This window comes from Camellia sinensis, chromosome 3, assembly GCF_055761805.1.
Source record: "Camellia sinensis isolate YWXY chromosome 3, ASM5576180v1, whole genome shotgun sequence".
Taxonomy (NCBI): domain Eukaryota; kingdom Viridiplantae; phylum Streptophyta; class Magnoliopsida; order Ericales; family Theaceae; genus Camellia; species Camellia sinensis.
Genome location: NC_138963.1, coordinates 92,130,450 through 92,202,538, shown reverse-complemented (window position 1 = coordinate 92,202,538; position 72,089 = coordinate 92,130,450). Strand labels below are relative to the sequence as shown.

Genomic DNA, 72,089 nt, shown 5'->3' with positions numbered 1-72,089 from the left:
TGAATCACTTTTCAACTTGCACTCTTTCTCTTACTTTTCCGAAAAGCCATTTTTGAGAGCTTCTCTCACTACTTTCTCCTTTCTCTCTTAGGATTGATCTAGTTGGAGTGTTCTCCTACCCTTTGGCCTTTACAAAAAGCGTGTTGATCGTCGAGGGCTACGTTTTGATCCGAAATGTTTGGAGTTTGGAGCACTTTGAGTTTGGTCTTCTTCTTCGTTTGAGCTCCAACTTCAAGGTAGGGATATCCTACTCCATCTTATGAGCTTTGTCTTTAAATTTTGGCATTTTGATATGTTGGGGGTTGTTGGGTAATTATGAGAAGGTTTTGGGGTCTTTGTGTAATTTTCAAAAGATGGGGTTTCAGACTTATAAACCTTTATGTATGTAATACGATGGAAAAATGGAACCTTAGGGTTGGTATTGTGAATTTGGGAGAAAGCCCTAATTGTTATGATAAATTAATTTGTATAATTAATTTAGGGAAATGAGAAATTGAATAGGAAATATTTAAATTGGAAAGGTATGGGGTTAAAGGGTGTAGTTGGATTAATTTATCGCTCACTTAGACAAAATGTTGATATTTTATTCAGTTGGTGCATTTATTTTCTGTTTAGAAATAACTGCTTTGGGTTATCGGTGGAGGATAGTCTTGATTTTTGTAGACAATGCATGATGATTAGGCAAATTAAAACTAATTAATTGAGTATGCTATCGAATATGGTGGTTGGTATAATACATCAAATTTTTGTATTGACTGATTGAACTTGTATATGATAATTGCTTATATACATTGTATTGTGTGGGAGGAGATGGGGGATGTACTCCACGGTTTATTGGAAGATAGGGGATGGACCTCTAAACCAGATATTGTTGACATTGATACAACACTACCATGTGTATCATTTGTGGATTATAGAAGTGTTTTGTTTGACATTGATATAGCACTAAAATGTGTATCATTTGTCTTGATTGATTAAATTTGTATATGATAAATGCTTATTTACATTGTATTGTCTGGGAGGAGATGGAGGATGTACTCCATGGTTTATTGGAAGATAGGGGATGGACCTCTAAACCGAATTTTGTTTGAGATTGATACAGCACTACCATGTGTATCATTTGTGAAGTATGGAAGTGTTTGTTTGATTTGATATAGCATTAAGATGTATATTAGTATCATTCGTGAAGTATGGAAATCCTTTTTGTTGACTTTGATACAGCACCAAAAAGTGTATCCATTATGAATTTCGAAAGTATTTTAGGGATGAGTTCTCATCTCATTAAAAATTGTGGCCAAACTCTGAGCCTTGTTTTCAAACTTAAAGTTGGATAAGAAATGGAAAATGAATTGTAATATGGACATGATTGTCATGAAACTGTAACATGGTATACGTTGGAATATAAGTGTGGACCATCTATCGAATGCTATTGTTTTAATCATTGTTTATAGTTGGTTTAGTGTATTTCTACTGGGCTGTGGCTCACCCTATATGAGACTTTATTTTCAGGTACCGATGGTATGCCACCTCTAAGAACATAGTTTGGGAGGCTAGAGGCAGACAGACTATTTGTTGTTTTGTTTTCTTTGGGTGTATTTCATGTAAATTCAAGTCAAGGGCTTAATATGTATTTGAGTTAGTACTTTTTTTTGCAACCAAGTATTGACTTGGAAAGTTGTAAGCCTATAGGGCAGTTACTTTTGTCGTCAACGTGTAATACATTTTGTAAGGATACTCTGATGATTGTAATATAATATCTCTTTCTTGTAACTTGACTGTATGATATTATGAGTTTATTTTGAGGGCGTTACAACTTGGTATCAGAGCGTACCGGGTTCGAATACTTTGGGTACGTGGGAAGTGATTCGTATCACAATGGGTTTGTCTCGCTTGTTAGAGACTTAGATGTAATGTTATGTGCTTATATGATAACATGTCTATGTGACTATTTGGGTTTAGGATTTAGTTTCTAGGATGTTGATTGGATCCTTGGGTTTCTTTGAGTCTTGTTGGAAAAGCACTTGATCAATGCTATTTCTAACTGGAACTCTAGTAACGCCTCGGGACTATCATTATCCGAAAATGAAATTCGTAAGTGCTTATGTGTTTATGTGCTTACGTGGAATGAATTACAGCTGTCCATCGTGTTAGGACGCTAGTGAAATAGTTTCGGCACCCTGGTTGTTGTGCTAATACCTTTGTTATTTTTACTAGAATGCCTAGACGAGGGAGTTGTGATTTCCCTCTTTCTATACGGGAAGAGTTACAAAAACAGTTTGTGGAGTTATACCAAGGTACTACACCTTTGGTGCGGTTTGAAGCATGGTTTGCTAACCTGTCGAGGTTTGCTCCAGAATTGGTGGAGACGGAAGAATTGCGTTGTTCAGAATTTGAGAGTAGGCTATGTGACGACATCCGTGAAAAGATAGCAGGGTCTGGGCATAGGAGTTATAGTGTGCTTGTTGAGGCGGCTGCTCATGTTGAGGCAGCGGTGCTAGCTATGGGGCAAAATAGGGAAGAGCCCATAGTTGAGGATGTTGGTCAGATTAGGGAGGAGGCCATCTCGGTGACTCCCACAACTTATAGGTACTCTAGGCCCAGTAAGAGGTGGAGGCGAAAGTATGCTCAATCCCAGGCTAAGTTCTTTTCTTCGTCAGGGGTTTCAGACTCTTCTGTTGGGAGGTCTAGAGAGGTTCAGGTTGTCACTTGTTTCAAATGTGGTCAGCTGGGCCACAAGTCCCCAGCTTGCCCACAGAGGAAGAGGGCTAGGTTGACAGTTCGACCAATAGTTGCCCCACTGGAATCTTTTAGCTAGCCAGGTTTTGGGCCGATCAAATGCTTAGTGGGGAAGCATTTGTTGGGGTCTCCATCAGCTCAGACTTTGAACCAGTCTCGTGCTAGGGAGCCGCTTATTTGTTGGGTGTGTAATCGGCCGGGTCATCTCAAACGTTTCTGTACCCAGCAGGGGGCTTCTTTGGGGGTTTTACAACCTAGTCAGGTCCAACCTTATTCGACTGGACAGGGGCAGTATCGTTTTGGGGAACAATCAGGCCAGACTTCGAGGGCCTCAAGAGAGTCGAGTTCCCAAGTCCCACTTGGAGAAGTTCGCAGTTGTTCCAAGTGTGGCCGGTTAGGGCTCATCAGTAGTTCTTGTCCGTGGCTTGTAAGCTCATAGGATATCTTGGGTCTGAGGATGACCAACTTTACCGATCCAGTGAGGGACGGTAGTGGTGGTAATATCGATGGGGGTGGTTTTGTTTTGACCAATCCGTTTTGTAATCGGTGAATTATTATTTTGTAATCATTGGGTTCTGTTGTGTAACCAATGTGTTTTGGAATTGTCGGAACATGGAGGTTGTTTGTTTCTATATATATATAGTTATGTGTGCCAGTGCTTATCTATTTTCTTGAAATGGGCTGATTAGAGCATGTTGTGGCTCTAAAAGTTATATTAATGTAATAAGTTGTTGTGAGACCATAAAATTCTTGGTAATAATGCATCTGTATGCGCGTGATTTGGTTTGGGAAAAATGAGGGCTAATGAACCATGTTTTCAAATTTGGAAGGATTACTGAGGGATGCGTATCTCAGTCAAGATTACTAGGGGACGAGAACAGTTTTACTTGCCGGGTGTTCGGAATCTCATTAGTGTTGTCTAATTGATTTTATGTGCGTGAAAGTGATGTTGATCCACTGTCGCGGGAACTCCTCAAGGGGATGTGAAGTGTGCAACTAATACTAGACGTAGTATGTATTTAACATGGTATTTTACGGGGTCATAGTGCATAATCTGGTTAGGTCAGGCGATGCTATCGGAAGGGTTGATTGGGCGTATAGCCCGTGGTTAGGGTATGACCCGTGGATGGAGTCACAATGGTATGGTGTTTGTAGATGAAGGTGCTATGTTTGCAGGTGCTATGTTTGCTGGTGTTCGGCACAAACGATTATTGGGTAGTGTTAAATGTCGTGGTGTAGCAAACCCTGTCAGTTAACTCAGTATGAGGGAAGGGGTATGCAAATTCTGTTACTTTGAGTTCAGTCGAGGTGGTGAGTGAAATCTCTAAATGAGGAAGTTTTGCATAGTGTGGTGTGTGATAGTGCGTGGTTTGTATGTTGTTAGTAGAAGATGTGTAGAAGGGGATCACTCTTAGGGAATCCCAGGCGAATGCCTTGGTGAGGCTATAATGTGGTTATTGATGGAATCGCGTGGTTTGAGGTTTGGTAAAGCTGGATCACTTTGATATAAGTGTCCGTGATCCAGTTTGGATTGTGATAGTACAAGTGAGGAAGTAAGGTTGTGTAGAGTGAGTGAGGCACTCTGTTAAAGTCGTTTTGACTCGTTCGGTCCTTGTTTATGCGTTGTAAGGCACGGGGGTGTGCAAAGTTATCCTTTATGTTGCTGTGATGCTGGGAGCTTCAAACGTTTAGGAGTCCCTATCATGAAAGTACTATTTTTGGGGATTGCGTCATCACTGTAAGTAGGGCGGGTTTTGTGGGTTGGTTAAGTTGTGATTCGCTTGAGGGACATTGAGTACTCTTTGTAAACTAAAATGATTTTGAATCGAAACATGAGTCTGCGATCCTTGTTTTCGGAAAATAATTTGAGGAGAATCTCTGAGTTCGGCTGTGGCCAGTTGTAAGTGGCGTGCTTAAGTGGTGACGGTATAAGTCTATATACCTTTGGGAAAAATCGAGTGTTTTGAAACAAACGGAGCAAATAAAACAGATTCTTTAACCTAAATGGAATATTTTGTGGGAAGTTAGATTTGACCTAGCCTGTGTTGCTGGTTACATGTTGTGCGCCTCTGGTAAGACCTTGAAATTTTAGGGTGTAAATGGGCCGTAATGTTGTTCCTTACCCTTGCTTCGTCTTGCGTTCCTGTTTTGTGAAAGTCGACTGGAAGCCTTGTGTACAAATGATTTCATATTTCCTATGTTGGGGTAGTAAGTACTAAATACTAGTTTGAGTATTGTCGGTAGTCGAGACGTAGTGGATGTCTCAGAACACTGTAGTGGTTACGTGTGGCTTACTATTATCATTGTTATCGGTTCTTGGAGGACGGGGCCCTTCCATTAAATGAGGTGTTGTGGAAACATAACGGGGTTAGGGAAAACCACTTGGATAGGTGAATTTCAGGTCCGAGAGACATATATGGATCTATTTGTTGATGTTTGAGCATGTGTTGTATCCTTGTTATTTTGTTAAAACTTTAGAGAGCATTGACTATGTCTTAAGTTGAAAAGCATTGCATATGTTTTGGTTTACGGAAATATTTTGAAACTTGCCTTGAAATGGAAGTTTAACGTAACATTGCATGTGTTGAATGTATTGTAGAACTAGGAACATATCATGAACATTGACTATGATATGAAATTGCGAATCATGTATGTTGGAAATCGTTGGGTTTGGAAGAAATGCATGTGGGTAATACGTGTTGTGATGTATACTGTAGGTTGACTCTCGAATAGAGACAGGGTGACCAGTAATGGGTCAGGTGGTTGATAGTTAATTGTAATATTGTTGAGAAACTGATTTAATTTAAATCGTAGATGCGTTATGGGTGACATCGTGTTTATGAAAAATGTTTGCAAAATTTTTAAGTTTCGCATGGAAATTGCAAAAAAAAAAAAAAAAAAAAAAAATTTACTTCAGTATGCCAACGTTGAAAATTTGATTTTCTTTGAGAAATGCCTCATGAGCAAGTGTAATAAGCCCGCGGGGGGCCTCGCTACAGCTCAGACTCGATTTGTGTCACGGTTCTAAATCTGAACCAAAGAGTCCAAATCCGGCAAATCGTTTTGAGAAAACAGATTTTTGAAAGAAGTGCCAAACATGGACTGCTTTGCCAGATACAGAGTCGCCACCTAAATATTTTATTTTGGGAAATTTAGGAAACCCTGACTCGTTGCCTAAGGCCACATGTCCGTCATCACCAAAGTTGCCTCGGCTCGGGAACTTGGGTACGATTGGGGAAGGTCACTTTGTGAGCACCCCCGCTCGCCCGGTCAGAGACCGGCCTCTACTAACCATGATATCTATTTTTGAAAACATTGTATGTTCTTATTCCGGTTATTAGCCTAGGTTACTATGTGATGCGCACAGCATACAAGTATAAAATGGATCGCCTGAATTGGAACAAAACATTTCATGTTTGTTTTGAAAGATGGTTTACTACTCGCAAGTAGGCTTGAAATGTAGATTTTGCTACCCTCGGGTGGGCTTAGAAAAGATGGTTTTGCCACTATCTAGTGGGCTTAAAACAAACAGTTGATGATTTATTCAAATCCAAACAACCCAACCTTCACCCACAGGCATTCAGGCAGTTATATCATATAAGCACATAGCCTCATGGTAAACATGCTTTCATGGCAGTCACTCACACGCATGCAAGGATGCTAAAGCATAAAGCTTACCGAGTACTCCAAGCCAAAACAGAAACTCATTAGAAATCATGCATGATCCTAGGTATATAGAAATGCCTAATGTAACACATGCAAAGATGCAACTATAGCAGGCTCGGCTATTCTAAACTTGGCGTATGAAATCCTACAACTAACATGTATTCAATTTGGAATTGAAAATACAATGCAGTTAGTATGATGCGCCGAGCCCGATGCATGCAAAACAGATGAATGAATGTAAACATGCCGTCATACTGTATGCTAATTAAAATATGCCCTAATCTAACCATCATAAGCGGATAAATAAAAGGGAGAACGACGTGGGGTTGGAAGACATACAACACATGCACGCACACTTATTACAGTTATGCCCTCGCGTAGAGGGTTCGAATAAATATACAATCCCGAATGAAAGAATATTACAGTCCAAATAATACAGTCCAAATAATGTACAAATTCCTAATTAATTAATGAATTAACTAAGAAGGTAAATAAAACTGTAAAACTGGCATGCAAGCCAGGGACTGCCTTGCTTCTGATGGATGATGCATGTCCGGTTTGTCTTGCGCGGAAATCCACCGGGATGCCCCAATTAGCCTCTGTTTAGCAGTTATTCTTGAAACGCGTGCCAAGTCCCGAAAAGTTGCTAATTCTTCATTTTGCTGCAACAGAGAGCAGGAAAGGGGCATAGCAATGTATTTTCACAAATATATGCATGCCTCGATCCTCGTGTCACCAATCACGCATACCGAGGCATGATGGCCGAGGAGTCGAATTGCACAACTCAATATAGAATGAATGCACATGGAAACACAACAAGACCTAACTCCATCATAGATGATCCGGAGTGTCGGTGACTGGGGAATTTGAGACACATTCCGTCACTCGGAGTACGAAACGTACCTCGTTTCCCGTGCCCGGGCTAACTCCTATCCCGGACACGATGCAATATGCATGATATGCATGAATGCAACTAAGATACAGCCTAGCATGCACAATGCTATGAAAATGAGATGTCTCGAAATACGTGCACACGGGCACGCAAACCGAGGAAAATGACTGAATGCGATCTAAGATACAACCTAGTATGCACTATGCTGTAAAAAAGAGATACCTCGAAATGCGTGCACACGGGCACGCAAACCGAGAAAATGACATACACAATGCAAATGATATGAAATGCGATATGGGCTTACACTAACATGAGAGAGCCTCAGCCACACTCACGTAAGAGGCCGATGGATGAAAATGAAGTGCCTCGAAATGCGTGCACACGGGCACGCAAACCGAGGCAATGGTATATGTAATGTAATATGGCATGGAAATGGTATGCAAACATGCTAATGGATTTTCAGCAATGAAATGTGGGGGAAAACAGCCCCGAAATGAGGCGAAAACACACCCGATGCATAGAATCTCTCCCGAAATGCAAATTAGGCGCATAGAATGAACTACAGCTATACAAAGCATGCATAATTGGTACACGAGATGAAAAGACAGAAGCAAGGCAGCCTGAAAATAAGCATTTTTACAGTACAAATCATGGCCAAACAGCAAGCAAAGATAGGGCAACAATGGTATGCAAAAAATGGCCCTAAACATGAGATTATGAAGCAACTCATAGCTTCTAACTCCAAATAGGTTAGAGCCCTTCAACAACATTGAATAGGGGCCAAAAATAAGCCACTTTACAGAACTATAAAAACCCTAAAAACAAACATAGATATGGCTAAGCTTTTATGCAAGAAAAAGGGCCAAAAGGTGGCCAAAGAGGCAAGTGGTATATGCAAAGCCCAAACTGAAAAATTTCCTTCTACAACATTGATGAGGGACCAAAAATAAGCATATTTACAGAACTGTAAAAAACCCAAAACAGTATAAAAACATGCTAGAAATGCAATGCAAAATGAGGCTCAAAAGAGGCTATAACATGAGGTATATAAAACATTCACCAAACAAGAAAAGACCCTTAATAAAACATGTAGAATGGGCCAAAATAAGACTATTTTCAGTACTGTAAAATGACCAAAAACAGAAGCATGATAGGCTGCCGAAGCATGCAAAAATGGGGATGAAAGAGGGGATATAACATGAAGTGTATAAAATATGCCTCAAACCATGAAATGACCTTAATGAAACATGAATAATGGGCCAAAATAAGAACTTTTCTAGCTCTGTAAAATGACCAAAAACAGAACCAAGATAGGCTCCCAAGTCATACAAGAATAGGGGACCAAAGATGGATATAAAGACAAGTGGTACATGGAGGTCTCAAACAAAGATGAGCCCTTCTTCAATATTGAAGAGGGGCTCAAAATAATCCTACTTACAGTTCATGAGAAACTCCAAAATAGATCACACGTAGGTTAGAAAAAGCATGCAAAATATTGACATACAAAGAGGGTATTGAAGCAAGTGCAAGATGGAGGGCTCAAACAGGGTTGAGCCCTTAATGAGACATGAAAATGAGCTCAAAAAAATGAATTTTTCAGTTTTGGTCGGAGCTCAAAACAGTAAGCATGATGGCTAGAGGAATGGTGCAAAAATGAACTAGAAAAGAGGGAAAATGGACTCACCCTTGAAGATCAATACTTTTGTTGCTTCTTGGACCAAATTTGTTGCCTCTTAGCTGCTGGAATTCCTCCCCTTGCTGCTGGAATGGAGTGGTGGTGGTAGAGCTTGGTGGTGATGAAGAAAATGAGGTGTAGCTTAGGAATTTTCAAGGAAAATGGGAGAGGTGGAGTGAGATAAGTGTATCAAGCTTGAAGCAATTTTTTCTAACCCCTTCTTCAAGTGTTGGAGGCTGGTTATATGGAACAAAAAGAGGGAGTAAAGGTGGGGGAAAAAGGAGACAAGCTTTCCCCCACAAAATATCCCTCGGATTGAGATATTTTCTGGGGGATAAAGCTATATAGCTGTAAAGTGAACAGTGTGAGGATCATGGCCGGCCAGGTATTTTTGTTTCAGGTGGCCGGCCGGCCACATCCCCTAGCCGGCCGGCTAGGGGTCAAAAGGGTCAAGTTGGTTTAGTGGTCGGCCACCACATAATGGTGTCCTCCCATGTGCCCTCAACACAACCCTGTGGTTAAAAGTCCAAGAAAGTGGCTCAAGGGTGTTCAACATTGGCTCGGAAGGAGGGGTTCAAAAGGGTCAAGCAACATTAGTGGCCGGCCACCAACTTTTAGGGTCCTCCCATGTGTGTACATCACAAGTATGTGGTTCAAAGTTCAAGAAAAAGGGCCCAAGGTGTTCAACATTAGCTCGGAAGGAGGGGTTCAAAAGGGTCAAGCAACATTAGTGGCCGGCCACCAACTTTTAGGTTCCTCCCATGTGTGTACATCACAAGTATGTGGTTCAAAGTTCAAGAAAGTGGCCCCAAGGTGTTCAACATTAGCCCGGAAGTGTGAAAAACGGGCATCGGAGGGCGTCGGAGGATATATAACTGGTTGCTGCAACAATTACTGGCCTCCCACCCTTCTACGGCCTTCCCAGTGATAAAACAGAGGTACCTGCCAAAAATGAACGAAAACCGTTGCAAAACGAATGTTTAGGGGCCAAAACGCGCAGTTCGGGGTCCCGAAAATGGGCTGTTAAGCACCGAAAGTGGCATTCGGCCATGAAGTGGGCTTCTCAGACCCCAGTGTCCCTCAAAAGGGAGAAAATAAGATGTATGCCAAAAATCAGAGCAAATGGAGATGGTTAAGCGGTCCCGAACCGGGGCACACGGCCAACGGTCCCGAAAAACCGGAAATCGGACTCTGAAATAGGCAAAATGGCCTGCGGCCACAAAATGTAGCCCACGGCCACTGAGAGATGGTCTACCGGACCTCTCCCTTCCCTCAGGAAAAGAAACCGAGAAAACCGAGTCTGGTTCGCAAACCGAGGCAAGGCACAGAAGAGGGTTCGGAAGTCCGGAGGCAGGGCTCGCAGCCGCGACTCTGAGACTTCTGAACAAGCACAACATGCAAAATCACCAAGTGCTCAACTGGCGACGTCTGAGTCTTAAGGTCGGTCAAAAATGGGGTGTCTACAGCAAGAGAATAATTTCCCTTATATTTATACAAAAGATTTGCGTTGGTTGTTTTATTTGGAATTATAATTGTTGAGAAGTGACTTAGCTAGGAGCGCTAGTCGAGTGTTTTGGTGATTTATCTCGGGGAGAGTTTGGTTTTGTTGAGGTCTTTCGTGCCTGAGTGTTGTCTGTGGAACGTGTTTCCTTAGTTAGTCCTTTCTTTTGTGAGAGTTAACTATAAATTTGTTGAGAGAATAGTTTCTTCCCTAAGTGCTCGGGTGTTGAGTGCTTTGTGGTCGGTTGACCTTGTAATTGTGTTGTTTTCTTAATTTCGGGGACGAAATTCTTTAAGGGGGGGAGGTTATAGCAATCTCGGGTTTGTCCCCTTTATGTACAGTGTTCCGGACTTAGGTTTCGTGGAGTTGGATTTTTGGTTATCTACTCGAGCGGGCCATTTCACACTCGAGCGGAGTTTTCACACTTCCAGTATATGTGCCTCTGCAAAACTTCTGCAGATGTGTTTTTCACGCTCAAGCAGGTTTGTTAGCGCTTGAGCGAGGTGTTCATTGTCTGTGAAAATACTAGGAGAGGAGAATCTACGCTCGAGTGAACTGGTTTTCGCGCTCGAGCGGATGTACTTTATTCTTGTGTCTTGGCGCTCGAGCTGGATTTCTTGCGTTTGAGCGAGTCCGGTTTTTGTGTTTGACGCTCGAGTGTTCTATTATCCGCTCGAGCGGATCATGCGTATATCAGTTGGCAACTGGACATTTTTAAATCACTTTTCAACTTCCACTCTCTCTCTTACTTTTCCGAAAAGCCATTTTTGAGAGCTTCTCTCACTACTTTCTCCCTTCTCTCTTAGAATTGATCTAGTTGGAGTGTTCTCATACCCTTTGGCCTTTACAAAAAGCGTGTTGATCGTTGAGGGCTACGTTTTGATCTGAAATGTTTGGAGTTTGGAGCACTTTGAGTTTGGTCTTCTTCTTCGTTTGAGCTCCAACTTCGAGGTAGGGATATCCTACTCCATCTTATGAGCTTTGTCTTTAAATTTTGGCATTTTGATATGTTAGGGGTTGTTGGGTAATTATGAGAAGGTTTTGGGGTCTTTGTGTAATTTTCAAAAGATGGGGTTTCAGACTTATAAACCTTTATGTATGTAATACGATGGAAAAATGGAACCTTAGGGTTGGTATTGTGAATTTGGGAGAAAGCCCTAATTGTTATGATAAATTAATTTGTATAATTAATTTAGGGAAATGAGAAATTGAATAGGAAATATTTAAATTGGAAAGGCATGGGGTTAAAGGGTGTAGTTGGATTAATTTTTTGCTCACCTAGACAAAATGTTGATATTTTATTCAGTTGGAGCATTTATTTTCTGTTTAGAAATAACTGCTTTGGGCTATCGGTGGAGGATAGTCTTGATTGTTGTAGACAATGCATGATGATTAGGCAAATTAAAACTAATCAATTGAGTATGCTATCGAGTATGGTGGTTGGTATAATACATCAAATTTTTGTATTGACTGATTGAACTTGTATATGATAATTGCTTATATACATTGTATTGTGTGGGAGGAGATGGGGGATGTACTCCACGGTTTATTGGAAGATGGGGGATGGACCTATAAACTGGATATTGTTGACATTGATACAGCACTACCATGTATATCATTTGTGGATTATAGAAGTGTTTTGTTTGACATTGATATAACACTAAAATGTGTATCATTTGTCTTGATTGATTAAATTTGTATATGATAAATGCTTATGTACATTGTATTGTGTGAGAGGAGATGGGGGATGTACTCCACAGTTTATTGGAAGATGGGGGATGGATCTCTAAACCGGATTTTGTTTGAGATTGATATGGCACTACCATGTGTATCATTTGTGAAGTATGGAAGTGTTTGTTTGATTTGATATAGCATTAAGATGTATATCAGTATCATTCGTGAAGTATGGAAATCCTTTTTGTTGACTTTGATACAGCACCAAAAAGTGTATCCATTATGAATTTCGAAAGTATTTTAGTGATGAGTTATCATCTCATTAAAAATTGTGGCCAGACTCTGATCCTTGTTTTCAAACTTAAAGTTGGATAAGAAATGGAAAATGAATTGTAATATGGACATGATTGTCATGAAACTATAACATGGTAGACGTTGGAATATAAGTGTGGACCATCTATCTAATGCTACTGTTTTAATCATTGTTTATAGTTGGTTTAGCGTATTTCTACTAGGCTGTTGCTCACCCTATATGGGACTTCATTTTCAGGTACCGATGGTATGCCACCTCCAAGAATATAGTTTGGGAGGCTAGAGGCAGACAGACTATTTGTTGTTTTTTTTTTCTTTGAGTGTATTTCATGTAAATTTAAGCCAAGGGCTTAATATGTATTTGAGTTAGTACTTCTTTTTGTAGCCAAGTGTTGACTTGGAAAGTTTTAAGTCTATAGGGCAGTTACTTTTGTCGTCAACGTGTAATACATTTTGTAAGGATACTCTGATGATTGTAATATAATATCTCTTTCCTGTAACTTGACTGTATGATATTATGGGTTTATTTTGAGGGCGTTACATTGTTATCCCTGGGCGAGGGCCACGTGCATATTGACCACGGTATTGTTACCCCCGGGCGAGGGCCACGTGAACTTAGGATGCCACAAATACATTTCAGAAAAATAGACATTCATTCATAATTCATAAAATAGCATTTTAGAAAACAGATTGTATCATATCAGTCAGAAAATGCTTGTAATTAAACATAACTTTACAGAATTATTACTCACAGTTAACAGATGGCTCCAAGTAAACAAGTAGAGTAGGCAACTCACTTATCTTGAGGCGTGTGACCTACATTACATGCCTATGACATACATTGAAACACACGCTCGAATTGCACGTAACACATGCTCTTGTCCTAAGTGTGTTTCTAGCCTTTGTCCTCATTATAGTGTCTTGAACATGGCCTAGGAATTCCTAGGATGGAATGAGGATGCAATAATGCACTTGAAAACATTTTTGAAATTTTGTTGAAAACAAGGTCCACGCTCGAGCGGACATGCATAAAGTAAGGGTTCGCTCGAGCATGACTTCTCTCGCTCGAGCGGACTGTAAACTCGGAAAAAATACTAGTTGCTTGCTTTTCACACTTGATGGACGCTCGATCCACGCTCGAGCGTAAGGCTTAGTCCTTCGCTCAAGCGTGACTTTCGTCGCTCGACCGTGCTGCAAAACATATGAACTTTTGGATACATGCATTTCACACTCGAGCGGGTATCATGTCGCTTGAGCGGAAGTGCACGCATTCAGAGTGCTAGCTTGAGTGTGAACTCCTACGCTCGAGCGTGGATTCAAATTCTGGAATTTCCAGATTTGATCTCCAAGCTTCAAACTCAACCCAAACACTTCAAAACTCATCCTCTTGGGCCAAAACTCTGGAAAACATTTAGAAACTCACAAAACATCATGCTTTGAAGATCATGTCATGAAATCAAAGCCTAAAAGCATGCCAATTGTTCAAAAATTCAACTTAACTTTATGAATGTTTTATGAACATAACATGCATGACTTTCCTTAAACTCCAACTTCTCAAAACATGATCAAATGCTACAAAACATCATGAAACTTGATGATTTCACAAAATTAAGGTGAAGTCAAGACATGAAAGAGAGAATTCTTAGTAAACATGCTCCAAATGTAATGAAATGTACATGCATGTTTGAATTGGTCTCCCTTCTTACTTCTTAAGCTTGGTTCACACATTTCCTAGCTCAATTCACTTAAATTCATGGGTGAATCAACTCAACTTCAAGACTAAAGGTTTGGTTTCTTACCTAAAGGCTTCAATTCTTTGGGCTCTTGGTGAATCCTAGCTCAATTCTCCAATTCTCCAATTCTCCTTCAATTTCCTAGTCAATTCTTTGTTTAAGCTCAATTTCTCCCTACTCTCCCTTTCTCACGTTTTTCTTCCTTGAAGAGGCTCAAACGTACTCAAAATGAAAGAAAAGAGATGGATGGGGCTCATTTGGTGCCTAATATAGGCTTGGTTAAAGTATAGTTAATTGAAGTTAAAATAAATGGGTACTAATTTATTCTAATTTAATCGTTCTAAATCGAATTTTAATTAAACCTACCATAAAATTCTATAAATTCTAAATAGCACATAAATCAAATCAATTTTAGAGTCAGATGCCGATAAGGCCTTCAATTCGCAGAATGTAATGGAAACTCAAATAGATATTCCTACAATAAACAGATGGAAACATAAATAATGCACCATATATGCAATTAATTCAAAATCTGGTCTTAATATCTTATTAGGAACATTAAATCACGGATTATCGTTAATCTTGGGTCGAGGTTGTCACACTCTTATATAACTTTAGTTAGTGTTCATTTTTTGAAGTTATTCTTTTGATCTACTTTTCTTTGTTTTCAAACTGTCATTAAGACTGTCACATAGAATTCAACTTTTTTCTCTATGTATCTAGGAATTCAACTTTTTTTAAGTTGGTCTTAGTTTATGAGTCAAGATCAGTATTGTGATTTTTCTCTAGTTAATTTTTTTTTTCTAAATTTTTTTCATGGGGTATGTAGGTTGTTCCAAAGCCCTATACATTTATACCATTTGGCAGTGGGGTACATGATTGTCCGAGGAATGAGCTTGCAAAGCTGGAGATTCACATACTGATTCTACATCCCCTTTGCAATTTTCAAAAGGTAAATTCTATCTCTGATCATTTTTGTTCTTCAATAAATGCAATTCACTTTCGTTTCTTGTTGTTCATACTTTATGGGAATAGATATTGGTTGTTGATTTTATGTCAAAGTTGTTGACAAACATAAATAGATAGTTTATTTTGTAAGGTTGCAAATACATCATCAAAAATTGAAAATCAATGGACAAATTGGTGATGTTTTACACCCTTAATGTCTTGGCACACTTCCCATGACCATTGAAGATGTTCTATGCTGCTTAGTCCTTGGGGATTTATCTTATTCAATAATTGCCCATTGTACACTGAAGATGGTCTTGGTTTGATAAAAGGTTTCTAAAATTCTTCATTGCTAATTCTTGAATTACATAGTGGAGTCAGTAACTTGATGTGAACTTCTAAATAGTGAAGTCAAATTTCTTCTTGTTGTTTCCTTTTGGTGTTAATATATGTTAGGACAAAGATTATGTTAATCATCTGATTTGGATTGGGTGACTATTTTCTAGTCTATTTATTTGTGCAAATTACAAATTGGCATCTATGTTTTTGTAAATTACTCCAATCAAAAGAATTTAGAGAATGAACTCTTTTCTTTTTCTTTTTTTTTTTCCTCTTGACAATTTCTTTTGAAATAGTTTTATTTTTATTATTTCAAGTTAAACTGCACTAAATTTTCAAGTCACGTGTATATGTTTTTCTCTCTCTCTCCCTTTTTTTTGTTTTTGTTTTTGTTTTTGTTTTTGTTGTTGTCTTTTCTCTTCCTGTTTTGTTTTGTTTTTTTTTTTTTTTTTGTGTTTGTTTTGAGGACTTGAATTTTTTAGTACAATATATTTGAAGGATGGTTGATGGATATTTGTTTTGCATGTATGAAAGTTTATATTTTCTTTGCACACTTATATGTAAATAGGTTAATATTTCTATTATAAGTTTAAATTAATTAGTTTATTTTGTTACTTTTTATATAAAAAAAATTGTTACGTGCTTGCAATTGATTTTTGGATGAAGCACCAATAAATCCCAGAATATGATTTTATGAACTGTTTAGTTCACCATTTTTTCATATGAACCCAAAGATTCCATTAAAGTGAAAATTACATAAAAGGGTAATCACTTACATGTTTAGATTTAATTTTTTAGGGATAAAAGTGGGTTTATCTAAATGTAAAACTATACATTTGGGCAATCCGCACTATAGAGGATTTGGATTTTTCCTCTTAGAACAAATCTCATATTACGAATAAAAGCGTGACCCTCTAATAACATAACACTCTAATGTAACACTCCAATGTAACACATTAAGAAACTCCTTAGTGCACTTTTCCCAAACATAACAACTAGTATTTCAAAAAAAAACTCATTAGTGTACTTTTTTTTCCAAACGCAACACTTTAAGGTAACACATAAAAAAAAAATTCCTTAGTATATGTTTTCCGAACATAACACTCCAATCAATGTAATTCCAAACGTAACACTCAAATATAACACGCAAAAAAAATATTTAAAAATTCCTTAATGTAATTTTTTCAAACATAACACTCATAATTTGAAATTATACATTTGCTCAAAACTTACTAAGGAATTTTTGTACTCTTTTTGGAATGATTTAAAGAATCTCACATCCTTTTGGAATGGTTTGAAGAATCCCATATCATTTTTTTGGAGTGTTAAGTTTGGAAAAAGTACACTAATTATTTTTTTATTTATTTATTTATTTTGTGTGTGTGTGTGTGTGTGTGTGTGTGTGTGTGTGTGTATGTGTATGTGTTACATTGGAATGTTACATTAAGAATTTTTTTGGAGTGTTATGTTTTGAAAAAGTATACTGATTTTTTTTTTTAAGTATTACATTGGAATGTTACGTTTGAGTATTATATTGGAATGTTAAGGTTTGAAATTATATATTTGTCCAAAGTTTACGGGGTTTTTGTATTCCTTTTGAAATGTTTAAAAAATCCCACATCCTTTTGGCATGTTTGAGGAATCCCATATTTCAAGGCATTTTTGTATTCCTTTTGAAATGCTTTCCAAATAAAAAAAAAATTCCATATCAAAATTCATCCCAAATTTGATTCTCATAGATTGTGTACATTACCTTTTTAGCACAAAAAAAGAAAAAAAGAAGGAAACATAATAGAAATAAGGGTATAGCCGTAAATTTAATTTCTAAATAATATATTAAATCTACCTCTCCAAAATCAATGAGACTAATTGGTTTATAAGAAAACTTTTGAGACTAAATGGATCACCATTCCTCAAAATGAGATTTATAGGTAAATTTTCCTTGATATTTTTGTTGTAGCAAACACAATTATGATTTTATTATAAAAATAATGATTTGCGATGGTAAAAAAAACAGTCGCTAAAAGTGTTTTTGATTTTCTTTTGTGACGGCAAAATAGCTGTCACAAAAAGTAGGTTAGGCAGTCGCAGATAATATGGACTACTATTTTGCGGTCGCAAAAAAGTATTTGTCACCCCTACATTAGTGTCCCCAATTTGCGGTCGCATGGGTCGTCGTAAAAGGTCTTTTATGACTGTATTTTCATTATTTGCGATGGCTTGTGGCGGTCATAAGAAACACTTTTTTAGTAGTGTAGTGTGGGTGACGGATGGTGACAATAGCAGTAGCAAACGATGGTTGTGATTTATCATGGTGATAGTAAGGGTGGTGGTGATGACAGACAAAGTCAATAACAACTTCTAGATCTAAAGGATGTTGAAGAGAGAGAAAAAAAAAATACATGGAGAGAATGTCGGATGAGGGGTCACTGCTGTGAGCCCCCTCACTGCTGTCCCTACTGTGCGGCGGATGAAATGGCAACATGTTATGCTTTCTTTGCTTTTATTTATTTATTTTTGATTGTTTAGATAAAGCATAGCTTTTTTACTTTATTTATTTGTTTTAGGGTTTAGATAAACAAGGCTCTTTTCTTTTTTTTTTCTTATTTATTTTATTTTATTTTTTTGTAAGGTTTAGTTTGGTTAGGATAAAAATAATAGAAAGTAAAATAAATCCAAAAAAAAAAAAAAAAAATTTTCTAAGTTTGTTTAGCATGAAAGTGGTGGCAGTAACAAGAAAATTAATTTTCTTGTACAAATCATAATAGCATGGTAATTAAGCTTCCAGTTTCTTACAAAGAAAAACACAAGAAAATATAAGAAGTTTAATTTTGTTATAAAGGTAGTCACTTATAATTTGTTATAATTCTAATTACAAGTAAGAAAATTTTGTAAGAAAATAAGAATTCTAATTATAAGTAATTACTTTTATAACAAATTTAAATTTCTTGTATTTTCTTGTATTTTTTGCAAGAAACTGGAAGCTTAGTTACTAAGCTATTATGAGTTGTACAAGAAGATTAATTATCTTGTAATTTCAATCACTTTCATGCCAAACAAACTTAGAAAAAATTTATTTATTTTTTCATTTCTTTTACTTTCTACTATTTTCATCCTGACTAAACTGAACCATAAAAAATAAAAAATAAAAAACAAAACATGAAAGAGGGCTGTTTATCTAAACCCTAAAAAAGATAATAAAAAGTAAAAGAGACCAGCTTTATCTAAACAATCAAGAAAAAAAACAAAACAGAGAATTATAAAATGTTGCTGTTTCATCTGCACAACAATGAGCTGCTCATAGCAATGACCCCTCATTCGAGAACATCATATATATATATATATATAGAGAGAGAGAGAGAGAGAGAGTATTATAAAAAGAAGTTCTAGGGTTGCAAGGTTATTATTGTTTTTTTAAAATAAAATATTTTCTTATTTTTCTAGAGTTTGAAATCCTAGGGACTTTAACTACCAGACAAATTCTTTTTATCCTTAAACTCTTACATAAACTTGTTGAGAAATGCCTCCCTAATTTTTCCTTTTTGTATTCACTTCCGTGGAGGACATTTTTCATTAGGTTTGGATACCTAGGAAACAAAAGAAATGATTTGTGAAGTTAAGAGATAAATGAAACAAATAGAAAATATTCACCACATTTGGTTCCAGAAAATTAAGTTAACTTTTCAGAAAATTGAAATTTTTTATTTTTTGTAATTTTTTTTTCTTTTTAGTAATTTTTTTTAATATTTGACGAATATTTATTTTTATTTTTTAGATACACCTAATATGAATAAGCTTGAAAAGTATAATATTTGTGAATTTTTTTTTAAAAAATATTCACCAAATACTAAATAAAAAAAAAAAACGAAAATGCAATACATTTTCATATGTTGTTGTATTCAATGATTTTTTTTATTATTATAAATTTTTGTACAAATTTTAAGTGGATCTAAAAATTAAAAAAATTTGATTAAAATATTATGAAAAATTATTAAAAATATAAAAATCCAAATTGAAAACTCAGAAAACTATTTTTGAAAATTTAAAACCAAAGAAAAAAAATTTATGATTTCTCTCCATTATTGTTTGGATAGACAATATAAAAGAAAAGAAAAATAAATTCTTGCAGGTTATATTAGCAAAAATAACCTTTTATGCTTTTATTTCTTTAGTAGTTAGACCATTTTGGTAATACATAAAATTAGCAATCATATTTTTTCCTATCCAAATCTCTCCAATTTTGGAGTTATTCAAAAAGTGGTGTTAAAATAAATTAAATTCTTTTCATTTCATTTTTCCTCATTTCTCTCATCTTTAGTAATCCAAACAACCTAGAAAAATCCATTTATATATATATATTTTTTTCCAAATCACTCAATCCAAGTGGACTATTTGTATTAGATTAAGAACAAACACTTTTATAGTACTAGTGCAGGTTATCCAACAAGATACATAAGTAATTTTGGACAAAAATATCCTCACTGTTATATTCATGATTTATATTTCAAAATGATTTTAAAACTTTAGATTTTAATAATTTTTGACATATATATATATATATATCTTACAAAATTTTTATTTTTGAAATCATCTCATTAAGATCTATCAAATAAGATTCATGAACAATATGAAATTCTAAATAAAAAAAATAATTCATAAAATTTTACTGTGTTTGTTGTTATGTCAAAGTGAAATTTCACTGAGAGAAATTTTAATTTTTTGCACTAAAAATTGTAAATTTATGGACCAATTCAAAAAATTAGGTTCCTAATTCTAAATTTAGGACTAATAAATTCAAATTGGAGATTCTAAAGTGATTTTTAATTTTTTTTAAACATTGAAATGAAACGCAGTGAAATTTCATTGCCCAACATCTATGAAGTTTCTATTTGAGCTTTAGAAATTATAAAATTGTGAATCAAATGCAAAAAATAGTTCTTTGGTTCCAAATTTAAGACTAAGTTTGAATTTATAGCTCCAAAACAAAGTCAATGAAATTTCACAGAATATTTGTTACATAGATTTCACAGACTGTTAGTTTAAGTCAGCAAAGTCTTACTGATTATAGTAGTTTCATTGATTTTACTCAGAGAAATTTCATAGAGTACGATGATAGACCATAGAGACAAAGAGTAGACTAAGAAAGGATATACAAAATAAAACAACAACAATCAGATTTTTATCAACCAATAACATACAAATCATCAAATAAATTGATAAAATAAAATAGAGAATCATAAAGGACAATGAAGGCGAGTAATGTCCAAATATGAACTAGTTACGTGCATCAAAGAGAGAGATAGGGCTGGTACTTGACAAATCGATGACTATAATGATTATTTTGAGTAAATAAAGCATATCTAGCATTGGAGGATGGTGAAAACTAAGAGATTGGTGATGATGGCGACTAATATGAGTGAAAATAACATAAGTAATGGCGGCGATAACATTGAATGTGATTGAAGCAGTGATGGTAGATGTCGTTGAGGCCGCTATGGTAAACATAGTAGAGGTTGGTATGAGGCCCCTGAAAATTTTACTTTCTTAAAAGTCCCTTTTAAATTATTTCCTTGAAGTCCCTCAGTTTTTTAATTAATTGCAATTTCAACCTTAGGATCAAAATATATGCATCAATTGAAAACTCACAAACCCTAATCGATTTCAGTAACTTAGGAATCATTTCTAACATTCTAATACTGATTAATTGACTCCATAAATATGGAATTACCACTTGAAAACCCTAGGCTTTTCTCATTTTTATGACGTTTGTCGGTTGATCGCCTTTTTAGTCGAAATAAGAAATCCAAACCGAATTAAATTCTCTAACCCTAATTTAGTTTGATTCTACACTAAAATAAATGTTCCAATTCATAAATTAAACCCAAAGCCCTCACACTTTTATTAGATCACTGATTGACCCCAAACAAGTGCTATTATATATATATACACACACTTGTACCTTAAAACTTATTTTATATGTTATATTTTACAATTTCCAACATTTGTACACAATAAAAAATAAATTACTTCCCTCAAATAATCATCAAGTGGCTGGCCACCTTAGAGGAACCCTTTGTTGTGTACTTTTTGGGACAAGAACGTTTGATTTCATGAAGAATTTTGACTGAATCCCCAAATTATGGAGATATGTTTGTACTAGTTTTCATTCAAGTTCTATCTTGACCAAACTAGGACTAAATCATGTTCCAAGTTATAATTAATCTTCTTAATCAACCTCCATTTCATTCCATTCTAACCAATTACAAATTCTTCAATTCCATTCTAACCAAGGGGCATTTTGGACTTTTCACACCAAATTCTCTGTAAATATACCACTCATCCCCATTTGTTGAGCACATATACACACCCACACACCACATTTGGATGAGGGAGAGAAAAAGATAGGGAGGAGGGTGAGCTTGGTGGAAGACAGGAGAGGAAGAGAAGTTTGCTAACAATTCTAACAAGCCTCAAGTAAGTCACAACACAACTCTCTCTCTTATTTTTCCTTTCAAATACATGCTCTTAGAAGTTTTAAAAATTCATTTCGGATGTGTTTTAATGGTATTCTTGTGTTAAAATGAAAGGATTTGAGCCTTGGTTCTACATTTCTTGTATTTCTCTTAATCGGTATAAGATTACCTTTTTCCATATCAATCTCACAAAATTTCCAAAGGCACACCTTCATGTTACATTTATGAGTTTAATACATATTATTTAGCATGTTTTCATCACAAGAGAAGTAGAAATTTCCCGTAGTTGACCTCTTTTCTCACTAACTTTCTTATTTCAAGAACGGTGCCAGAAAAATCTGTTTTATAGCCAACTTTCAAAAATTCTAGAAAAATGTAGAAAACTATTATGGACCTCAATTTTGTGTTAAAATCTTCCCTAAGGAGTTATCTTTCAAGGAAAATTGGTTTCATTGAAAAAGAGTGAGCGGTTTGTAAGGAAATCTGATTTTTGTAAAGGTCGACAAATCTAGACAGAGATGGAGTATTTTTGAAATAACTAAAAATCTGGAAAAGCTATTCTATTTTCGAAAAATGTTATGAAAACTAGATAAAATTCTCTACAAACCATAAGAAGGCTGGGCTCGGGAAAAATCTGAAATGGTCATTTTAATGTCAATCTTTAAGTGGTTTTGAATCTAGAAATTCTGTTTTGCCCTGGTGATATATCAGATGAGAGTTGTAGATTTTATCAAAGTAAGATCAGAGTTATTTTTGGAGATCCATGGAGAAATATCGAGATTAGAGTGTTGGCAACGGAGGAGATTGATTTGAGATAATTTAGGTGGTATACAATATGCTTCTTTTAAATCTCTTTTCAAACTGTGTTATATTAATCACCTTTAATTTGTACTCCTCTTGATGATTCTGATAATTTGATAAATTCTGTGAAATTATTTGTTGTTGATTCATTTGATTACTTTAGTCATTTGATGAACTTCGTGTAGTTATTCTGTGTTGGAAATGTTGATTTGTCTAGCTAAATGACGTAGAAATGCTCTGTATATGGATCGAGTAGACTTTGCCAATATGCTCTGGACCAATAGCCCGGATAAGCAATTGTGTTTAAGTGAGGGGGGTGAGGCCGGTCATTGGTCATGTATTGAGTAGGATCGGGTATTTGGTCCTGAATAAATTATCATATGTCGAGTTGACTTGTTTGTTTAATTTGGTCAATTGCTTGGTTTCTCGAATTGAATCGTTTGTGTAATCATTGGATCCTCGTGAATTTATTTTTTGTCCGAGCTTTGTTATTCCTGTCATATTGTATACTTTCCGAATTAATTTATCTTTCAGGTGTGGAGCAAATTTAGTGGCTGTTGGAGTTGAAGAATTTAAAGTATTATCGAGTTAGAGATTTTTGGGCTCACCACTATATATTGGTTTTAGATATTTGTATAAGTTATATTTTGGAGACATTTGTGTAATTATTTTGGCGACAAATTTTTATTTTTGAGGTTATTAATTAGTTAGAGGTTTAAATTTGAGGTTGAGTTGATTTATTAACGGCCCGGAAGTTGGGGCATTACAGTTGGAGATAGAGAGATGAAAAATAGATAGAGAGAGAGAGATACAGAGAAAAATGATAAAGAAAGAGAAATGGTAAAAGTGATGGAGAGTTCTAGGATTTCTAGGGCTGTAAGGTTCGTTTTGACCATTTATGTTAAATTTTATCCTTATCTTTTTAAGATTTGAAATCTTTAAGAACTTTAACTAGCAATCTTATTATTGGTGTTGTAATGCCCCAAAAATATTACAATTTGATCATTCCACGACAGATATTAAATAATGATAAATGTCAGAGTGTAATGTTCTCCCATTCATAAGGTTTCATCTCTTCACAAATGTGTAACACATGTAATAATACATTCATAAGTCCTAACCTTGAATCTATAGCATATGTCATAGCAAAAGATATTAAAATAAGGGTTAAACATATATAATAATGCCTTATTGGCTACATCTTTCCAAGACGGTACTTGGCTACAACAAAAGTGAGTTTAAACTCAAAACAAATAAAGCCTTAGGCTTGTACAAAATGAATACAACAATAACAAAAATAGAATCTCTTGGCTCAAAATCCTCCGAAGTTATTGCCTTGGCAGAAGTATATCATCAGCACTTGAAAATGATTTTTCACATAGAATGAGCCAAAGCCAATAAAGACACTCTAACACAGTGTATGAATCTTAATAGAGTTTTAAGGTGAATGCATATGCAATGCTCATGTCGAAAACATTTTATTTCTCTTTCCAAGAACTATGTAATGCCTGGTTATATCACAATTCATAAAATCACTTTCTTTACAGTAGAAAACATGGCAGTGGATACAACACTGGGAATCTCTAGGACGTGTCTGCAAGTAGGCTACAAGCACTACCAATTACCATTTTTACTGGTACTAACTGGAAGACTCGGCACCTATCCACACGAGTTTCTAGACTTTTACCAAGGACACACAGGCCACCATAATACCACAACTACACTCCTACCCAGATTCACTAAGGTATTCATCTATTTTTCTCAAAAGGATAAACATTTTCAATGTGTTAAATATGTTACAATGCTCAATGCAAATGGATGAGAAATTAGTTTTAATTCATCTAATTCTCATGCAATTTCTACAACAATCATGTCTACCCTCCACCGATAATCCAAAATAAATATCTCTAAACAGATAACTAATTTTCAATACAGATATACTATCCAGCGTTCCCAAATAGAAGTGATAATTCATATCCAACTCCACTATCATCATCATCATTGTCCTAATTCCATAAAACCAACATCAATTCTATTTTTCTCTTTACAATCAAATGTTCAGAAATTAGGGCAAAATCCCATTTTCTTTAAAAATCACTCCAAGGATAAAAATCCACAATTACATCACATCTCAACCACATCTACATACTCATATACACATTCAAGAACCCATTTTGAAAACCCCTATTTTGAGTTCAAACAAAACTCTAGATTTTTATCAAAAATTCCTAAATCACAATATCCTTTTTAAAAGACAAATAACTAAGTTAAAAATCATTAAAAGATTCAAAGTAATCCTTACCTCAAAGAAGAAGAATCAAAGAAAAGATGGATAGAACTTGACGGAGCCGAAAATACAAACTTCTTCGATTAGAATGAAGCCCTCGACTTGCTCTCTCATTTTATCAAAGGAACAAGGGTGAGGAAATCACCAGATCAAGGTGTATTTGGGTCAAATATTCAAGAACTAGAGAGAGATAGAGAGAGAGTATAGATATGAAATCTTGAAGTGTTAGAGGGGAGAGAGAGAGAGAGATATGAAAAAGTGATCCAAAAAGTGACTTCCTCAGACTGATATACGCACATATCGCTCGAGCGTAGGAATTGTCGCTCAAGTGACCAGACATGACAAAATACTACTCGAGCACAAGAAAGGTCATTCGAGCACAGAATGCACCCTTCCTAGTAGTTCAGACCTGCAAAAGTTCGCTCGAGAGCACAAATGATCGCTTAAGAGAAAAACTCAAACTCCTCATAGTTTTGCAGACCGTAAAAGACTGCTCGTGTAACGCCCTCAAAATAAACCCATTATATGTATATCATCAACATGCATTATTTAAAGAAAACAATTTATTAATTCATTCATCAGAGTATTACTAAATAAAAACATTACATGTAACATCAAATTAAATGCCCTATGGGCTTACATCTTTCCAAGCCAACACTTGGACACAAAATAAGAGTTCTAACTCAAATACAAATAAAGCCCTAGGCTTGATTATTTATCAAATAAAAACAAACAACTAAAGATAGTCTTCAAAATCCAAATCCTTCCAAGCTAAGTCCTGGGAGGTAGCTTATCACCTGGACCTGAAAATGATGTTTCCATAAAGGGCGAGCCATAGCCCAGTAGAAATATACTAAACCAAATATAAGCATTGAATAAAGCATTAGTATTTAATAGATGGTTAACCAAGATAATCAATTACATCATTATACAGTCTCATGACACTAATGTCTAAAACACGTTTTACTTTCCAACATTATCAATATGGCTCAGAACCTGGCCAAACTTACAACAGTGAACTATATATACATCATATTCACATTCTTCCAATGTCAACAAACAATTGAGACTCAGGCTCAAATCAAATCACTTCATACTTCCAGTTTGATACACATTTTAGTGCTATATCAATAAAACACTTCAATATAAATAAGCACACATAAAAGTGATGCTAATGGAGTCCATCCCCTATCTCCTCCCAAACAAAATCCGGTTTAGAGGTCCATCCCCTATCTTCCCCTAAACCGTGGAGTGCATCCCCTATCTCCTCCCACACAAAACAATGTATGCAAACACATAACATATACAACACACAATCAATACACATAATGTCTGTATTAATTCAGCAGTCAAAATTGATGACTTAATCAATGATTAGTTTCAGTTATCCCTAATCCACATGCAGTGTCTACAACAAGCACGACTATCCTCCACCGATAGCCCAAAACAGTTATTTCTAGACTTGGAAATAAATATACCAACAATTCAATAGGCGAGTGATTTACATTATCCAACTACAACATTTAATCAATAAATTTCCCAATTTCATGAATTTAACCAAATTCCCCAATTCCCTTAAATTAATTATACAAATTAATTAATTAATACAACTAGGGTTTTTCCCAAAATTATCAAAGTAACCCCAACATATCAATATACCAAAACTTAGAACAAAACTTATAAAATGGAGTAGGAAATCCCTACCTCGAAGAAAATAACCCGAATGGAGAAGACAGAGATAAATACCTAAATTCCAATGTGTTCCAAATCACCAAATGCTCAGATTAAATGGAAGCCTTCAACTCACTCTATCTTTTTAATAAAGGATCTAAGGTAGAAACTCACTCTAAGTAGATCAATCCTAAGAGAGAAGGTGTGTAGAGGGAGAGAGAACTCGTAACTTGGGTTTTGGAATCTGAAAGTGTATGAAAAACTGATCAGAAACACGTTGCTGCCTATTTAAACCTGACAGGCTCGCTCGAGCGAAGACTTGGTCGCTCGAGCGACAAGACACACGAAAACCTCGCTCGAGCGAAGAAAAGCTCGCTCGAGCCAAGAATGCAATGCTTCAGGTCTGCAACCCTGGAGCACGCTCAAGCGACAGAATGCTCGCTCGAGCAAGGAACTCGAAAACATACACCTCGCTCGCTCGAGCGAAGAAAAACTCGCTCGAGCGAATAAGCACTGCCCTCAGGTCTATACCAGACGCAGTCGCTCGCTCGAGCGAAGAAAATCTGGATCGAGCCAGAGGACACAAAAACAAACCTCGCTCGAGCGACCAAATCCTGGCTCGAGCGACCAACCCAAAAACTGGACAGCAACACTTGGTTTACCAACCCGACCAACCTGAAACAACCTGCCCAACACATCCTATAACTCCAAATGAAAAAATAAAGGACGATAACAACAAATATACAATGACTGAATAAACGGAACCCAAGTCCGGATACAATAATCAAAAGGGAAAAGACCGGGGTCGCTATAACCTCCCCCCCTTAAAAGAATTTCGTCCCCGAAATTAAGCATAAGTTTGATTTAAAAATAACAATTCAATAGTACACAACTTGACCCAAAACTGGTCATTTCATCTCTTTATCAAGAAGTATCTTACAATATATATATAAAACAACATATATTTCAACCTGCATCACTATTATGCATTATTTCTTTCAATGTTAGCAATTCCCATATCATATTCAATTGCATGATATATACAACCCATTCAACAATGTAATCAACATATGCAATGTTACACTAAACTTCTATAATGAAGCAAGTTTCAAGATTCACCCATTTACCAAAACATACTCAATGTTTTACAACTTAAGACATATGTAAGGCTCTTAAGTTCAACGATATTACAAAATCTAAATACACGATTACCAATCGATAAACATGTCCGGGTATTTTTCGTGAACTTCCAACTCACGTTCCCAAGTGGCTTCCTCCACTCCGTGATGTTTCCACAAAACTTTGACCAAAGGGATGGTTTTGCCTCGCAAAACTTGATCCCGCCTATCCAAGACCCGAACCGGTCTCTCCTCATACGAGACATCCTCATCAACCACTAAATCGGTCCAATCCAACACATGTGATGGATCCGGCTCATACTTCCGAAGCATACTGACATGAAACACGTCATGTACTCCGGACAACTGCGGTGGCAAAGCTAAACGATAGGTAGCCTCGCCAATCCTCTCAAGGATCTCAAAAGGACCAATGAACCGAGGGGACAGCTTCCCGCTCTTCCCAAACCTCATCAAACCCCGTCTAGGTGATATCTTCAGAAAGACATGATCACCCACCTCGAACACCAAAGGTCTCCTCCTACGGTCGGCATAAGATTTCTGACGACTCTGTGCTGTAACAAGCCTCTTACGGATAAGCTCAACTTTCTCCGTCGTTTCCCTCACCAACTCCGGACCCAACAGAGGTGCATCACTCACCTCGGCCCAACAAACAGGAGATCTACATGGTCGGCCATACAAGGCCTCAAACGGTGCCATACCGATACTAGACTGGAAACTGTTGTTGTAGGCAAACTCCACCAACGGCAAGTGCCTCTCCCACGACCCACTAAAGTCTAGAACACAACCCCGAAGCATATCCTCAAGGATCTGAATAGTACGCTCGGACTGCCCGTCAGTCTGAGGATGATAAGCCGTGCTAAAGGTCAACTTAGTGCCTAAGGCACTCTGCAAACTCTGCCACAACCTGGCAGTAAAACGAGGATCTCTATTTGAGACGATCGTCACTGGGACCCCGTGCAACCTTACTATGTCCCGAATGTACAAGTCGGCAAGATGATCTACCGAGTCTCTCACGCGCATAGGAATGAAGTGCGCCGACTTAGTCAACCGGTCTACAATCACCCAAATAGCATCACTACCCCGCTGAGTTCTCGGAAGACCCACAACGAAGTCCATAGTGACGTGTTCCCACTTCCACTCGGCAATAGGTAAGGGTTGCAACAAACCCGCTGGCCTCTGATGTTCGGCCTTCACTTGCTGACAAGTAAGGCACTTAGATACGAAAGCTGCCACATCTCTCTTCATACCCCGCCACCAGAACTGGCGACCCAAATCCCGATACATCTTAGTGCCTCCCGGATGCACCGCAAGGCGTGAATGATGAAACTCTCGGAGTACCTCCTCTCGACAAGACTCCGGCACAAACAAACGGTCTCGGTATCTCACACTCAAGTCGGGATACACCGTCAAACCCTTCTCAACCTTCCCACCAGAAATCTTCTCACGGAGGGTTTCTACCTCAAGGTCACCCCTCTGAGCCTCTAACACTCGAGTCACAAGTGTAGGCTGTACAACAACAGAAAACAAGGCCGCAGCTTCAACGGATTCGCCCAGAAGTAAATTAAACTCCCCAAGTGCACCCAACATCTCCCATTCTCGAATGGCTATACTAGCTATGTCACCAACAGGTTTCCTGCTAAGGGCATCGGCCACCACATTGGCCTTTCCCGGATGATAATGCAACTCAAAGTCATAATCCTCTATGAACTCCATCCACCTCCTCTGCCTCAAGTTCAAGTCTTTCTGTGTAAACAAATATTTCAGACTCTTATGATCCGAGAATACCTCGAATCTCTCACCATAAAGATAATGCCTCCAAATCTTCAAGGCAAATATCACAGCTGCTAACTCTAGATCGTGCGTAGGGTAATTCTGCTCGTGAATTTTCAACTGACGTGAGCCATAGGCAACCACTTTCCCCTCCTGCATCAACACACAACCCAGACCCTCTCGTGAGGCGTCACAATAGACTGCATAACCCAACCCTTTCTCTGGAATAATCAAGACTGGAGCGGTAGTCAGTCTAACTTTCAACTCCTGGAACGACTTTTCACAAGTCTCACTCCATATAAATTTGACTCCCTTCCGAGTCAATCTAGTCAAAGGCGAAGCTAATCTGGAGAAATCTTTCACAAACCGACGATAATACCCAGCTAACCCCAGAAAACTGCGGATCTCAAACACACTCTTAGGCTGTGCCCAATCTTGCACCGCCTCAGTCTTGGATGTATCAACAGACACTCCTTCCCCAGAAACTACATGGCCTAAGAACTTGACTTCTTCTAGCCAGAACTCACACTTCCCAAACTTAGCATAACGCTTATGGGCTCTAAGTAACTCAAGCACCACTCTCAAGTGTTCCTTATGCTTCTCCTCAGAAGGTGAATAGATAAGGATGTCGTCCACGAATACGACTACAAAACAATCTAAAAATTCCCGGAATATCCGGTTCATCAAATCCATAAAAACTGCTGGTGCATTGGTGAGCCCAAATGGCATCACCAGAAACTCATAGTGGCCATACCGTGTACGAAATGCCGTCTTCGGAATATCCTCCTCCCTGACTCTTAATTGATGATAACCCGATCTCAAGTCTATCTTCGAGAAACAACGGGAACCTTTCAACTGATCGAACATATCATCTATACGAGGCATAGGGTACTTATTCTTAACCGTAGCCCGATTCAATTTCCGGTAATCTATACAAAGTCTCAAAGCACCACCTTTCTTTTTAACAAAGAGGGCCGGTGCTCCCCATGGCGAAACACTAGGACGTATATAGCCCTTGTCTAGTAACTCTTGGAGCTGAATCTTCAACTCAACTAACTCAGCTGGGGCAAAACGATAAGGTGCCATAGAAATCGGCGCCGTGCCGGGGACTAGGTCAATAGAGAATTCAATCTCTCGATGCGGTGGCAAACCAACAAGATCCTGGAGAAAGACGTCCGAGTACTCACAAACCACCCTTGGCAACACAATTTGAGTCTCATCATCCTCACTAATCGAAAGGTTAACAAGTAGACCACTAAGCTCACTCCGTCCTCGCGGAACATACCCCGGTGGCAACACATTACCAACCCGGTCCCCCAGAAAATGAAAATACTCTCCGCTCACGGTACAACAAGTGACCCTCTGGCGGTAGCAATCAATAACTGTCCGGTATAACGATAACCAGTCCATACCCAAAATAACATCGAAACCTCTCATAGGCATAACTACAAAGGAAAATGGGATTCTATGATAATCAACCTCTATATCACAACCCTTAACACCTTGTTTCAAAATCAATTCACCCCCAAGAGGTGATACTACACAAATAGGAGATGCTAACTGTGCTAACTCCAACTCCAAAACAGATGCAAATGCAGCAGACACAAAGGAATGAGATGCACCCGTATCAATCAAAACATTAGCAACTAAGTTGCAAAACAAGAAGGTACCTCTCACAACTGATGGTGCCGGCACAAGATCCTGCGCGGTAACAGCATGCACGCGCCCAGACGACCTCTGATCAACCTACTCACCTCTAGGAGCATAAGATTGCTGCACCAACTGGGACGATGAAGCCCCCTAATTGGCCCTCGAGACCTGACCCGATTGAGCTGGCTGCTGACCCTGAATCGGCCTCAAACCAGATGCACCAGGTGTGCTACCCAACTGCGGGCAATACCTCTTCATATGCCCCGGCTGACCACACTGATAACACGAGAGTGGCTGGCCTCTACCCTGGCTCTGGCTCTGAGATCGAGCCGAAGATGATGCTGCTCTCTGCACTCCTCCCCTCTGAGGACAAACTGGAGACTTGTGGCCCAACTGGCCACACTTGAAACAGGTAATGTCTCCCTGACTGCCTTTCCCCGAACTAGCACTCGGCACAGGAAAAGTCGATCTAGAAAAGCTACCCTGAGACTGCTGAGGATTAAAACCCTTCTGTCTCCTACCATCACTCTGACCATCCTGACTCCTCTTGAAGCCCTTCTGTCCTTCCTCCTCCTCCTGCATCATGATTTCCATGTGGGCTGCAGCATCAACCATACGACCATAATCCCGAATCATAGTTCCCCCAACTCTCAGCTTGAGGCCACGCCTCAACTTCTTCTCAAACTCAATACAACGGCGTTCCTCAGACGCCACCAACTTAGGTGCAAACCTGGACAAACTAGTAAATGCAGCCTCAAACTCGGCCACTGAAGAACTCGACTGCTTAAGCTGGCAGAACTGGTCTCTCAGCTTCTCCCTAACTGCTGGAGATAAGAACTTCTCATGGAAAGCATTCACAAAAGCCTCCCATATACCTCCTATACGACCCTTAGTGAACTTCCACCACTGACCCGCATCCCCCTTCAACTAGAAAGATGCCAAGGTCACTTTCAACCCCTCGTCTTCGATGCCAAGCATCTTAAACGTCTTCGTTGTCTGTTCGAGCCATTCATCTGCCTTAAGCGGCTCTTTAGGATCACCCACAAATTCATCCGGATTAGACCGGAAGAACTCCCTCTTCAGAAAGGAAGGTCCTGCATCTGCAACAACATCCCGAGCTTGATTCTCAGCTCTGAGAATGCCTACTGACTCCCTGAATGCCCCTGCTATCTCTCGGGCTAGAGCGCCCATAGCCTGCTGGCCTACTGGTTCGGCCACATTGGCCTGGCCAATTCCCTCCTGAACTGCCGGAATCTCCTCTGGCACAGGCACCTCCTGCCTACCCGGCCTACCACGCCTACCGCGTCCCCGTCCTCGTCCTGACATCCTAATAAAGGAAACAAACACATTAGCACATTAATAAATGTGCTGAAGCTAAACACTCACGTCCTAATGCATTGGACAACAATAATTCATTCCACGTAAGCACATAATCACATAAGCACCTACGAATTTCATTCCCGGATAATGATAGTCCCAATGCGTTACTATAGTTCCGGTTGGAAGCAGCAGTGATCAAGTGCCTTTCCAACAAGACTACTAGAAACTCAAGGGTCCAATCAACATCCTAGAAACTACATTCCATACCCACATAATCATATAAACATGTTATCACATAAACATAACATTACACTAAGTCTCTATCAAACGAGACGAACCCAATGTGATACTAATCACTTCCCACGTACCCAAAGTATTCAAACCCGGTACGCTCTGATACCAAGTTGTAACGCCCTCAAAATAAACCCATTATATGTATATCATCAACATGCATTATTTAAAGAAAACAATTTATTAATTCATTCATCAGAGTATTACTAAATAAAAACATTACATGTAATATCAAATTAAATGCCCTATGGGCTTACATCTTTCCAAGCCAACACTTGGACACAAAATAAGAGTTCTAACTCAAATACAAATAAAGCCCTAGGCTTGATTATTTATCAAATAAAAACAAACAACTAAAGATAATCTTCAAAATCCAAATCCTTCCAAGCTAAGTCCTGGGAGGTAGCTTATCACCTGGACCTGAAAATGATGTTCCCATAAAGGGTGAGCCACAGCCCAGTAGAAATATACTAAACCAAATATAAGCATTGAATAAAGCATTAGTATTTAATAGATGGTTAACCAAGATAATCAATTACATCATTATACAGTCTCATGACACTAATGTCTAAAACACGTTTTACTTTCCAACATTATCAATATGGCTCAGAACCTGGCCAAACTTACAACAGTGAACTATATATACATCATATTCACATTCTTCCAATGTCAACAAACAATTGAGACTCAGGCTCAAATCAAATCACTTCATACTTCCAGTTTGATACACATTTTAGTGCTGTATCAATAAAACACTTCAATATAAATAAGCACACATAAAAGTGATGCTAATGGAGTCCATCCCCTATCTCCTCCCAAACAAAATCCGGTTTAGAGGTCCATCCCCTATCTTCCCCTAAACCGTGGAGTACATCCCCTATCTCCTCCCACACAAAACAATGTATGCAAACACATAACATATACAACACACAATCAATACACATAATGTCTGTATTAATTCAGCAGTCAAAATTGATGACTTAATCAATGATTAGTTTCAGTTATCCCTAATCCACATGCAGTGTCTACAACAAGCACGACTATCCTCCACCGATAGCCCAAAACAGTTATTTCTAGACTTGGAAATAAATATACTAACAATTCAATAGGCAAGTGATTTACATTATCCAACTACACCATTTAATCAATAAATTTCCCAATTTCATGAATTTAACCAAATTCCCCAATTCCCTTAAATTAATTATACAAATTAATTAATTAATACAACTAGGGTTTTTCCCAAAATTATCAAAGTAACCCCAACATATCAATATACCAAAACTTAGAACAAAACTTATAAAATGGAGTAGGAAATCCCTACCTCGAAGAAAATAACCCGAATGGAGAAGACAGAGATAAATACCCAAATTCCAATGTGTTCCAAATCACCAAATCTTCAGATTAAATGGAAGCCTTCGACTCACTCTATATTTTTAATAAAGGATCTAAGGTAGAAACTTACTCTAAGTAGATCAATCCTAAGAGAGAAGGTGTGTAGAGGGAGAGAGAACTCGTAACTTGGGTTTTGGAATCTGAAAGTGTATGAAAAACTGATCAGAAACACGCTGCTGCCTATTTAAACCTGACAGGCTCGCTCGAGCGAAGACTTGGTCGCTCGAGCGACAAGACACACGAAAACCTCGCTCGAGCGAAGAAAAGCTCGCTCGAGCCAAGAATGCAATGCTTCAGGTCTGCAACCCTGAAGCACGCTCGAGCGACAGAATGCTCGCTCGAGCAAGGAACTCGAAAACATACACCTCGTTCGCTCGAGCGAATAAGCACTGCCCTCAGGTCTATACCAGACGCAGTCGCTCGCTCGAGCGAAGAATATCTGGATCGAGCCAGAGGACACAAAAACAAACCTCGCTCGAGCGACCAAATCCAGGCTCGAGCGACCAACCCAAAAACTGGACAGCAACACTTGGTTTACGAACCCGACCAACCTGAAACAAACCTGCCCAACACATCCTATAACTCCAAATGAGAAAATAAAGGACGACAACAACAAATATACAATGACTGAATAAACGGAACCCAAATCCGGATACAATAATCAAAAGGGAAAAGACCGGGGTCGCTATAGCTCGAGTGTAGGATAAGTGAAGGATAAGTGATTTACATAGTATGCTAAAAAAAAAAAAAAAAAAAAAAACCTTAGAAGCTGATGCAATTGAAAGAAATAGATTCAAATACGTGACTTTGATTGCAACAATTAGTATAAGTTATTTTTAGTAAAATGGCAATGGTAATAGTAACCATAATTAACCATGACAAATTGTTACATACTGCTTTTTTGATAGAGGTTTTCAAAGCCCTAATTTCCTAGTACAAACTTCTTAAATAAAGCCAATGCTCTCTGTGGCTAAGATTGTGGAACCTGATGACCAGTATTTCGAATTGTGATGAAAGTTAACCCATCATAAACCACTGTATAACCAGACACCTGCAATCCAAACCCACGTCGTCACTTAATGCGAAAATAATAAAAAAAGCTAATCCAATGCTTAGGCTACAAACAAATCAAGTTGGCTATGAATAGTTTGAGTTTCACTCATTTACATTTGCAATTTATTTTTGTCTCTTGATTTCAGATCAATTTTTGAAAAGAGCGTTATTGTGGAGGATAAGAATTCAACACTAGGTAATTTAGGCCCAAGCAGGCCTAGAAGAGGAGGACAACCCAACGTATGAGAACAGAATCTGTTCAACAAAGGAAAACCAAAAGGAGCCAATCACACTGATCGGCTGGGATTAGCATAATCCGATTGATCTATACGAAATGACCTCTGACAAGGGCTTGTCCATCCGATGAAAATGAGGGTATCCAATGGCCCACAATGGTGACAAGTTGATTACTATTTGCCTATAAAAGGATTAAGCAACACCATAGATAATGACACAATGAAAAACACATACACAATCAAACACTAAATATTTAGTATATATAGTTATATCCAATCTTAAGGTTGACTTGATTGTCGAAAAATCCCCCTGACCAATATAGGTCGGGAAGAACTCTGACATTGGGTTTTTCTAGTAGGGAGGGTTGAGGCAAAGCGTATTAGTAAGCTAAATCCCAGTAAAGATAAATTTACTATCCATAGTTATCAATTCAATTAAATTGATATAATATAAAGATTTTAAAGGTCAAGTTGATACAATTAAAATTAAAAATTAAAATTAAAAGGACAAAATTAACATAAAAGATTAATTAATTAGTTTAAGCTAGGCTCATTTGCTAAATTAACAAGGTCAAACCAAATATTTAGGCTTGAGTAGTAATCCACTACAAGAAAATACACTTTTGGCGACGACTTTTGCAGACTAAAAATATTCTGGTTGCCAAAAGTTATAGAATTGGCGACCAAAAATTATGTTAGTCGGTAAAAATACAATATTTAGCTATTAATTTTTTTTAGTCGGGGTATATTGATTATTGGTGACTAAAAAAAATTTAGTCGCTAAAAATCTCACAATTGGCAACTAAAAAAATATTTTAGTCGCTGTATAGTTAGTTTTGGCTACTAAAATTATTTAGTCACCGAATGAAAAATAAAATCTAACTTTTTATTTTTTGCAACCAAAAGTTTGGTCGCAAAATATTTATTTTTAGCGACTAAAAAATATTTTAGCCACTCTACAGATAGTTTTGGCAATTAAAATTATTTAGTCACCGAATCAAAAATAAAAATTTACTTTTTATCTTTGGTGACCAAAAGTTTGGTTGGCAGAAATTTAATTTCAGTGACTAAAAAATATTTTAGTCACTGTATAGATAGTTTTGGCAACTAAAATAATTTAGTCACTGAATGAAAAATAAAAATTTACATTTTATCTTTGGCGACCAAAAGTTTGGTCGGCAAAAATTTAATTTCAGCGACTGAAAAATATGTTAGTCGCTGTATAGATAGTTTTGGCAACTAAAATAATCTAGTCGCTGAATGAAAAATAAAAATTTACTCTTTATTTTTGGTGACCAAAAGTTTGATCAGCAAAAATTTAATTTCAGTGACTAAAAAATATTTTAGTCGCTGTATAGATAGTTTTGGCAACTAAAATAATTAGTCGCTGAATGAAAAATAAAAATTTACTTTTTATCTTTGGCGACCAAAAATTTGGTCGGCAAAAATTTAATTTCAGCGACTAAAAAATATTTTAGTCGCTGTATAGATAGTTTTGGCAACTAAAATAATATAGTCGCTAAATGAAACATAAAAATTTACTTTTTATCTTTGGTGACCAAAAGTTTGGTATCCAAAAATTTATTTTCAGCGACTAATGAATATTTTAGTCGTTGTATAGTTACTTTTGGCTACTAAATTTATTTAGTCGCTGAATGGGAAACAAAAATTTACTTTTATATTTGGTGACTAAAAGTTTGGTCGCCAAAAATTTATTTTCAGCGACTAAATAAATTTTAGTCGTCATATACCAACTTTTGTCGACTAAAAGAAATTTAGTTGCCCAATATGTAGTATAATTTTATTTGTAATCTTTGGTGACTACCTCATTTGGTCGGCAAATATACATTTTTGGTGACTAAAACACATTTAGTCGGCAATAAAACTCAATTTTTTTTTTTGTGGGAACACATACCGCCCAATCTAGAGTGATTTCAAACACACTAAAATGAGTTAGGGCTTAAACACGTCTCTCTCTCTCTCACTCTCTCTCACTTTGTGACGCTCTCTCTCTTTCGCATCTGCCCTCTTCTGATTCTCTCACACCTCTGTCTCTCTCATTCCATTACTCTCTCTCTCTCACGCCGATTGCCCTCCTCTTGATATTTAATCTCTGTCGCTTTGTTTCCATCGCCGTCGGGTAAGGAGCATCATTGCCATCGAGCACCACCGTCGATCCACTATTGGAGCATTACCCCAGTATGTCCTCACTATTTTGCCTTCTCTCTGTCCCTCTCTCTGCCTCTCTTCCCCTAATATCTGTCTCTCTCACTCTGTGACTCTCTCTGTCTTTGTTTTCTCTTTGACTAAAGTAATTTTGTTCTACATTGTCTCACCCACTAGGGCCTTCACCTTCCCCATTTTCTAGAGCATCTTCAACTCTCCCTAAAAACAATTTGAGGTATAAATATCCCTCTCTTTCTATAAAATGATCCAAGGAACATGTAATTTCTTATTTTTCTTTTTTTGGGTTGTGAAAGCCTGAAATTCATAACACTTAGGGTGTGTTTGGTAACGTTTACGTTTTCAGTTTATATTTACAAAAATTTTATAAACTGGTTTTTGTTTATTTTTTGTTTATTTTTAGAAAAACATAGACTACAAACGCGTTTGGTAATTGACAAAATGTTTTAAAAAAATTTAAAAATATAAAAAAGAGTGAGAAACAGCAAGTGGCGGCGGAAGACGATGGTGGAAAGTGGCGACGGTGGGTGGTAGTGGGTGGTGGCGGGTGGGCGGCGGTGGCAGTGGTGGGTGGGTGGGTGACAATGACGGGTGGTGGGTGGTGGTGGTGAGTGGTGGATGGTGGTAGTGTCAGGTGGATGACAGGTGGTGGTGGGTGGTGGCGGGTGGTAGTGGTGGTGGTGGTGGTGGGTGGGTGGGTGACGGTGGCAAGTGGTAGGTTGTAGCGAGTGGGTGGTGGTGGTGGGTGGTGGTGGCAGGTGAGTGGCGGGTGGGTGGTGGTGACAGGTGGGTGGTGAGTGGTGGTGGCAAGTAGGTGGCGTGTGGTGGTGGCGAGCGATGGATGGTAGTGGCGGGTGGCGGGTGGTGACGGGTGGATGGCTGGTGGGTGGTGGTGGTGGTGGTGGTGGCGGCGGCAAGGGGTGGGTGGTGGCGGGTCGGTGGTGGTGGTGGTGGGTAGGTGGGTAGGTGACGGTGGTGGGTGGTAACGAGTGGGTGGTGGTGGTAGGTGGGTGGCGGATGGGGGGTGGCGGTGGGCGGTGGCGGGTGGTGGTGGTGGTGGTGGTGGGTGGGTGGGTGACGGTGGCGGGTGGTAGGTGGGAGGTGGTAGCGAGTGTGTGGTGGTGGTAGATGGTGGGTGGTGGGTGGTGGCGGGTGGATGGGTGGTGGGTGGTGGGTGGTGGTGATGAGTGGTGTTGACAAGTAGGTGGTGGGTGGGGGTGGCAAGTAAGTGGTGGGTGGTGGTGGCGAGCGGTGGTGGGTGGTAGCGGGTGGATGACAGGTGGGTGGTGGTGGTGGTGGTGGTGGCGGCGAGGGGTGGGTGGTGGTGGCAGGTGGCTGGTGGCGGGTAGTGACTGGTTGGTGGCAGTGGCGAGTGGTGAGTGGTGGTGGGGGAAAACGGTGGTGGAAAATGGTGGAAGGTGGTGGTTAGTGTTGGGTGGTAAAAAAAAAAAACTGAAAACTCAAAACGGAAACACATTTTTTGTATTTTCATTTTTTTGGCCAAATTTATAAACTGAGATCACTGATTTATAAATTAAAAATTTACCAAACAAGTTTTTATTTGAGTTTTTAAAATTTTTGTAAATATAAACAGAAAACTGAAAACGTAAGTGTTACCAAATAGCATAGTTTCATCTTATACTTAATTTATACTGGTAGCACCGGATAAAGATTCTTGAAGCTGCCTTACTGAACTTTGCTTTTGTGATCTTCATCTTATACTTAATTTATATAGTAGCGCCCGATAAAGGTTTGGAGTTTTGCTGACTAATATTTTTTTAGTTGCCAAAATATAATTTTCTGCGATCAAATTGAAATTTGGTCAGCAAAAGTCGAAGAGGGAAGACAAAAAAAAAAAGTGGGAATGAAAAAATGTTTAGCGACTAAAATATTTTAGTCACAGATAATAACATTTGCCGACCAAAAATCAATTTTGTCACCAAAGGCGTGAAAATTTTAGAGGGAAACCATTTAGTTTCCCCCGCTTGTTCTCTGTTTAAACTAATCAGATTGTTCTCTCTCTTATATAGATTCTCCTTCACTACCAAACCTCACCCCATCTCACCTCACTCTGTGACTTAGGGCTTAAAAACATGTTCATCTCTCTCTCAGTCTGCGACTCTCTCTGTCTCTCACATCTGCCCTCCTCTGATTCTCTCACTCACATCTGCCCAGCTCCGATTCTCTCTCTCTTGCTTTTGTCTCCATCGCCGTTGATACAGGAGCACCATCGGTGTCGACGCCCGTCACACATGAGGACCATCGCAAACCAACAGTCTATATCATCTTATCTCTTAGTCACGATCCATCATTGGGGCACTAGCCAAGGTCTGTCCTCTCGGTTTCTCTCTTTCTCTCTCTCTCTCTCTCTCTCTATATATATATATATATGTATGTATCTCTATATCTCTATCTTTGTTCCCCTAATTTCGGCCTCTAGGGTTTTTTTCTTCTTTCATCCGCATACCTTCTTCATGCAAACCTACCCCTAAATCAACTCACCCACCGCCATTCATATAGTGGGAAAATGATTTCCTTCACTCTTCCCGTCTTTACCTCCATATCTGCGAAATCCATTCTTGAAACCCCTCCTCAAACCTTCCTTTCCAAAACAATTGAAAGCACCAAGTATTTATTTAAAATGTGGTATAAAAAGCATGATCTGAGATTAAACATTTTGATTTAATTGCCTTGTATTTGTATGAAGTTCGGTTTGCTCTGAAACTGTGTGACAAAGTTGATGCTAACATTTAGGGCCCTCAGTTTTGCTTATTGTAACTGTGTAACATTCAGCCACTATAGAGTTCAATAATCTAGATTTTGACAATATGAGTCTAAATAATTTGGAATTTGACTGTATGCTAGCATCTATTAACTGTTGACATTGTTACCTTTATCTTCAAATGGAACTTGGATTTTAAACTGTATGAAGAAGTTGTGGGAACAGATGGTATGTAAATGAGACAGCCCCCGAATCACTTAAGAGATGTTTCTGGGTTTGAATTTACACTTGGGGCTTTGGGTTCTTTGCTATCTTATGTACAACTACTTGCTGATGAGAGCAATTATGGAAGTTGTAGTATTTGACAGTACAATCTTCACAGCTACGTGAGGTTAGATTCTGTTGCCATGAGGGCTCTAAATGTTATGGAGCGCAAAACTGATGTTAACAAAGCCATCCTCTGTTTGCTGTTTTCCTAGGTAAGCTACCTCTTTTGTTGTAGTTAAGGGCTTGTTTTGTAGTGGCTTTTCACTAAAATATGTAGTGCAAGTATAAAATGAGTTTGGGAAAAAATGGAGAGAAGGGAAGGAATCATGGCTCTTTTTTTTTTTTTTTTTTTTTTTTTTTTTTTTTTTTGTTGTTGTTGTTGTTGTTGTTGCTCTTTGGCATTTTTAGTGACTTTTTGGCTACAATATCATCTTCTCAAATGCAACCTAGCCTAAGTGACTTTGCTGCCAAGCTAGAGTAAATTGAACATAAAGAATGACATAAATTGAAAATTAAAGACCAGAATGAGCCAATTAAATAAAAAACAAAATGGTGAAAGTTATGATGTCCAATGCTCCAAGTTTCAGGTCATTTGTTAACTTCTTATGCAAGATAAGTGAATATTATTCAAAAAAGAAAAAAGAAAGAAAGAAAAGGGTCTAATGGGTTTTTGAGAATATAAGGGTTTTGGAGGTATGCATTAATATTAGAAACCAATTTGAACATGAAGAGTGTCATAAACTGAAAATTGAAGACCGAATTGAGCCAATCAAATAAAAAACCAAATGTTGCTGGTGAAGATATCCTATGCTCTCAAGTTTCAGGTCATTTGATTTTGCATTGCTGAATTAACAAATTAAATCAAGAGGCAAGTTTTGTGTCCTGTACACATTTGGAAACTATTTACTTGGAAATTATCTTATGGATGAGAAAGAATCTGAAGTTATACCATCTAGAGATTGGAGATGCCTTTGCTCAGCTATCAATGATAGATCTCTTAGGCTGACCCCAAGAGGGCTTAATCTCGTACGTGTTAGCTTATGGTGATGGATAAATAATCTTGAGCATATGCAAAAGGTAGGTAGTCTCATTTGGATAAAGGAGTACTTTTGCTCACTTTCTAAATAATTGTACATGAATTGGGCAATCTTACATTGATTTCTTCTTCTCCTTTTCAGTTTTATTTTTTACTTGCAATTAGTGATCCAACATTCTTTTTACTGAACTTTGCTTATACTTGCAGAGCTTCTCAAATACTGTTGAAGAGAAGGAAAAATGGATCTTCAACAAGCTAAAAGGTGCGGATACACATAAATCAATTTTTGACCAAATTATAAAAACATATATCCTACAATTCGTGATCACATGATCCTAATCAAAATGCAAGCCTAGTTACCTTATTGCACTGACAACAGTTTAAGCATATCCAGGGAGAGATTGGATGTTATTTTGCTATCCTCAATGCCCTTATGATTTTAGAAAATCAAATTCTGAAATCACATAATTACTCTCATGTCTTCCAACATTTGATAAAAGGAACCTAGGAGATCTTAAGAGCTATTGGTCATTTTAGTAATTGCAACTATTCTAAAAAAGAAATTGACAAATGAGATATTTTAGAGTCATCATCCAATTAGGTTAGTTTATGACGCATTTTCTTGGCCAGAACTAGTGGTCTTTATTACATATATAATATGCTGATCCACTTGAAAGGGCTTTCCTTGATTAACATTTCTAGTAGAGCTTTGATAATTATTATTCCATTTTCTTTATAGTTGCCATTGAAAAAGTTAGCAGAAACATCATTGAAATGAAAATGAGAATATTACAAAATTGGAATGTGAAACAGAAAGAAATATTTCAACAAATAGAGCATTATTTGAGAGAACCAAAACTTCTTGTGTGTCTTCTGTGGGTTATATATTGTTAATTGATTTAGAAAATGCTTAATGATCTCATATTTCGGCAAAAGTGTACTAAAGAAGCCTAAGGACATGTAAAAAGGAGAAAAAAGTGTACTAAAGAAGCCTAAGGACTGATGCTAACAATGCTCCAAGATGGTATGTAAATGTGAAATGTTTGATTTGTTCATAACAACCAAATTAATGTTTCGAGTAATTATTTTATTTTTTTAAATTATCATTTTATGTCAAAATTAACGCTCATCTCCCTTTCAAAATTAATGTGAGTAGCAGTAGCAGCATTAATGTTTTTTTTAACTTGTTATTTATGTTTCAAGTAATTCTATGCTTGTTTTTTTGTTTTTTGGATTGTCAAACTAATGGCATTCATGTTTTCTTAGCTCCTCTCCATCAGATGCAACAGTATTATAGGCAGCTTTGTGTCCCTGATAACTGTTCCAGAAAATGGAATGCTCTTGTTCATTGCTTAACTTTGGAGGCAAAACGAACTTCTGTAGTGGAGGTATGTCCTTAAACCTAAATTACTAGTAAGAATGCTAGCAAGAACCTCAGTACATGGGTTCTAAAATCAGTGTTCGCATAGAATAAGGCTTCAAGCTGTTTTTTAGTTTGTACTTATACTTTGGGATAATTGATGGTCCACTGTCAGATACCTTCTTGATGATCTATTACATGTTTTGCCAGTCTAAATTCAAAGTTGCTATGATCCTTTATTTACTTTAAAAGAGCATTTTTTTAAATATATGTCTGCTTTGTTCATATGTTTGAAAAAATATTTGTTAAATTTTTCTCTGTGAACAGGAATCTTGTTCATTAATTTTGTTTTTGTTTTGTTTTGTTTTTTTTTTTTTTTTGTTTTTTCTCCTCCCAAAAGGCACATTCTTTGGTGTTTTGTAATACTTAATCTTTTAACGTTGCTTATTAACTGAATGTGTATGTGACTAGAGAGTTTTCAGAGCTTGTGATTGTTTGTTGTTTTTGTTTGTAGATCCCACATATATATCCCACAAAACTCTATCATACCAGTATGACACACACAGATACAGACTGGGCTAGTGTTGGTATATAATGGTGGCCAAAGCCAAGGGGGAAAAAAAAAAGAAAAAAGAAGAAAAACTAGCAGACATATCGGTGAGTACCTCCTTGTAGTGCCTCATGTGCTAACTGATTTGCACACTCTTTTGCTTCTCTAGGAAAATATGCTGGATTTTACAGTCTCATTCCTTCACAAATTCCCTCATCTGTAGCACTAAATTCAAATTAGGATGTAAAGAATTTGGACCTTGCAACAAACTCACTGCATCTTGGAAATCCATCTCCAAGATAATCTCCCTGCATCCTCTTTGACAAGCGAAAAGTAGACCTTGTCATACTACACATAACCCGCCGTTAAAGCATAAGCCCACACAATTTTCTGAATGAATCCCACCACCCAGAAACTGACAATATTTCTAATCAAAGAGCTAGTCTTGGATTACCAATTGAAGCGCCATCCGTGTTTACTTTTAAATCCAACTTTTGACCATTGGAAATGTGTAACCTTAATTGGCCATGCCTCTAAATTCTGTGTTGCATCATTTGGTGCTATTAAACAATTAAGTTCTGAATGTAGTATGTGATGTCATTAGGTTCTAAATTCTATCCGTTGAATGGTGCTATGTTGTGAAGTAAGTTGGGATAGCCAGCATAAGAACTTTTTTATTTTGTTTTTAAGAATTGTTTTTGTATCTTTCAAGTTTTATTCCTCTCTACTTGTCACTACTCTGTCTTAGGCCTTGCAGCCTCCTGGCTTCAAAATTTATTGAGCTTCCATGCCTACTATTCATATCATTTATGATATTGCCAAGTTACTTTCATATTACTTGGAATATTTTTGCTATATGTGGCTAGCAAGAGGTAAAGTTACCCTATTTAGTATTAGATTCCAAAGAGAATATATCATATTATAAGGTGAGTTTTCATGTCATATTCTACTTTGGTTACCTTACCTTAGCTTTTATTTGCTTCTGTGCATGGGGGCTTGTTATTGAAATTGAAGGCTCTTGTTCATTTCCATATATTAGAAATCATTATTACATATTTGAATTCAACTTGCATTAGAAGTCCACATCTCCAACAATAAATCGGTCGGACATGTGGTGTAATTGGCGAAGCCCCAACAATAAATCTGTCAAATGTGTTGTTGCCTTTTTAATGTAGAAAATTTTTAAGTGGTTTGAATTCCTACCCCTCAACAAAACAAAACCAAGGAATTTAGGCATTTCATTTCATTTCTCTTTTGTTTCTGTCATCATCACTTTCAGTTTCCTTTTATTTTTATTTAACAAATCCAAGTTCCTAAACATATGCACAACAACTTATATGCTACCAAGGCGCATGCATTCCGCAAAAAATAAATTAAATTTTCTCTACATACTGAACCTGTAGGTTATTACCCGAATGGGATTGAATAGGTGTACTTGTTGCAGTCCATCATTGATTTTTTCAACTTGTGACATTGATATTTAAGGATGGGCCTTGTTATGGTGCAGCCAGTTGATTTGGTTTTGTTTTAGTATGGAGATGCTCCAGAATATTGTATTGTTTCAATGTGTAAACTAATTAAAAGATACATGGTCTTGTCATTCTGTTTGTGATTTAACAACATAAGAAACAGTAGCATCATAATTTTTTCTTCCTTTACCAAATTGACATGAACAAAAATAGAATAATGCTATGTACACAGAACGCACACATACATTAGTCTCGTATGGAATTGTAAACTTCTTAACTACATAAGTTTTGAATAATGTGCACTTCAGTGTGTGACTAATTAAAAAACCTTTTATTGAGAGAATTGATTTTTAGATTCTACATCTGCATATTAAAGCATAAGTTTTATTATATGCCCTCTTTCCAAGCTACAAAGGCATGTTTGCACCCCTTCAAGCAGTAGCCCAAAGTGAAAAACAGTAGTTGTAGAGATGGCTAGAGACAAAAAAAATATAGACTATTCAGAAGTATATTCCACTATGCTCTCACAAAAACACATACATTAGTCATGGTAGCATATAGACAAAAACATATAAACTATTCAGACAAAAACACATACATTAGTTTGGTAATATGCTTCTGATAGAGAGATGGGTTTGTTGTTTTGCTGGAGCTTGTGTTGATAATCCCAACCTCGTATCTTCCACTCTGCTCTCACACTTACTCTCCTCCAAGTAAAAGTTCAACCAAAGCATATAGACTATCCAGAAGTAGAAAGACTATTTTAACTTAGTTTCCATTGTTGAAACATAGGTCAATATTGGCATATTGTGGAATATAGTTAGAATTGATATATACATATGAATGATGTTTTATTTACAAAATGGTATTGATAGTCATTTAATTTGTTAATGTTTCCTTTACTTTTCATGTAGAATTTGCATTTTTTGTCCAATTTTACAATAAAGTGATGTGCAAATATTTTCAACAAAAATTTACCTAACATTATTTCTCATTTTCTTTGGTACAAATGGATTATCTCGTGCACAAAGCTAAATTGTACATGACTGATTGGCACTATAAGCATTTTGGAAGGAATATATATTTTTGGATAGATGTGTATGGAAAAGATTTGGGTGGACTAGAAATTATATTTTTGGAAAGACTAGTAATTATATTTTTTGGATGAATGTGTATGGAAAATATTTGGATAGACTACTAGTGTGTACATTTTTTGATGGATGCGCATGGTTAACAATTTAAAACATAATAACAACTAATTGTTATGTTTTGAATTATTATGCTAGATGGATGTGACTTGGATGATTATATAGATTACAAGTGGATTTTTAATTGGAAGAATATGTAGTTTGAAATTACTTGTGGATGAAAACTTATAATAGGTGATGACTTTCATTAAATAGGTTCAGTTTGGACGATTTATATTTTATCGAATGTTCGTGATTCAGTTGATTTGAATGATACTTGTAGATTACATATTATATTGAATGGATTGGATGAATTTTTATGAATTACAAGTTTATTTTGTTAGATGTTGGTGACCAAATGTTGATCTTGTTTTTTTTGTTTTGGCGACCAATTGATTAGTTGGGAAAGATAACTAATACTTTTGCTGACTAAATAATTAGTCATTAAAGTCATTAATTTTGGCGACTAAAAAGAAATTCGTCGCTAATAGATCAATTGCTGACTAAAGTTTTAATTGCGCAAACATTCTTTTTCACGACTAACATGTTTGGTGGTGGAATGTGACAATTGTCGACCAATCTTTTTGGTCGTGGAATGTGCCATTTGCCGACCAAACTTGTTGGTTGTGGAATGTATTGCTGACCAACCTTTTTGGTCGCGGAATGTGACAATTGGCGACCAAATTTGTTAGTCGTGGAAATGAGCCACAATTGTTGACCAAACTATTTGGTCGTTGAATGTGCGAATTGACGACTAACATATTTGGTCGGGAAAATATAATTTTTCGTGAGTAAAGTGTTTTAGCTACTAAATGGATTAGTCGCAGTAATTTTATATTTAGCGACCAAAAATTTAGTTTGCAAATATAACTTTTTCGCGACTAAAAAATTTTTTAGTCGCTAATTACTTTCCGTGACCCTCAATTGGCGACCAAAGTGGCGACCAAAAAAATTAATCACAGATAACTTTTGCCGACTAAAAATAGACTTTTGCCAACCAAATTTTTAGTCTTCAAAAGTGCAAATTCTTGTAGCGATGGAACTAATCTTGAGTAGATTCAAGATCGACTCAAATAAGCTTGCGAACAAAAATATATAAATTAATATTTATTTGTAATCATATATCAAATATCTTATATTTTATTTATTTGTTTATGTTCTTTTGTATAAACAAATTTATATATTTGGTTGAAGAAAATTATAAATAAATAAGCACAATTTTATATTTTGTTCGTAGTACCTTTTTTTTTTTCTTTTTTTTTTTTCCCTCTTGAAAAACATTTAAATTTAGGTTTAATTTTTTTTTTCCAGGCTCAAGCTCAAGTTAACTCAACCCGATTTCAACTTTCTTAAATATTGGACGAGCCAAACTTAAGCTTAATTAATTTTCAATAAGTCGAGCTCAAATTGGCCTGTTTGACGCCCTAACAGTCATTCAAACTGGGCAAGAAACTGCATAGAAGTGTAATGAAAAAGTCAAATAATAATGAAAGACAAATCTGAAATTTGTTGGGGCGAAGAAAATTCAATTTTACCTGTAAAGAAGTATTCTAAGACGAGACGCAATGAGCTTCCTATATATTGGGAACATGGTTGTTGGGCTATCCTTCCATGTCTGGATCAAGGCACTGAGAGAGAGAGAGAGAGAGAGAGAGAGAGAGAGAGAGTTAAATGGTGCTTAGGAAGCATTGGAAGCAAGTTTTCAAGTAATAGGATGCTTTTTAACTGAACTTTTGAAGTGAAACCGTACCCTGTTTGGTTTCTGATGTTTTTGAACAAGTTTGGATGGATAAGCCAAACCACAAAGTCAGCCATGAATTGATCCATTCGAAATTGTTATTTGGGACATTTTAATTTTTATCCCACATATATCCGGATAGAAGATGAGATAATTTATCTTGAAAAAAATCTTTTACGTTGTGTTGTGATGTGTTTGACTGGGAGATTCGAAAATGAGAAAATATGTGTAAAATTATGTAAAATGTAGGTATATTTTATTCATATTTCACATATTTTTTTCTTTTTCTTTTTTAAATCTCTTCTCAAATCTCTCAACCAAGGGAGCTTCTATTTACACACACCCATTTCCCTCTTTACACATCTTTTTCAATAAATAATTGGTTCGGAAGTAGATTTCCGAAAATAAGCAATTGGTTCGGAAGTAGACTTTCGAATTTTTATTATTTTTTCGACAATCAACTTCCGAATGGATTTATTTGATGTCTATAATAGTAATTTCACCTGAAAAAAAAATTTATAATAAAAATAATTTTTATGAAGTGTGTGCAAAGAGGGGAAGGTGGATGTGTAAATAGAAGCTCCCCTCAACCAAACACAACGTTAGAACAAAATGACTAAAATACCCTCTAGAAAGTGAAACTGATCCAACAACTTCTGAAAACAGCATCAAAATTTATTTTCCTGCACTATTGATAAATTTTGATGCATTGCAACTTGCAAATCTATACTATCTATATAAGCAAATGTAGTGAAATATGAGAATTCTCTAAACTTTTAATACTAAATTTTTATGGATTTTCTTTCCTACGTGTCACCTCTTAAGTCTCCCCTCCCACTTTTTTCTAATTTTTAATTATTTATCAATTATCTAAATCTCAAAAGCCAAAAGAATTATATATATTTAAATAAAATGATAAATATTTAGATATGAACAATAAAGAGGTAAAGATAAAAATATAAAAAAATAAAATAAAAAGATAACTATTCAAATTTCAACCAAAAAATAATATAAAGAGTCAAATAAAAGATAAAAAAATAACTAAAAAAAATATTACGAGTCAAATAATTTTAAAAATAAAAAGTTAACTATTTATATATGAACAATTAAAAAATATTTAAATAAAAAAAATATTACGAGTCAAATAATTTTTAAAATAAAAGGTAATTATTTATATATGAATAACGAAAAAAATAGAGATGAAAAAATATACAAAAATAAAATATAACTATTTAGATTTGAACTGCAAAATGAAAATTTAAATAAAAGATAAAAAAATATTTAAATAAAAAATATTAAATTGGGATATAAATATCCCGAAAAGATAATAATTTTTTTAACGATCTATATTTATCTTTTGTTAGTTTGTTATACATTTTCATATATTTCAGTTTAATCTTTTTAAAGTTTATCTTCAAGTTGAATTTAATATTTTATTATTAGAAAATCTATATTTATCTTTTGTTAATTTATTATAGAATTTTCATATATTTCAGTTTAATCTTTTTAAAGTTTATCTTCAAGTTGAATTTAATATTTTATTTTTTTAAATCATCTATTAATTATCCATACAAATTTTAAATATGATAGGATTTCATATATATCTTTTGTTTAAACATAATCCTTTCAATATAAAAACAAGTTCCTGTAAAAGAAACCATTAACAGAAGATTCGAGGGAAAACAATCAACATTGAGTCATTTTTGATCCCTTTTCAGTGCCTAAAAATCTTAAATATTTGTTTTACATTTAAAATGTGTACTTGCATGAGTTTTTGCATTTGTGAGAAAGCAAATTTATGTAAATGGATATTATTTTTTTATTTTTTATTTTTTTTTTGTTACAATCTGTATTTTCCTTATTTCTTTCTTTTTGTTAATAATGTATCATTTAATTGATATTTTCTTTAATTGTTATAAAACCACTACTATTATCAATTTGTAACTCTCTGACTAATTGATTATTCGTGTTTAATTTTTTTGGGTGTAAATGTTAAATTGAAAATGAAGAACACATCAAAATTTATTAGATATGGGTTTATACTTAAATTTTTTTTTTTGTAATTTTATTTATTTATTTAGATTCAGAGTTTGAGCAAATGGAAGATATCTCATATTAAAAATGTTTTTTTTTGAATAATTTAGATATTTATATTTTTTATGTTTGTCAATTCAATTTAATGCATATCCAAACTTTTTTTATTTTTATTTTTTATTTTTAAGCATTCCAAACCTATTTGTGTTTAATGAATCAATATAACCAAAAAAACAAATAAATGTAAAAAAAATTTAACCATATAATGGGAATTAAAATTAATTTTATTTTAATTTATTATATTATATGAGATGATTAATGTAATATTTATTATTGATTAAACAAAATCAGTGTTACTTTTATTTAATATACTAGTCATTTTGATTAATTATAATATGCCTTTATTACTCTATTTTTAGTTGTTTGAAGTAATTCTTAGATAAATTGGCTATTATATATGTGATGATTTACTTAATGTATGATAGTTTTTAAAAATTTTCAATAATGTGAAATATTAAATATTTTTAATGATGTAAAGTAAGATTTATATACACAAACTAAATAAAAATATTAAGAAATGCAGTCAAATAGCAAAAAATTTTTAGTGATTATTGACTTTCTAAAATATTGTGTAGTTAGAATATTAAAAAAATGTAAATATAATTGGAATTGGATATGCATAATAATATTCGGTCTCCCTATCTTAAAATCCTAGCTCCGTCCGCACATTATTGAAACATAATTAACAATTGTATAGAGACATTGATAAGAAAGATGGCAAACCTGCAAAGCTCCCAAGCATAGGGAAGCTTGGTAATATTGGCATGTAAAGCTTCCTGAACTTAAGGAAGATTGAGATATCTCTGAACATAGTCTCCTTCACAGGGATCGTGTCCGCCGAGGCGTTTCGACCACGATGAGTTTGAGGAATGCAAACAAACTGCACTATAGATGTTGTAGAAATCTATCTTCCCAGCCTCTGTTCCAATTCTTTCCTCGTATTCTTTGCATAGTTTTGGGGATTTGGTCTTCAAGCAGTGTTCTATGAGTCCTTGATATGTTTCGTCTGAGATTAATGCATGACTCCAAGCGTAGTCATAGTTTCCTCTCTGATCTGTAAAATCGTTTATTATCCCATTTCCTACCTATGTACGTCACCATAACAAAATCAATGTGTCTATTAGGAATGCCAATAATTTTGTAACTATATAAATCAGTGTTAATAAAGTAAGAGATGATATGATATATTATTATTAATGATTAATAAGTTAACATGTAAGATGAGAGATAAAAAGTGAAAATGATCAAGTGTACTATTGTGGTGTTTTAATCTTAATCTTATTATAATTAGGGAAAAATGCAACGCTAGTCTCTCTAATTTGGTTCTTCTGTCATTTTAATTTTTATAATTTTAATTGACTCAATTTTGATCATAAATTTATAATTTTATTTCAATTTGGCCAATTGATTACAATTCTTAGCATTTTTTTTATATGAAAAACAAGCATATAAGTGTCATGTGTTATGTTTTTAATGACAAAATTATAAACTTACTCAACTCAGTTAGTTAACCTCAACCAATTTAATGATAATTTTTCTTAAAAAACTATACATATTATCAATTGGATCAAATTGAAACAAAATTTAAAATTAAGGGTCAAAATTGAGTCAATAAAAAGTGTAAGGACTAAAATGACATAAGGGATAAAATATAGGGACCACTGATGTAATTTACCCTTATATTTATAACATATATATATATATATATATTATGCATAGAAAAAGATTTAATAAATATAATCATAATAATATAATATAAAATAGGATGAGAGAAGAAAAACTCGTACCAACCCTATTGTCTATTAATTGTGATTAATTTCCAAGAGAGTGTTTAGGAGAAAAGTAATATTGTAAACAACAGTAATATTATAAACAAAAGTTTATACATAATTATTATATGAAATGATTTTGCATAATGTGGTTTTTTTACTTTTAAAATAAAACACACACGAAAAAAAAAATTATTTAGAAAAATGACATTGATATTTTTTTATTTAATTTTATTTACATGAACAGAATTTTCTTTACCATAATCCCTTTAAGTCGAATTATTGAGATAAAATTTGTCTGTTTGTTTCTACTGATAATGATATCTGCCAACTCAAGAATGTAAAACCCTGAAAATGAATTTTTAACAAAGTTAGTTAGTAGGAGTTTTCTTAAGTGTGCAAGTGCACACCATGTGCCACTTACACAAAAAGTGTAAGTGTAAGGTGTAAGTATAAGTATAAGGTGTAAGGTGTAAGTGGGTTGCATATGGTGTGCAACCTCAAAAAAGGTGTAAGTGTAAGGTTTAATTTTTTACAAAAGGTGTAAGTGTAAAGTGTAAGTATAAAGTATAAGGTGTAAGGTGTAAGTGGCACACCATAGCCAAACCCTAGTTAGTAATAGTGATTACATGAGCTGGGATTCAAACAACAGATGTGCACCACAAGTGAGATTTATATTTTCTCCACATTATATGATTGTAAGGGAAAAAAATAATAAAACAGAACAATTACATAAAGATTTATGTAGTTTGACTGACAGTTTTATGAAAGAATGATACTACAATGCGTCAATTCTCTCACTAATAATCTGTATACAGAAACTAATGACCCAAAAAAAAAAAAAAAAAAAAGCCTTCGGACCCCAAACTAATCTGTTGTATACAAGGATCCAAGTAATATCAAATTGGGTTAAAACAGACCCCAAATAAAAGGCGGGTCAGGCCATTTAAAAAACCACCAACAATTTTTAGACCCAATCCAACTTGAATTCAAGACAACCACAACAATGGCACATGTATACTTAGACCAAACCTTGCCAATGAAGTGGTTTTTGTTGGACAATCTTCACTGTATTTAAATAAATTAAATTCTGTTGTGTACTAAATAACAACCAAAACAAAAAGAAATAACGGAAATGAGAGAATTTGTTTGATTACAAAATCAAACTCGAAATAAAAATAAATAAATAAAAACAGATTTTATTTTGTTACAAAAACAAAATTAAAATTTGATTTAAATAAATAATAAAATACTGAAAATAAATTAAATAACTTACTTGATTTAATTTCTTCGAATTATAATTTGATCAAGTCCAGTGTTTGACACTGTGTCCTTAAGACAGATTCATCCTCTCCACGGTACTTTCAGAAATTGGACGTCTATCTCCCTGGATGAAATGATCTACTACAAACAATAGCAGTACTACAAATTGTTTGCCTTACGAACACACTAAGTGTTTACACTATTTCTTTCAGAAATTAAATGCAGCAAAATGCAGAGATTTATAGCAGAGGATAGAGTACGAAAATTGGAGTAAAATCCAAATGGGAGGCTAGTCTATTTATAGATGCAAAGGTGGCTATTGGTTTTGAATTGAACAGGTATGAAATCTATTGGTTTTGAATTCAGACAGATTTGAATCTGTTGGGTTCATAATTTAAACAGATACAAAAATGAGAAGGGCCTTGTTTGGATGTACGTTAAAAATCAAACTAGTTTATTTCGGGAAGGGCCCTGTTTGGATGTACAGTAAAACCAAACCAGTTTATTCCGGTTTAATTTGAATTCTGGATTTTATTTTAACAAAATAAAATTAAATTCAAATGTTTTTAGCCCAAAAAGATTAGTATTGGACCGAACAAGCCCAACCCAACCTCACACCACGCGCTTAAGCCCAGCCCGCCCGACCGGACAGACGGCGGCGGCGGCACGCGCGTGTGTGGTGATTTTTGGGTCCAATGGGTCTAGCCCATTTTTCCCATAACCTCTCCCTCTAAAACACTTGGGTACCACTTGGGGCACACCCCAAGTAATAAACCCAAGCCTTATAAACCCATTCAAAACCTCCCACCAAATCAATGTGGGACAAGCCATTTTACAACCTTAAGGAATTTCCACCAAAACTCCATTTCCATAGAGCACACTTTGGCTTCAATTTCCCATTCACTCGGAAATGGTTTTGAGCAACCAAATATACCACGTGAATCACAACGCGGCATAGAACGCGTTACTACTTTGACCCGCGTAAATCGACGCACGGGGCCCAACTAAAAAATAGACCAAACTTAGGAAAAAATTCTGGTTTTACCCAGAATTTTATAACCATTTCCAACAATCCCCCACATGAATGGAATTTGATGACAACAGAAATGCAACAATATGCAGACTTTATCGAAAGAGTATAAGTCGAAAATATCTTGCATCAGGATAGGTAGCTTTCGGCTTTGAACCTTCCCTAGTGACAACCTATCGGACTTACTAGCTAACCAATGGACACGATGCCTTGAATTGTTCAGCCGTTTGTGTAAGCCAAGACAATAAATTTCACACAAAATATCTTCTAACACATCGTGGTTCTCACTATTGTGTTCATTTTGGCCTTGAACGCGCCTAGTTTTCATGAGTGTTTCTAGAGAATTTAGCCTTTTGCATTCTCATAGAACTGGCCCCAGTTCAACACTCACATAGGTGATTCTTATTGTGAGTATCTCTTTAAACTCGACTTGATTTATGCCTCAATCAAGATATAAGTAATCATTAAAAGCAAAGCTTATCTTTATACCCCTGCATACAACATATGTTGCAGATATCACTCTCACCATAGGAATGGGTAGGGAATTTTTAATCTCTTGGTGATTTCTGGCGAGCCATACATAACTTAGTTGTCCCTTTGAACTTAGTTCTTGGGATCTCCAGTCATATAAGTAGGGTTACCATTATAACGACTCTTATGTAATAGGCTTTAATCCCATTTCCTTCGATGAACTATACACTAGCTCTTTTGTCAAACCTTTTGTTAACGGATCTGCAATATTCTCTTTAGATTTTATATAATCTATAGAGATTATTCCATTTGACAACACCTGCCTAACGGTATTATGTCGACGACGAATATGTCGTGACTTACCGTTATACATATGATTCTATGCCCTGTCTATTGCAGATCGACTATCACAATGAATGCAAATAGCTGGCACAGGTTTTGGCCACATTGGAATGTCTTCTAAGAAGTGACGAAGCCATTCTGCTTCTTCTCCTACTTTGTCCAAAGCAATGAACTCAGATTCCATTGTGGATCGTACGATGCAAGTTTGTTTCGTGGATTTCCAAGAAACAGCAGCGCCTCCTAGAGTAAAGACATATCCACTTGTGGATTTTGAATCTTTAGTATTCGATATCCAATTTGCATCACAATAACCTTCAAGTACTGCTGGATATCGAGTAAAGTTCAAACCATGATCACGGGTGAATCTTAGATATCTAAGAACCCGAATGATCGCTTTCTAATAGTCTTCTCCGGGGTTACTAGTGTACCTACTCAATTTACTGATAGTATAAGCTATATCAAGACGAGTACAATTCATTAGGTACATCAGGCTTCCAATGATTTGAGAGTATTTTAACTAAGACACTGCATCACTTTTATTTTTCGATATATAAAGATTGACGTCTACAGGTGTTCTAGCTAAATTCATATCATTCTTGATAAATTTACCAAGAATTTTCTCAATATAATGTGATTGAGATAATGCATATCCGTCAGATATTTTAGTAATTTTCATTCCTAATATAACATCTGCGACCCCCATATCTTTCATATCAAATCTTTTGTTAAGCATTTGCTTAGTTGATTTGATCATGTTTTGACTGCTTTCAATGATAAACATGTCATCCACATAAAGACAAACTATGACATATCCTTGGTCAGTGTTTTTAACATAGACGCATTTGTCACATTCGTTTATTTTAAACCCATTAGTAAGCATTGCATGATCAAAATTTTCATGCCATTGCTTAGGTGCTTGTTTTAATCCATAAAGGGATTTTACAAGTCGACAAACTTTCTTTTCTTGCCCCGATACTACAAACCCTCCGGGTTGCTCCATATAGATCTTTTCATTTAGATCACCGTTTAAGAAAGCTGTCTTAACATCCATTTGATGTATTTCTAAATTAAACAACACTGCTATAGAAATAAGCATGCGAATGGATGTTATTCTTGTCACAGGAGAATATGTGTCAAAATAGTCCAAACCTTTCTTTTGTCTATAACCTTTAACTACAAGTCTTGCTTTATACTTGTCAATTGAACCATCTGCTTTCATTTTTCTCTTGAATATCAATTTATATCCAAGAGGTTTAGAACTTGGTGGAAGATCCACCAATTCTCAAGTATGATTTTGCATAATGGATTCAATTTCATTATTGACAGCCTCTTTCCACAAAGGTGCTTCAGGACCTGTCATTGCTGCCTTAAAGCTTTGAGGTTCATTTTCTAACAAGTATGTCAGAAAATCTGGACCAAAGGATTTTGATGTTCTCGCTCTCTTACTTCGTCTTGGTTCATCATCAATTAAATCCTGTTGGTTGAGACCATTACTACTCTCTTGTGTTTGATTGTCATTAGTCTCTTGACTTTGTGTACAACCATAAGTTCTTTTTTGTGAACTTAATTCCTGTCCTTTCTTGTAATGAAAGACATGTTCAAAAAATACAGCATTCCTTGACTCTATAATAGTGTTCACATTTATATCAGATATTTCTGATTTATAAGTCAGAAGCCGATATGCACTACTATTCTGAGCATAACCAATAAACACACAATCTACTGTTTTTGGTCCAATCTTAGTCTTTTTAGGAACAGGAACTTCAAATTTTGCCAAACACCCCCATACTTTTAAGTAGTTGTAGGAAGACGGTCGACTTTTCCACAATTCATAAGGAGTGCTGTTGGTTTTCTTGTGGGGTATTCTATTAAGAACATAATTAGCAGACAATATTGCTTCCCCCCACAAGTTCTGTGGTAAGCCTAAACTTAGTAACATGGCATTCATCATTTCTTTGAGGGTTCTATTATTCCTTTCAGCAATTCCATTTTGCTGTGGAGAATAAGGGACTGTAGTTTGGTGAATAATACCATGTTGTGCACAAAATTCATTTAATGGTGCATCATATTCACCACCCCTATCACTTCTAACCATTTTAATGGTTTTACCAAGTTGATTTTCAACTTCTGTTTTGTAGAGTTTAAACATTTCTAAGGCTTCATCTTTACTTCTAAGTAAATAAACATAACAATATCTTGTGCAATCATCAATAAATGTTATGAAATACTTTTTTCCTCCTCTAGTTTGAATAAATGTTAGATCACATACATCAGTATGAATTAATTCTAGAGGTTCGGTTTTCCTTTCAACCGATTTAAACGGAGCCTTAGTTAGTTTCGCTTCTACACAAATTTCACATTTATGATTAGGATTAATTTCAAACTTTGGTATATAATCTAAACCAATTAATCTACGCAAAGCATCAAAATTCACATGTCCTAATCTACCATGCCATAAATTTGACTCAAGAATATAAACAAAAGATGTGTTATTCTTATTCATAGCAACTTTCAGTACAATTGTCATTACATTCAACTTAAAGAGACCATCACTCATGTATCCCTTACCAACATACATACCACTCTTTGTTAATACAAATTTATTAGACTAAAAAACAAGCTTAAAACCATTTTTACTTAACAAAGACCCAGAAACTAAATTCTTCCGGATGTCAAGTACATGGAGTATGTTGTTGAGGGTTAGTTCTTTCCCTGATGTCATCTTCAAGATCACTTTCCCTTGTCCAGCCACAGTAAAAGTAGAAGAATTTCTCATAAAAAGTTGTTCACCATTTGCAGCCTCATTGTAGGTAGTGAACATCTTCTTGTTCGTACAAATGTGACGAGTTGCTCCAGTGTCAACCCACCACTCTTTGGGATTTCCAACCAAGTTAGCCTCAGACACCATAGCAGAGAGGTTGATGTCATTCACACCGTCAGAGATGTAATCCAATTCTGTTACATTGGTGGTCTTCTTACTTGTACTTCCATGATCCTTCTTAGGGCAGCGGCAGTCAGAAGCTCGATGTTCAGTCTTGCCACAGTTATAGCATTTTCCTTTGAACTTCTTGTTGCCATTGTTGTCGCCTTGTTTAGGACCATCTCCAGTAAACTTTCTCTTTTTGTTATGTGATTTATGAACTTGTTCAACCACATTAGCCTTGGACTCAATGGGATTTTTCCCATTCCTCTTTTTAGCCTTTTGGTTATCTTCCTCAATTCTTAATCTTACAATCAACTCATCCATGGTCATCTCTTTGCGTTTATGTTTTAAATAAGTTTTGAAATCTTTCTAAGCCGGTGGTAATTTTTCCACTAAAGCAACGACTTGGAAAGACTCGCTAAGAGAAATACATTCTGAATGAATATCATGCAAAATTATTTAAAAACTTTGAACTTGAGATATTACCGTTTGGGAGTCTACCATAACAAAGTCCAGAAACTTACCGACGACAAATTTCTTCGTGCCGGCATCCTCTGTCTTGTATTTCTTCTCCAAAGAATCCCACAATTCTTTTACTGACTTCAAAGGACTGTATACACTATACAGCATGTTGTCAAGGCCATTGAGGATGTAGTTTCTACACAGGAAATCTGAATGTTTCCAAGCATCTACAGCGGTAACAACTTGCCGATCACTTTCACCCTCTTTAAGTGCTGGAGCCTCTTCATGGAGAAACCGGGCCAAATTAAGAGTTGTAAGATAGAACAGCATCTTCTGCTGTCATCTCTTAAACTCGATACCGTTAAATTTTTTCGATTTTTCTCCATGATTGATTGGTACATGTACATGGTTCTGGATAGGGACCGGTGTTGGTGTAACAATAGGAGTACCACTACCAGATGTAGTTTCAGTTGCAGTAGCCATAATCTGTGATTGGAACATCATCAGAGCAATGAAAAGAATGGAAAGTTTAAGTTTTGTGGAGAAGAAGACTTCTTGTTTTTTCTTCTCCATTGTTCTGATTGAGTGCCAGAGGAAGTGGGAGGCATAATCACAAGTACTTGAAGCCTTTTATGGTTTCTAGCTTGCTCCGGGGGTAGTTCTGGCATTTTAGGGAGATTTTACGTCTAGACAAACTTTCATCTGCTATTTGATCAATCAATGATATGATATGGGATCGCTTATCCCAAAATTTCTGTCCATGTCTAAATGCATTTCTCAATAGTAATTTAAATTTTTTTGGACAAATGAAACTTACCTCCTTTGAGATTTAAAAAAATATATAGGTAATCTTATAATTTTGGCATAACTATATTAGTCTCTTTTAAAGTTTTAATTCATATAACAGTTACATTCATTTTCATCAGTTATTTGCTAGTTGTATGAATAAAAAAAAATATTATCTTTTTGTAATTAAAATGCATATTTATCATTGTTTATTTCATTTTTTACTGCATCATCTGCATTAGTTTCAGTTGCTTTAGCCAACTAAAAGGAAAATCAATGTAATTATGTTAAAAATATAGAACAAACAATATTTTCTCTAAATTTCAAAAGATAAGAGTGCAATTTATCCATTCTTTTTATATTTAGAAATTATTAGTTGCAGTTGAAATATAAATTGAGAACACGAGATAGGTGATAGAGATTTTTGTAAAGAAAATCTCCTGGTTGATTATATAATGGGCAAATTGTTGGTAATTTTTTTATAATAATACTAGAAAAATATATAGAATAAAATTTAATAGAAATGACAAAATAATAATAATAATTTTTTTATTAAAGAATGATCTGTTGGTAATTTCTTTTTTATTAAAAAAAATAAATGCGTTGTTGTATTCCATATAAAAGGGATGTGTACAAAACTCTATCTAATTTGCTACAAAACCTCTATGCTCACTGTTTATATACACACTTAGATACAAGATGAGTTAATGAATTAATAAATCATATACTGTATATTACATAAGTAATTTAAGTTATAACTCACATTGTGTAATTCAAGTAGCTATAGTGCATTGCAAGTACAAGAATGTCATGAGTTTCATGGCTATGAAATAACTACACATATAAAAATATTATGCTCATAATATTGGCATTCCAACCATCTAACTACGAGCAAATATATTAAACAATAGAGTTAAACTTCTTCTTACCATTCTATGAATACAAAAATATTTTGGAATAATTTCCTTAATTACATCAAGACATGAAAGAAATCAAAATTAACACAACAACAAAAAAAATAGAATGAATAAAAGTTAATATCATTGCAATGCTAAGCTATACCGCCATGTGATAATGCAACATGATCATAAACAAGCACAGTAATAAGACTATTATACTAGAAAAGCCGAAGCTGTTTTACTAAATTTTTTCCAAAAACAAACTTGTTTCGAGATATTTTATACTGTTGAAAACCTCTTGACTAGACGAATCTCTTAAAATTCTCAAAATACGAATTCTAATGCTTTGATTTTCTCATAATTTAATTAATCAAATTAAATCAAAATTGTTTAACAAACTTGCAATGTAACATACGAAATAAATTCAAAATAATTCTCCACAATAAAGTGAATAATTTAATTTACAAATATGTCCAAAAATATGAAGATCCAAAAATCTCATCCATTCTTAGGTTATCCTGTTCAAAACAAAAATTAGTAGTCCTATTTATTAATTCCAATTTATTTTATTTGTTTGTATTATATATCCTCCTTTTAGCCTTTAGGTAAACTTGTAAAAAAAGTTTAGCTTTAAAACAAACAATTCAAATGAATTAGAAAGAATTTTAAGATATAAAATTCTTATTTTATTTTATTAACTCTGAATAACTCATGCACAACCAACCAAATTACTCATGTAATAACAATTAAATAACAAAAAATAACTTGTACGTGCAAATTACTATAAATAAATAACTCAAAACAATCCAATAATTTTAGGCAATTAAATCAATTTTAATTCCAAGAGTCACTAGAATAAAACTATAATAAAAACTAAATTGTTTTATCAAAACCTATTTATAAAATTCTGTTTTAAGATTGTTGGTAATTTTTCATAATAATACTAGAAAATATATAGAATAAAATAATAGAAATGACAAAACAATTATTATTTTTTTATATATATTAAAGAATGAAATACAGAATAAACCACAAATTAAAAATATAGAAATGAATTAGATTACATCATGGAACATATTATAAGACGGATCCACATAGACATACAAAATAATATATAAGAAATAGTTTAAATCTAAAAGTTTGAAGAACAAAAGATAAAAGATACAAATCAAAGCCTGTGTGATACCACAGTTTTTTTAAAACAGATTCACCGTCTCCCGATGGGTGCTAGAGGTATGTCGGCATTTGTCTCATACGATATGATGGTCAAAACCAGCTCATGTAGAAGCACCTTCTGAATAGTTTCGGCGAACTTGACAATAGCAACACTCTCTCTCTAACAAGAACCAAAGGAGAGATAGCAAAAAAATGATACAAAAAATTTCTTTGGTATAAAAATCATATCCAACATTATTATCTCAAAACACTATCTAATTTTCCATAAAAAAATCTCTCCAAAAATTATTCATGAAGTTGGAGGGGAAAATCTCTATTTATACTTGTAAGGGAGAACCTTAGCCATGAAGGCTAACATTAATAGGGTCATCAAATTGTTATTTACCAAGGGCATCAACTCTAACCATTGGGGTTAGAGTTACAAAGGTTAAAACTCATGGCCATTAATATCGTCATTAACTCCATCATCCAAAGATGAGAGTTACAAAAGTGTAAACATCACATGTGCTTAATATATACAAATAAATATGTATATAATGATATTTGAATAAACCAACTAGATAGGTCACAAAATGGATACGAATGTTGGTATCCAAACCCAATCTCAAACATATGCATAAGCTAAGCCCAACACGACATAGCCCAGCTCAAGCTTAAGACTAAGTCCAAGTCCAAGACCAAACCCAACACATGCACAATTACAAGCCTACACCTAGTCCAAATCAAGACTAAGTCTAAATCTAAACTCAACTTTTATTGATGCCCACTTTACGAAACAATTCTCATTCACAATTTAATGGTTTCGGCTCATTATTTTTATATTGTAATCTTCTCACTTAAGAGAATGCAATCCCACTCGAACCTACCACAAATGGCGGTTGGGTCCTACTTTAATTTCAAATTAAAGTTGCCAAAACTATTATTTTTCAACAATCTCCCATATGAACAAAATTGGCCCAATAAAGAAAAACGGCCAACACTTAACAACAAAGACTTGGAGAGAGAGTACATAGAATAACACTACATTAGAAAATGTAGTTGTTGGCTTTAAACCTTTTGTAGTGAAAGCCTATGAGATTTATTGGCTGACTAGTGAACGTGATATCTTGAACTTTTTTACCATTTGTGTAAATTGAGACAATAGACCTCACAGATGAGTCATTCCAACCACTGTTCTTGTTCTTAGTGGTGTGTCCAATTTGGCCTTGGAACACTAGCCTGGTTCAGTGAGTGTTTTTAAAGAATTCAACCTCGTCGATTCTTAAAGAAGCAGCCCCACTTCGCACTCACATAGGTGACCTACATAAGGTAACTCGCTATACCATTTGTAACTATTCACAACACTTAGGTCATTAAATGCAACAACGTAACCTTCCACCCCACAAGGTATCATTGTATAAAAGAATGGGCAAGAAAACTTATATCTTTAGTGACTCACCCATTACACGTAATTAGATTGTCCCTTTGAACTTAGATTTTGGGATCTCTAGTCAACTATAGCGATCCCGATATTCCCTGTTGTTATTGAACTATAATCCGGACTCGGTTTCGTAGATTTGTTGTTGTTGTCTCATTCTCTTTTCTGTCCCTTACTCTTTTTCTTAGAGTTTTGGGTTGTGTTGGACTTGTTGGGTTATGTTGGTTGTGTTTTAAAACCTAGAATCTTTGCCCAGTTTTTGACCTCTCCGCTCGAGCGGGGACTTCGGAGCTCGAGCGGGAAAATCATCTTCCCAGTATTTCCTCTGTAGTGTTGGACGCTCGAGCATGAGGTTTGACGCTCGAGCGAGAGTTTGTGTGAGACGCTCGAGCGGGGAGTTGGACGCTCGAGCAGGGGCCTGTTCTGCAAAACTTCTGGATGGTTGTATCCGCCGCTCGAGCGGGGTTTTTGGCGCTCGAGCGGGAGTCTGTGAGTGAGGCTCGAGCGGGGGTTTCCACGCTCGAGCGGGGCGACCTGTATAACACACCGAGATTCAGCTTTTTGAATCACTTTTTGATTTCCTTTCTCTCTCTTACTTTTCCGAAAAAGCCATTGGAGAGCACCTCACTCTAAAACCTAACTTCTCTCTTAGGATTGATCTAGCTAGAGTGTTTTCCTCACCTTGGGCCTTTGCAAGAAATGTTTTGATCGTCGAGGGCTTCGTTGTGATCCAAGAAATTTGGGATTTGGAGCACTTTGATTTCGGGTCATCTTCTCCATTTGAGTTCTCCATTTGAGGTAGGGATTCTCCTTGTTCTTTTTCAATACTCCGTCTATAGATAGACATGTGGTAATTTTTATATTGCATGAAAATTGTACCATGTTAGATTGCTTGAAAATCATGAAATAAACCTAGGGTTGGTTGTGTGGAGAATGGTTTTGGCTTCATTGATTGTTGTCTTGGCTAATTAAAATATAAATTAGCATGTTGTAGTTAAATGAAGAAAAGCCCTAAATTATATTTTGGTTGGGTAAATTAAAATAGGGGTTTGTTGACCATTGTGTGTAAATCTCTTTTGTCAAAATGAGTGTGGTAAGGGTGTTAATGCCTAAGGGATTATCCATGGCTTTGGAGTTGATTTTATGGAAACAAGATTAGTGGAGTTTGTTTTGTGATAACAAAAAGGAAATGGAATCGTTTTTGTGAAAATGAGGGAAGTGTTTTCGAAATAAGTTTGAGAATTGGATTGTTGTGTCTTGAGTGTTGAACACACATGTAGAAGTTGTTTCTTTAACTACCATGTTAATATTGTTGTTGGGTTTGTGATTCATGATATTTGAGTCTGTTAATAGATGTATTATATATATTTGCATCTAGAGGTTTTGTCCTTGGTCATCGGTGGAGGATGACATGGTTGTGTCGAATTGTCGTGTATGCATTATACCATTGTTAATGGAACATCGTATATGATGAATTATTGAGATACATTATATATGTATGCTTGCTTGGGAAGAGGTAGTTATGTGTTCATATACTTTAACACATTGTTTTTATCTGGATGGTTTATGTATATGTGTTATACATGTTAGTTGTGCCTTGTTGGATTTGGTTGGTTGGTGTTATACCCTGCGCTAATAATCAAAGGTACCGTTACCTTCCAGCTAGCGCCTGGAGAACTGTCTGCGCTAATAATCGAAGGTACCATACCCCTCCAGCTAGCGCCTGGTAAACTAGCTTGTTGTTGTAAAAGGTGTATTGTTGGCTTACTACGCACATAGCTAGTAGAGCGAAGTTGGTTGTTGTTGTTTCGTTGTAACTGAAAATATCATGGATTTTGATTGGTTACAGTTCGGAGGACCGAGTTACTCCATTGGTTGATTGTATACATGTTGGTGGGTTGTAAATTTATATTTTTACAAAGATATGCATGTATAGTTATGATAGTAATGGAAACGAACCAAAATGTCTTTTTGTCTTTTGGAAAATGTGGAGGAGAACGTATGTTTTTAAGATAAACATGTGCGAAAAGGTACATCTGAGTATGTATAGGAAATGGAAGAGAGTATCGGGCTTAGTGTGATTACTTCCTAAGTATTTGTTAATGTTATGACAGATTGGGAACGGGGGTTAATGAAAGGAAAAAGGAAAGACAAACCACTTGTAGCGTTGAATGAAACGGTTGTTTTCGAGAAAAGTTCATACATATATATTTTGTATAAACTATCACATTACTATTCTAGTATGAGAATGAGTGTTCATGATCATAGCTATCTGTAAGTTGTTATTGTTGAGGATCATGTTGAGACCCCTACTGGACTATATGTTCATCCCACGTTGTTGAATCTTTTTCAGGTATTAAGCAAGTTGAGCTGCAAGATTGGGATCTACTTGTTTACTGGCCACGGGCCTCAGTTATGTTGGCGGAATGCCATTGTTGTAAAAGGGTTACACCCTTCTTCTTGTACCTTAAGTGATGTAAGCCCAAGGGCAATTTATTAAGTATGTTCATGTAATATTTACTTTGCATACGAATGAGAGTATCATTAATCACTTCTACGGATTGGATGTATGAGTTTATTTCCGCATGTTATCCTTGTAATTGAACCAAGCTAATGAATTTGGTAATGACTTCGAGTAATAAAAAGTGGGGCGTGACAACTTGGTATTAGAGCTAGCCGGGTTTGAATACTTTGGGCTCTTGGGAAGTGGTTTTTACCACAGTGGGTTTACTACGTATTGTGAGGACGTTGCATATAGATACCATGAAAATTAGGACTTATGTGTTGCATTTATGTGAGCATGGGATTTAGTCTGTCGGATAATATTCATAGCCGGTGAACTTGCTTTGAGGTCCTTTTGGAAACACGCCTGATCAACGTGGTTTCTGATAGGAATTCCTTGAGAGTTCCGGGATGAGTGGCTATCTTTGTGGACTTGATTCGATTATGTGTTTATGTGTTTAGATGATTATATGCAATAGAGATGTAAATTTTGAGACTAAGTGTGTCTTGTAACTTAACGGTAGTGGAGTGTGCCTTGGAGAAGGCTATTGTGTTTTGCGCTAAGTGTGTTTTGCCTTTGTGCTTAATAGGATGTCTACCAGAGGGAGTAGAGGTCGGACGAGTAGTAGGAGCGCCGGGAGAGGCACAACAGTTCCTTTAGTACCTGCCGTTGCAGCATCGGCTGCCGGCGAGGATGTCGCACGTGAGATTGTGAGAGCAGTGCAGGACGCCCTAGCTCGCATTGAGGGCGGCAGTAGGCATGCTCTCAAGCTTACTAAGGAGTTCTTTCGCTCCAGTCCACCAGAGTTTGTGGGGGAGGCTAAACCGTTGGAGGCAGAGAGTTGGCTAGAGCAGATTACCAAGACTCTTGATATGCTCAGAGTCGAAGATGAGGAGTTAAGGGTTTCTTTGGCGACTTTTCAGTTGAAGAGTGATGCGAGTTATTGGTGGAAGTATGCTAAGAATAACGTGGGTAGCACGTGGGTTGCTTTTACCGAGGCCTTTTTGGCCAAGTATTTCCCTCCTTCTGCTTGGGAAAGGTTGAGGGATCAGTTTTTGGAGTTGCGTCAAGATGATACTCCTGTGGCACAGTTTGAGATGCGGTTTGCTAGCTTGTCGAGGTTTGCTCCAGAATTGGTGGCAACAGAGGAGCGTCGTTGTTTTGAGTTTGAAAGGCGGTTGTGTTTCGATATTCGGGAGAAGGTAGCTGGATCCTTTTGGAAGGATTATTATTATTTAGTTGAGGCAGCGGCCCATGTGGAGGCCATGGTTGTGAGTGATGATGGGGTTAAGGAGGAGACCATTGCGGTAAGTCTTTCGGTTCCTAAATACTCTAGGCTCAGTAAGGAGTGGAGGCGGAAACATGCTCAGTCGGGGGCTGGTTCATTTTCTTCGTCAGGGGTTTCGGACACTTCGGTTGGAAGGCCCGGGGAGGTGCAGGTTTCAGACCAGTCTCAGAGTAGAGGGTCTGGTGGTTGTTTCGTTTGTGGCCAGCAGGGCCATGGTAGACGTTTTTGCCCTTTGCGTGTGAATTCTGCAAGTGTTTCAAAACCTAGTCAAACTCAGTCATACCCGTCCAGTCGGTGGCGTTATCGGTACCAGAAACGGGTGGGCCAGGCTTCGGGAGCCTCGCGAGGGGCGACTTAGTAGGTAGCCCTATAGTATTACCCTGGAGGGGGACGTTTGTGTTGTTGACCGGTAATGTATTATGTGGATGCTTTTGTTGTTGACCGGTGTACTGTTGGATAATGAGGCACCATGTTTATGTATCGCTTATGTACGCATAGTGTTGTTTGTTTAATCCTCAGGTATTAGGGAGTATGTATGGGTTTTAAGCTCTCTTTTATATTGAGAAGTTGTTAATGTGGTCAATGATCCTAATGTTGTTGCTTGCTTGGTACTGTATGATGAGTTAGTTGTGTGACGGCATGTGTGCCTTATTCACTTTAATGATTATTTGTTGAGAACGGGAATCCGTGGGAATATGTGTTAGATGTGGTGGTTTTGAGAGTTGCGGGATGTTGGCAAGGTTATGTATGAATGTTCGTAGGAATGTGAGATTTGTATCCCATGTTAGCGGGAATGGTACCTGTTTGTTGGTTCATGTTTTGGGCTTTGCTAGTTAACGAATCCGTGGTGACCCGATCGGTTGTATAGGGGTAGTATTCGTGTTAGGATTGGTTATCAAATGTTGGGTACGGTTGTGAGTGGAGGCTGGCCGCATTCTTTGGAGGAAAAATAGTTTGTGTTCTAGTAACGAGAATAGCGTTGGTTGAATTATCCTTCGGGATTGGGTAGTCGTAATTAGAGTTGACCTTGTTGGTCTTCGGTTGAGGAGATGAGCAAGCTTGCTATCTAGCCGTGGAGGGTGGTAATTCCCTTAGAAACAGTGTTGATGTGGTTCGATTTTAGGAGATCCGTTGAGATTCCGAAATTGGGGGGGTTTGTGTGGGGAACTCCGTGTTTGGGGTTAGTGGCACTTCAGTATGTGGTTTACTAAGAGTGGTGGTTTGTTGATTTGATTAGTCAGCTGGTGGGTATCGGGTTTTGGGTCGACATCGGTCACCTTGAAGTTAGTCTCATTGTTGTAGACTTTGCATGATGATTAGGCAAACTAAAACTAATCGAGTGAATGTGTCATAGAGTATGACGGTGAATTGAATACATTAATTCTTTGTATTGATTGATTGTGTATATGACCTATGTGTTTATATGCATTGCTTGTGTATGGGAGGAGATGGGGGATGTACTCCATGGTTTAGGGGAAGATGGGGGATGTACCTCTAAACCGGTTAATGGTTAAGGGAAAATGGGGGATGGACCAAGGGATGCAGCTCATATGCTCTCCCATTGTGGTGATGACACAGCTCTTATGCATGTCTAAAGAAGTGTAGATAAAGCTCATATGCTTATCTTTGAAAGTATGATATAGTTTTTATACTTTTGTGTTGATAGTACTGTTGTTATTTCTATTAACTATCATTATAGAAATGTTATGTTCTGTGTTGGTTGTGGTATCACTGTGTGCGTGATGGTTGCTGATAGCGTTATTTCGGAAAGAAATGGAAAACAAAACTTTTCCTAGTGTTTGGGCCACCTAAGGGTGTTGTAGAGAAATTGATTTAATTCAAGGGTTTTGAGGAATTTCAAATGAATGATTTTTGGCAAATAAACGGTGGATGATTGTGTTTTGGATAACACCGTGCTTGTGAAAAATGTTTACAAAACTTTTGAGTTTTGCGTTGAAAGTGCAAGGTTTGTTTTGAAATGTTTTATGAGCAAGAAAATGTTTTCTCATTATTTATTCAAAAGGTTTGGTTTTGTTGTAGCATTTGTGCCTACAGTGTTGTCGTTTGGAACGTGTTCCATTGGTTAGTCTCTTCCTTGGTAAGAGTGAATCGAAAGTTTGTAGGGAGAATAGTTTCTTTAGTACTCAGGTGTTGGTTGCTGTGTGATCTGTTGGCCTTGTGTTTTGGCATATCCTTAATTTCGGGGACGAAATTCTTTAAGGGGGGGAGGTTATAGCGATCCCGATATTCCCTGTTGTTATTGAACTATAATCCGGACTCGGTTCCGTAGATTTGTTGTTGTTGTCTCATTTTCTTTTCTGTCCCTTACTCTTTTTCTTAGAGTTTTGGATTGTGTTGGACTTGTTGGGTTTTGTTGGTTGTGTTTTAAAACCTAGAATCTTTGCTCAGTTTTTGACCTCTCCGCTCGAGCGGGGGTTTCGGAGCTCGAGCGGGAAAATCATCTTCCCAGTATTTCCTCTGTAGTGTTGGACGCTCGAGCGCGAGGTTTGATGCTCGAGCGGGAGTTTGTGTGAGACGCTCGAGCGGGGAGTTGGACGCTCGAGCAGGGGCCTGTTCTGAAAAACTTCTGGATGGTTGTATCCGCCGCTCGAGCGGGGTTTTTGGCGCTCGAGCGGGAGTCTGTGAGTGAGGCTCGAGCGGGGGTTTCCACGCTCGAGCGGGGCGACCTGTATAACACACCGAGATTCAGCTTTTTGAATCACTTTTTGATTTCCTTTCTCTCTCTTACTTTTCCGAAAAAGCCATTGGAGAGCACCTCACTCTAAAACCTAACTTCTCTCTTAGGATTGATCTAGCTACAGTGTTTTCCTCACCTTGGGCCTTTGCAAGAAATGTGTTGATCGTCGAGGGCTTCGTTGTGATCCAAGAAATTTGGGATTTGGAGCACTTTGATTTCGAGCCATCTTCTCCATTTGAGTTCTCTATTTGAGGTAGGGATTCTCCTTGTTCTTTTTCAATACTCCGTCTATAGATAGACATGTGGTAATTTTTATATTGCATGAAAATTGTACCATGTTGGATTGTTTGAAAATCATGAAATAAACCTAGGGTTGGTTGTGTGGAGAATGGTTTTGGCTTCATTGATTGTTGTCTTGGCTAATTAAAATATAAATTAGCATGTTGTAGTTAAATGAAGAAAAGCCCTAAATTATATTTTGGTTGGGTAAATTAAAATAGGGGTTTGTTGACCATTGTGTGTAAATCTCTTTTTGTCAAAATGAGTGTGGTAAGGGTGTTAATGCCTAAGGGATTATCCATGGCTTTGGAGTTGATTTTATGGAAACAAGATTAGTGGAGTTTGTTTTGTGATAACAAAAAGGAAATGGAATCGTTTTTGTGAAAATGAGGGAATTGTTTTCGAAATAAGTTTGAGAATTGGATTGTTGTGTCTTGAGTGTTGAACACACATGTAGAAGTTGTTTCTTTAACTACCATGTTAATATTGTTGTTGGGTTTGTGATTCATGATATTTGAGTCTGTTAATAGATGTACTATATATATTTGCATCTAGAGGTTTTGTCCTTGGTCATCGGTGGAGGATGACATGGTTGTGTAGAATTGTCGTGTATGCATTATACCATTGTTAATGGAACATCGTATGTGATGAATTATTGAGATACATTATATATGTATGCTTGCTTGGGAAGAGGTAGTTATGTGTTCATATACTTTAACATATTGTTTGTATCTGGATGGTTTATGTATATGTGTTATACATGTTAGTTGTGCCTTGTTGCATTTGGTTGGTTGGTGTTATACCCTGCGCTAATAATCAAAGGTACCGTTACCTTCCAGCTAGCGCCTGGAGAACTGTCTGCGCTAATAATCGAAGGTACCATACCCCTCCAGCTAGCGCCTGGTAAACTGGCTTGTTGTTGTAAAAGGTGTATTGTTGGCTTACTACGCACATAGCTAGTAGAGCGAAGTTGGTTGTTGTTGTTTCGTTGTAACTGAAAATATCATGGATTTTGATTGGTTACAGTTCGGAGGGCCGGGTTATTCCATTGGTTGATTGTATACATGTTGGTGGGTTGTAAATTTATATTTTTTCAAAGATATGCATGTATAGTTATGATAGTAATGGAAACGAACCAAAATGTCTTTTTGTCTTTTGGAAAGTGTGGAGGAGAACGTATGTTTTTAAGATAAACATGTGCGAAAAGGTACATCTGAGTATGTATAGGAAATGGAAGAGAGTATCGGGCTTAGTGTGATTACTTCCTAAGTATTTGTTAATGTTATGACAGATTGGGAATGGGGGTTAATGAATGGAAAAAGGAAAGACAAACCACTTGTAGCGTTGAATGAAACGGTTGTTTTCGAGAAAAGTTCATACATATATATTTTGTATAAACTGTCACATTACTATTCTAGTATGAGAATGAGTGTTCATGATCATAGCTATCTGTACGTTATCATTGTTGAGGATCATGTTGAGACCCCTACTGGACTATATGTTCATCCCACGTTGTTGAATCTTTTTCAGGTATTAAGCAGGTTGAGCTGCAAGATTGGGATCTACTTGTTTACTGGCCACGGGGCCTCAGTTATGTTGGCGGAATGCCATTGTTGTAAAAGGGTTACACCTTTCTTCTTGTACCTTAAGTGATGTAAGCCCAAGGGCAATTTATTAAGTATGTTCATGTAATATTTACTTTGCATACGAATGAGAGTATCGTTAATCACTTCTACGGATTGGATATATGAGTTTATTTCCGCATGTTATCCTTGTAATTGAACCAAGCTAATGAATTTGGTAATGACTTCGAGTAATAAAAAGTGGGGCGTGACATCAACTAGGTTGGGTTTTCCGTTCCGATAACATTCGCTAAAGGTCTTAACCTTATTCCTCTTGACGATTTCTTACTAACTCTTGATTTAACCCTTAGGCTAATGGATTTGTAATATTGTCCTTAGACTATATGTAGTCTATAATGACAAGACAAGAGAGTAGTTATCGTATGGAATTATATCTTCGATGACAATGCCTAGACCTTCCATTATATGTATTACTCAGTGCCCTACCAATACTTGATTGGTTGTTGTAAAGTATACAAAATTACTAGAACAAATTTTGATCAACATGGAATATCCTCAAGAAAATGAAAAATCCATTTAGCTACTTCAGTAGCTTTATTTAAAGCACTGAATTTCGATCCCATCATTGATCTCATGATACATATCTACTTGAAAGATCTCCAAGACACGATTATAACTCCAATTAGAGAAAACATAACCACTAATGGATTTGTAGTCTTCATATCAGATATCTAGAAGGCGCCTTTGCACCCTTCTAGTACAACTAGATATCAAGTGTTATGCAACCCATATTGAATTTAAGTACATTAGTACCTGCACAAATGCCTTCTAAAGATAGGCAGTGGGATTACTCGTGTATCTACTTAGCCTACTAATTGAATAGGTTATACCTGGCCTTGTACAACTTATCTGTAATGCCCCAACTTTTATTGCTTGGATGATGTTACCTTTTTCTTTTAAATCAGTCCATTTCAATAATAATAAACATCAAAGATATTTAGGAAGAAATAAATTACAATGTTCTCTCGTGTATA

The 72,089-nt window shown here is 36.2% G+C and overlaps 2 long non-coding RNA genes across 3 annotated transcripts; one reads left to right on the top strand and one right to left on the bottom strand.

Moving 5' to 3' along the window:
- The first annotated feature begins 39,741 nt into the window (after positions 1 to 39,741).
- Positions 39,742 to 44,179, top strand: LOC114276612 (uncharacterized). Of its 2 annotated transcripts, XR_003634320.2 has the most exons (4): positions 39,763 to 40,071; positions 41,976 to 42,030; positions 43,035 to 43,156; positions 43,643 to 44,179. It is a non-coding gene; the product is annotated as an uncharacterized LOC114276612 (long non-coding RNA). The 2 variants fall into 2 exon arrangements; XR_003634319.2 differs by lacking the exon at positions 43,643 to 44,179 and having other exon boundaries at positions 39,742 to 40,071; positions 43,035 to 43,371.
- Positions 44,180 to 44,303: 124 nt separating this feature from the next.
- On the bottom strand, positions 44,304 to 48,167 carry LOC145822667 (uncharacterized). The gene is made up of 3 exons (XR_014364313.1): positions 48,085 to 48,167; positions 47,870 to 47,962; positions 44,304 to 45,886 (listed from the first exon to the last, which is right to left on the bottom strand). It is a non-coding gene; the product is annotated as an uncharacterized LOC145822667 (long non-coding RNA).
- Between the last annotated feature and the right edge of the window lie 23,922 nt (positions 48,168 to 72,089).